Source organism: Pinus tabuliformis, chromosome 8 (assembly GCF_031772625.1).
Source record: "Pinus tabuliformis cultivar Carrire ecotype Pingquan chromosome 8, CPIR1, whole genome shotgun sequence".
Classification (NCBI taxonomy): domain Eukaryota; kingdom Viridiplantae; phylum Streptophyta; class Pinopsida; order Pinales; family Pinaceae; genus Pinus; species Pinus tabuliformis.
In genome coordinates this window covers 573,953,347-574,025,435 of record NC_142294.1, presented here as the reverse complement: position 1 = coordinate 574,025,435, position 72,089 = coordinate 573,953,347, and the positions used below count along the sequence as shown (strand labels likewise).

The window sequence follows — 72,089 nt, the reverse complement described above, 5'->3', positions numbered from 1 at the left end:
ATATTTTACTCAATTATAAAATCTTGTAAGAACTTGGCAAGTCTTTCACTAAATAATAAAACTTTGTAAAGTCCTAGTGAATTTTAGCATTGTGAACTCTTAGAGAATTTTTTGAAGAAGTATAAAACCATATATGATAAGAGCCACATGGTGGCAATATCACTATCTTTTTTCACATTTCCACGACATGGAACTTGTCTATAAAATTATAAAAAAACCAACCAGGAACAGGAACAACTCAAATGCTTTGTGAGAGCTAGTCTAGAAAAAAGCAACAAATAACATGTCGGCAGAATTGTTCATCGGTGAGCCGCTATTTCGTGGGCAATATGTAAAGGAGCAGTTGGATATCATATTTCCAAATCCGGGAAAGCCTTTCCCATCCCTCACAAGATTTGTTAAAAATGTTGGGTGTCTAGAAGGTGTGGATTTGCTGAAACAAATGTTACAAGTGGATGGAAACAAAAGAATAACAGCTAATGAAGCTTTGCAACATCCATACTTTCAGTCCTACAGGACTATAAACAGCTGCCATAAAGATTAAAAATGGAAGTCAGCTACAAATCTCTTGATGACAACACTATCAAGATAGAGGCCGATGCTCTCTTAAAGACAGAGCTGCTGGAAATGGAATCAGGTGCTATGAAGCTGACACTAGTAAAAGATGGGACAGCACAGCTTCCCATAGTGCATCCCACTCTGGGACAATCAGTTTTTTGATGTTTTGCAGATTGGGTTACAGTCTTGCAACTTGTTTTGGATTTGTCACCAACCTGATGTTTTGCTTCTAATTTATTTTCATCTGGTGATAAACAAAGTGTCAATATTTTCTTAGGATAAAATAGTATTCTTTACAGATATATTAACTTGGCTGAAAAGTCCAGGACAATATGAACAAGACAGCTTCCAGGTTTTTTTGAAGATTTCTCATTTCTCCTATCAATTTACTGCCGGAGGGTTTTCTGTGATTTCTTGCACTTCTGAAATTTAATCAAATTTCTACTTGAAATAAAAGTTCAGAAGAGACTATATCACTAATGCTAAACACACATAATTGAGAAGCCGATATGAAGCATTGTTTTTTTGGGTGTGTTACAACTTTGGTGACCATGCAGCTCAGTCATTGCATGTTCAGTTTGTAACTCCACCTTGAAAGAGTGAAATGTGTGGTGTAGGATAAGAAGCTCTCTGTTAAGGCGCAATTGTTTTTCCCCAAAATTCTAATATCTAGATTCTGTCCTGTTCATGTCTGTGTCAGGTGATGTTTCTTTTCATGTGCATGTGTTTAGTCAGATATAAAATACTCAAGTTCTCACCAGCCTGGGCTACAGTGGCCATTCTGATGATCTATTTCATACTCATTGCATTTTTCTAATAAAATGACATTATATTCATTTAAATTATGTGATTGAAATAGGGATACAAGAGCTTATTTGTATTTGAAGGTCTATAAGGCAGAGTATAAGCTCACACCAATCCTTGTTATTCTCTGCAAGAGAAAATCAGTTTCTATTTCACTCCTCAATAACACTGACTAAATCTCAGTTTGAAAATCTGTTAAATTAAGAAGACTAAATCCCAGTTTGAAAATCAGTTAAATTTAGATGAAATTACTCATTCAAAATCATTTGGATGAGGAAATTGTCAAATAATTGTAAGTTGTCGTCTTAGAGAACATGAAGGGAGCACATTCGTCATATTCTACCAACTGCAACATACCTACCTTCAATGCACTCTCTGTAAGGACCATAACGGGAGCAAATGTGGACCCATGTACAAATTTTTAATGCCTCAGGGTTTGTTTCGTCCTGTGACTACTAGGTTCGTTAGTCCTTCACATAACTCTCGAACAAAATGAATCCAAGAGTGGAATATAGACTCTTTACACGCAATTTATTTTCTAGAAAGTCTATACAGAGAAATGAAAGTTGCAAGTATAAGAATTATGCTTCAAATATGAATTTTCTTGTGTAGTGAGCTATACCAAGGGTATGCTTTTGCAAAGTTTTATAACAAGAAAATTTGTCAAGAGGAATTTATTAAGGAAATCTCTTGTTAGAAATGAAATCCAGTTGAGTTGAGATAAAGTCCATAGTTACAAAGAAGTATTGTTGTGGAAAGCAATTCCACTATGACATTCCTGTACATTTTAATACAATATAAAAGGAAATTGATGTGATTTCCAAGCTACTTGAATCCATTGAACACAGAGAGAATCAGTTGAGAACTGATGAATGAACATGGAAATCGATGTAATTCCTAAGCTACTTGAATCCATTTTGAACACAGAGAGAATCAATTGAGAACTGATGAATGAACATGAGCTGAAGCAAAAGGACACTATCATTAAGCTAGTCGACCCTGAAATTGAAGAAAATGATCATGTCAAACAAATCTACTAGCAGTGTACTAATAACGGTAAAATCCACTTGCAAGAAGAAAGTAACTTAAATACCACATTTGTTGGAAAATGAAATCAATCAAAAAATGTTCTAACCAGAGATGAAGTTGATTCAAATGAAAGAAGTTCAAATCAGGGTGAGGTGAACCCAATAAATGAGATGTCGATAATCCCAGGAAAAATCAACTAGCAACAATGAAGGAAATCGATTGAAAATAATTAGTTAATTCCATTGTTAAGATTTCAACTTGGATATCATTTGTTGCCCAGGTACATTCTCTTGGAGAAATCGACCTGCATGTTTTTTTTCTAGTTTAGACTAACCTAAGTACCCACGGCGGATTTGAACCGATGACCTATCGCAAGGAGTGCCTTAACATCGCACCCATTCACCGTCAATCCAAAGCCCCGTGGGCAATCGACCTGCATGTTAGGATGTAAATAAGTTCCAATTAAACATAACTTTTTTATTTGAGGGGAATTGAGGTCCAAAAGAGCAGAGTTCTTGGCAGAGGAACAATATAACTGCAAACACCCATTCAATATCTATGACTGTAGATTGAAGTTCTGCAACCTTGGAAGCACTATTGAGTACTTAACCAGAGCTGTAGAATCATTGGTAATTTATTAGATTTGATATGCAATACAATGCTTGATTCGCCTTGATTCCCATTTATTTTGTTTAATTTCTACATACTGATTCCTACTGATACCGTTCCAACTGCTTGAAACAATAACATTTTCAAAAGGTCTCTTTCACTCCCACTTCAATTAGAACAGTACCCCTTTCTCTACTACATTCATGCACATATGCTTACATTTCCAATTCTGCAGATTGGTTTTCATGAAATTAACCAATACTTGTTTTGCATCTAACGAATTCACATAACTAAACAAAGCACTGAAAATATCACCAAAACTGAGTGGCCTATCTAGTATTACAAGAAGATTTATTCAAAAGAAACAAGAAGTTATTTTAAACTACCCTAGACATCTCATTGTCAGTACAGCATGCAGGACTTTTTCTGCCTGCCAGTTTTTGACTTCCGTGAAGTCTTACATTGAAGATCTAATCAAAAGATCGCTGCAAAACTTTAAAGGGGTGTAAAACCCCCAGCATTCAAATGCTTTGATGGCCAGAGCATGAGCCCAACTCAAAGTTTAATCTGAGATGTAATCTCTACAAATATAGAATGCAAACAAATGCACTAAAAACCAAAGAAACCTAGTTCACTGGCCCTTTCCTTCTCAAATGTCTCAAAGTACTCTCTTTCAATTCCTTAAGTGCATGCATAAATGGTTGGGACATGACAAGACAAATAAATAAAGGGAGAGGAAAATTAGATAAAATGAAACACCCAAACTCAAAAATAAGACCATTACCAAGGCAGGTGGAGGATGATAAACCATTGGGGTCTGCATTTGCTCACAGGGATGGCTGCAAGTAGGGATTTCACCAGCACTAACTTATCCCCCTTGATGATAACCATCTATTACACCATATTGACATCTCCTTTTCAACCTTAGAAACCATCCACACCCATTATATTTTTTTGCAGTCACTGAATTTAAATAAAGACATAGCGCTGCGATTACAATTGAGCTAAGGACAATTCCACTCAAATGTATCTTCTACTCTAGAAACATTAATTATATCTTTTGTTATATTTGAATCAACAATGATTGTCCAACCTGTTCATAGTTTCAGTTCCTCTGTTACACTTCTAGTGAACATCAATTTAACTATTTTAGAAATATTGAAGCGCTGTGTGAACAGTATTTGATTGCATTAATGGCTTCCAATGAGCGTAGAAATTCATTTGGGCTTACATGGGCCTAAGCAGTGGGATTATTCATACAACGACCAGGACACAGCACAGAAAAACAAGTCTGTGGTCTTGACCAGATTAGCAGATTATAACAACTAACAAGAAGATGAAATGTGCGGCGTCTGCTGGGGCCAAAATGGTGAAGGAAGGGACTTCGGCTGGTATCCGTTGGGCCAAACATCAATACCACAAAAATGCCCAGAACTGAAATGGTAGTCAGTGTCCAAAATTAGCAGAAGAAATGAGTGTGGGAAGGGCATATATGTGATCTATTTTGCTTCTGTTGTATTCTAGAGCAGACTTATATTGTATTAATTTTTGGGCTAAAGTTTTGAGTATATTAAATGACTGAACCATGTAGAACCATTGACTTGACTTTACATATATGGTTGTAAGGCCTCCTGGTTTTAGTCATCCATTAAAACAGGGGATATTTGTGCACTAAATGTTCACTCCATGCTTTATTTTTCTGCTGAAAAAATATTTGAATCAACAATAACCTCACAATCATGTTCAAAAGGCCTCTCATTGTCATGCTTATTTGAACTAAGCACTAATCCAGCATTGTAGGCTTCCTATCATTTCCTTGATTTTAGTCTCTACTTCAAAGCAAGATCATTCTAAAGCTACATTTATAAAAAATGATCTATTATTATTTTTTTGAGTAAAGGTTCGCCTTTTGATTATGCCATCAATCATTCACAACTGATTTGACCTTGCATTATTGATTTTCCCGATGGGAAAACAGACCAATAACACAAGTTTATGAAGGCAAAGTAACCCCAAAGCACAGAAGTTGGGATCTTTCTAATCATGGGCATTACTGCAAGGCAGCCAACCGCCATCAGAGATTGCAACAAATTACTCAATTGTTGTTCTTTCACCTCAACAGGAAGCAGGCCATCCACGTCCTTGTCAACATTAAAAATTGATTCATCAACTGGGCATCCATATTCCCAGTACTTGCGGCCAACTGAATTGTGGTCTCTTTCAATTCCTTAAGTGCCTGCATAAATGGTTGGGACATGACAAGACAAATAAATAAAGGGAGAGGAAAATTAGATAAAATGAAACACCCAAACTCAAAAATAAGACCATTACCAAGGCAGGTGGAGGCTGATAAACCATTGGGGTCTGCATTTGCTCATAGGCTTCTTGCATGTTTCTGTATAATTGCCCTAAGGTTGAATTTTTCTGCATACTTTTCCAGATTGTTGTCACTAACTTGCTAAGCACCAACTGTAACAAAAGTACTTGTAAGTTACTCGTCTATAAAATGTCTGAATTGTGTCTTTTCCCTGAGAAGCTGCAATTGATAATTCCAATATATTAGTACCTGATGTTTGAGGGTATCTAAGCCTTTCATGTGCATTGGAGATTCAGGAATAACACCATTTGAAGGAGGTATGCCAACAATACCACATAAAATAGTCTGTCACAATAAAAGGAAAATTTATGAATCCACTAGAGATTTTTTATGGAGGTGAAAACAAAGAATGAAGAGTTAGATCAAGATGTCTTCAGGAGAGCAAAAGCTCTTCCAGAATAGGGTAGCCAGTGATAGTTGAACCTAAACATGAACCCTGACAAAAATTACAACATAGTTCTAAATAATATATATTTACTGTGGTAATGGGCCTTGACACAATCTCTGCAATAATGGCCCTGCTTGATACAACATCATTTTTCAAGGGTTTTTTGTGAAGTTTCCTTTAAACTTTTCTATGCAGACTTCTTCCCTTTCTTCTTAGTGATTTCAGTGTAAGTGCTCGGTATACACTCTTTTAAGTGAATCTGTTCCAGTAATGTTCTTTCTGCAGTAACATTCCACCAAGAAAGTTAGCCAATTTATCAGTGGCATTCACACTGGTCACAAATGGCTGAAACATTTTTTTCAACCATTGGAACAGTGGCACTATGAACTTTAGGATCAATTCTATCATCAACTGCTCCAAATTGATCTTGCACATCCTGAATACGTATCGTATAAACAGTGATATACACAACCAATCATTTAAAATGCATACAGTCATTTCCTAGAATAGAGAATCCTTGTTCTGTTAGAGAATCCTAGTCCAAATCTTACAAGAACTAATCAAACTTCTAATTTGAGGACCAATATGATCTGCAATAGTAAAACTTATAATGTACTGCACATCTTCATTGTGCGCCAAAAGCTTTACTAATTCTTTAGCAACAGTGCAATTTGTCTTCTTACCCTCCACAAGTCTTTGACTTTTCACAACATTGTGTCTAGTTGAAGCCATGATTTCTTAACCGCCTCTCCTTGTGGATCTTCTCTTTGATTATGGCGTATTATCTCATTGAAACACTGGAATGCTGGATTGATACGGGCCTCAAGACTCACTTTCAGTCTTGCTCCTGCCAGCATGCGACGAGGGATTAGAACCAAGTTGCAGATTGTCTATCAAAAAACAGGTGTGATGGGCCAGGGAGCTCATTGTATCAACTTTTTGATGGAAGGTGCTACCTTGGAGACATATCTTTTACTAGTTTTATTCAGACCAATGGACAGCTTATATGATGTTGTTTTTTTATAAACTTCAGGTGAAATATATGTAATGTATATTTTTTTATTTTCAATATGAAAAAGTAGATGATTTTCTTCTAAGGCAAAAAAATATCAGTTTTCTTAGAAGAAAAATGAAAAAACAAAACACACGTTATTCACAGGGACACCTAGCATTCACTGAAGGCAAACCATCAATGAATTGACAGAAAATTCTCAAGCCTCTTCTACAGGAAGTTGGTAGAATATGGAGAAATCTCCAATGGGAATTCGATCAGCAATTTCAAACCTAAAACTGCTTCTCAAAACATAAGAAATTATTTCACAAATTTGAAACTTACCGACTCATCACTTGCATAAAGCGCATAACATTACTGCTCTACCTCTCATCCAGCGGCTGTGTACACAACCATCGGAATTTAGAGAGTATTCCACAACAAAGGGTAAATAAGATGAAATCCACACAGTCAGATACCTTGAACCCCAATTCCATAAAGTACATATTTCAGTGCAAAGGATGCTTACCCTTCTGCAAGCCTGCACAATATCAGACTCCAAGCCTTGTATATTGCAGCGCACTTCCTGCCATACCCACAATGGTTCCAACAGTGTAAACAGAATAATCAGAATGAAAAGAGGGTTGGAAACCCCATGAAAAAAGAAACGAAAGCAGTGGATTATTTAAATTACCTGGCTAAAATACCGTTGAAGTAAACTTTCTTTGACAATTCCACACATGCCATAAAAGTAAAGCAAATTCATCATCACCTGCAAAAACACGATCAGCATGAGGCTAATATCTATCATGAGGCTAATGTCCAGGTGCATCAATATGATAGATACAGAAATTGTGAAAGAATAACGAAGCAGCCTCAGGGAAGAAGAACAACCCTTGAAAGCATGACATGTCTGTTCAAGAAACAAATAGATGCCGGACCAGTTAGTAACGACAAATAATTTAGTATACAAATTACACGGTTAATCACAAGGTTCTGTCAATCAATTGATTTTATTAATTTACAAAACTTCAAAATTCTTATTCCATCAATGTAATGTATTGCTGTGGAAGAAAAAGAAGATGTTACAATAACCACAGAAATGGCATCAGCCCATCAACATATTTCCACTCATTGCTTGCCAGATTAGCAAAAACTTGTTGGTGTGAAATACTGCTTTAAAGAAGTAAGTTCAATAATTTCACTCATTAGCCCAGAATGCACATTGCATGTCTGAATGCATTAACAGTATCGTTGAAGAGAAAAGGAAACACCAAGAGGGCGGCAATCAATAAAAGCAAATGATTTCATAAATGGAAAAAAATGCAAGAGACACTTGCGAAAATGAGGTGTCATCAAGAGTTTGCTACACCAGGATGCTATCAGGGCAAACTACAAAGTGATTTTGAGCATGCTGATTGAACAAATACAATATAGTCTAAGATTCACTCCATGTCCACCATGATAGGAAATTTGAGGAATTAATCAAACCTGAAATCGGCATAGAGATGGTGGGCATGGAAATGTATCGAGATCGTAAGTTGATCACCAATATACAAATGATGATCCCTGTTTACAGAGTCATTTTTTCGAATGCAACAGAACATATGGAAATTTCATCATTGCTTCAGATTATCTCAAATAATAGAATAGAAGCTACCATGACAAATGCCCACAGTGGGCTCAATAACTTATACAGGGCTACCAGCAAAGCACAACCATCATGCAAATTGCGCAAACATTGCCTTTGCGTGAAATGACTGACGTAATCAATCTGCAAGACGCTAAGAATCATGTCAATAAGATACAGAGATGAAACTCACAGTTCAAGGCAACATCCGAATAAGTAACAAGGGCAGGCTTCTCCTGGTCTCCGCATACAAAAACAGAGATTGGCCCATGGCTAGTCTGCACAACATGCTCCTGCATTCAAAGTCACACCATTACAATAATGTAAGCCAAGACACATTTGCAGGCAAAACGGTTCAAAAGTTAAAAGAAACCCCCAAGTGGCAATGCTGGTCTGACACACAACAAAGCCAAACCCATAAAAGGCATTCACAGACAAAATTTAGGACACCCAGCACAATGTCTCGCAATTTTCCTCAATGCCTGTACATAATCTCTACAGAACCGAATATGAAGGTGAATGCAAACTGAGATCCAATTAGCAGGGCATTTTTATCTCAATGAAAAACCTGCACAGTGCATTTACCTGCCCACCCCAAGGAATCATTTCGACATCCACAGAAACAGAGCCGCTGGAGCCATATACACCAAAACAGCGGGCTGAATCCGTTACACCAAAACAGCGGGCTGAATCCGTCAAAACAGGGAGCCGCCCTCCATTTGAAAACAAATTAAGCTCCGCCCTCCATTTCAAAACAAATCTAACATCCCAGGACCAAATCGACCCTCACAAACCACTCCCGGGACCAAATCGACCCTCACAAACCACTCCCAAACCAGAAAACCCAAACTGTAAATCAAAAATGGCGATTTTGCTCTCCCAAACCAGGAGCAAATATCAAAATGGGGGCGATTTTGATCAAATACGATTCCGCAAATATCAAAATGGGGCGATTTTGATCAAATTCGATTCGGTTAGTTTATCCGCCCTGGGCTAAAATAAAAAAATAAATTAATTTTTAAATAAAATATGGGCTAATTATATAAAAAAAAAATTATTATTTTATTTAAAAATTCGCCCCATTAAAATATAAAAAGCCTTAAATTTCGCCTTTGGGCTATTATTCGCCCCTAAAATTAACCTTGCGGAATACATGCATAATACATAACCTCCTCTACATTGATCATCAATTTAGCAGCATTAAAATCAATGAAACATCAATCGCATGCACACATTAACACAATATGTAACCTGGGGAAAGCTTACAGCTGAAAACCCCACACTATCTGTATATTAATGATTGAGAACATGTAACAATACATAGTAAAATACTCCTCACAAGTACTCAATACTATCTCCACCTATTACACACAAAACTAGCTCAGATCCGAACAAGTCACAGGTTCAAATCTCCTCCGCTGCTTTGCCTGCCTCCACTGCACAATCCTGCAAGAGAATGAATGAATCCAAACTCGTTCCAAGTTCTATTTACCTTGGAAAATCACTCACACTAGAAATCATGTGAGCACAGGCTATAATACTGGTCATTACTGGGCAATTCTCATTGGCATACTCAATCCATTGCTTGTGCAAGATCTCATGCACAACTATAGTCACAACTGACAACATTCTCAACCTCTAACACCTGTCTCCACTGAACTGTACATGCACTGAGTTAATTGATGTATTCGTCAGTTGATTTATGAGTTAATAATTAGTGAATTAATTTAATCTATTAATTCACATCACTCATCACTAGTCTTTTTGCAGTTAGACTAATTACAACTAGTTTAACAAAGTCAAACTGAACACAACTCCATCAACTCTACATCCAACTCCACCAAACTCAACCACATGAGTTCTAACTGATGTCCTACATGCAATAGTTCAACTAACACATAAGACAAGCGTATTTCCTTCTATCAATTGCATGTGCCACATCCGTAGCTCAAACTGAATTGCTCCAGGAGGATAAGATAAAGTTTATAGTCTAAATATTATTATGAGACAATAATATTTGACTTTTCTATTTTTGACTAGCAGTCTAAAAATAGACTCTGATCACTCCTTCTGTGATCCAAAAATAGAAGTCCATCTATTTTTCCCAACATGACCATTCATCCATAAACAGCATCCTGCAACTCATATACATGATCCATATGTCTAAAAATTGACTTTGCGACAAAAATAGCCTGCGGGCCTACTTAGTGAAGGCGACTCCTTTCCATTAAGTTCCATCATCTTGTTGCATTTTCAACACTCCCTCTCAACAAGATATGGATTATCTACAACCCGATCCTATAACTCTGGAATGTTCTGCATGCAACACATTTGCCCGGTCCACTTGCTCCAACAACACTTGGAACAAAAACACTCCCAACTGACCACTCTGTTGGGCTGGAACATACTCTGATGTTGAAGCTCTACCTGCTGCTGAAAAGTGCTCCCTCTCTGACATCTACGCTACTGCAACATCTCCATGCATCTCGCACCATTGCACACCTCTCTGTGCCACCTAGCACTGTACAAAACACTTGCGCCTCTCGCATTGCTGCAGCCTGCTAGCTATGCGTTGTCCTGGGATTCCTTGCACTGTCGCTCTCTCCGCATCTGTCTCTACCCAATCAATCAGTTCCTGCTACTCCACATCGGGGCTCCCGTAGCAAGGTCTCATCCAAGAGGTTGGGTACCTCAAGGATCCTGCCCCTCCTCATTGGGACGATCAATACACATCACCCCACCTCCTACCTGGAGGTATGGCTGCATGCGATCCCTCAGCCCACCTGGCTCGAAGTTTCCCCTACTAGAGGTCTCTGCATGAGTAGATGTCTCTACTCGATCTCCTCACAACTTCCCTTGTTGTGGCTGCTCCATAACCTCCTGAAGCCGCTGCACCAATCGTGGCTCCTCCACAATTGTTTGAGACTTCTTCTGGCTCTGCATGTTGAGAGGTAATATACCCTCCCTCTCAACCACCAAGTCTCCATCAGTTTCCTTGTTGCTCAAGGCTTTTCATGCATCTACATGCAACTGATAAAGGTTCTTGACTCGAACCCCTATCTTCCGGGTTTCTCTAGTTGTCTTGCTGCGCAGGAAAGCCTTTCCCTCGCTAAAGACAACATCATATCCCTTGTCTTCTAACATCACCACGGTGATAAGATTCTTCTTCAATCTTGGAACATGCATCACTTCCTTCAATCTGAAGGGTTTACCAGACTCCCTCTCAAAGGAAATGGTACCGACACCGGTCACACTATATCTACCATCATCGCTCATCTCGATGTGCACTCCAAGATCTTTCTCATCCAGATCAGAAAACAAATCTCAATCTCCTGTCATGTGAGAAGACGCACCACTGTCCAAGAACCATACCGATCCCATCACACTTGATACCAAGCATGCGATTAGTGAAAAATCCAGCTCAAACTGCGAGGCTAAGGCCTCTCCCACTGCAGATCCAACAACTTGCTTATTTTTATTCTTCTGTGGACAATCTGTGGCATCTCCATTCTCAGCTTTGATGTTTTTGAGTTTATCCTTGAGCGCCATTCCACCAGCTCAAAACTCAACCGCTTCTGATCTAAAATTCGTGAGAACAAAGTATTTCTCGTACAGAGATTGCCTGTATGGGCATTCACCGGATATCTCACCTTCCAAAAGAAGGACGAATCTAAAGGCTACTTGGCCTGATTACAGACTCTGTCTGAAGAAATAAAATGTAATCACTTTCTGAATAATAGATCTGATGATCAATCCTCACTTTGATATCCTGTAGAACTTTTTCTACAAATCAACCAGCTCTGATACCATGTAGAAATTTTGAATAATAAACACTTATTCAACAGAGATTATCCTGATTATACACTATTGCGGAATACATGCATAATACATAACCTCCTCTACATTGATCATCAATTTAGCAGCAAAATCAATGAAACATCAATCGCATGCACACATTAACACAGTATGTAACCTGGGGAAAGCTTACAGCTGAAAACCCCACACTATCTGTATATTAATGATTGAGAACATGTAACAATACATAGTAAAATACTCCTCACAAGTACTTAGTACTATATCCACCTATTACACACAAAACTAGCTCAGATCCGAACAAGTCACAGGTTCAAATCTCCTCCGCTGCTTTGCCTACCTCCACTGCACAATCCTGCAAGAGAATGAATGAATCCAAACTCGTTCCAAGTTCTATTTACCTTGGAAAATCACTCACACTAGAAATCACGTGAGCACAGGCTATAATACTAGGCATTACTGGGCAATACTCATTGGCATACTCAATCCATTGCTTGTGCAAGATCTCATGCACAACTATAGTCACAACTGATAGCAATCTCAACCTCTAACACCTGTCTCCACTGAACTGTACATGCATTGAGTTAACTGATGTATTTTTCAGTTGCTTTATGAGTTAATAATTAGTGAATTAATTTAATCAATTAATTCACATCACTCATCACTAGTCTATTTGCAGTTAGACTAATTACAACTAGTTTAACAAAGTCAAACTGAACACAACTCCATCAACTCTACATCCAAATCCACCAAACTCAACCACATGAGTTCTAACTGATGTCCTGCATGCAATAGTTCAACTAACACATAAGAAAAGCGTATTTCCTTCTGTCAGTTGCATGTGCCACATTCGTAGCTCAAACTGAAGTGCTCCAAGAGGATAAGATAAAGTTTATAGTCTAAATATTATTATGAGACAATAATATTTGACTTTTCTATTTTTGACTAGCAATCTAAAAATAGACTCTGATCGCTCCTGCTGTGATCCAAAAATAGAAGTCCATCTATTTTTCCCAACATGACCATTCATCCATAAACAGCATCCTGCAACTCATAGACATGATCCATATGTCTAAAAATAGACATGGTATAAAAATAGACTTTGCGCCAAAAATAGCCTGCGGGCCCACTTAGTGAAGGTGACTCATTTCCACTAAGCTTCATCATCTTGTTGCATTTTCAACATCCCTATCTATGAGGCCTCCTTCCTCCTAACACCGAAGACAATCACTGATTAGATATCACAACTGCTCAGAAACTTCCTATGGTAGGGAGGCAAAGGAAATGAAAAAAAAATTCACTTAGTAAGTTGGGACAAAGTGAAAAGGTCAAAGCTGGAAGGAGGTCTCCAGATTAGAGACCCTGGACTAGCAAGCATTACTTTAGGTGGAAAAATCCTTTGGCAGCTCTACTCCAATAAACACCTTCCTGTCAATCGTCTACTCTGGAATAAATATCTCAAAGGAGTCTCATTGAGAAATCTTCAAGCAGATAGAGTTCCCAAAGGCACGCCGCTCTGGAATCTCTGCAGAAAAGGGCTTTCCACCTTCCAAAATCAGCTCTACAGGGTGCCTGGAAACGGAGCTAACATCATGATATGACAAGATAAAATCATGGGCAATCCCCCCCTTGAACACACAGTGGAGTTAGTGGAACTCCGTGACTGGCTTTCCCAACACGGTTTACACAGTCTAGCTGACATTTCTGTCTGGGACAGACAAGGGAACTGGGAAGATTGGGTCTTCCACAATCTGCCAGCACATTTAATACAACAAAAGAACCTTCTCCTGGATAAGCTGAAGGGCTCGGCTCCAATTAACCTACACACACCGGATCTCTAGAGATGGGGGAAGACAGGGGTCTATACCCCTGCACTTGGCTTTGCAGCCTTGCAACCCATGCAAAATCAAGTTCTCAACCCCTCCATCTAGCAACGCACATGGGATACTTATGGTATACCCAAGGTGAATTTCTTCACTTGGTTAATCATCCACAGGAAAGTGCTGACAGGTGAAAATCTTTCCCACAGAGGCATTATAGGACCGCATTGGTGCATTCTGTGCAAATCGACATCTAAAAGCATTGATCACCTCTTTGTAAGTTGCACCTTTGCACAATCGGTATGGGCCCTCGTCCTTCAAGGTCTAAATGCACCTGCCCCTACTCAGTGCACAGTAGTGGAACTCTTCTCCACTTGGAATGAAAGGTACCCTAGGACCCTCAGAACAAACTCTCTGTGGAATCGGATCTAGCACTCCATTCCCAAGTTCATTTTTTAGAATTTCTGGCTAGCCCAAAACAACTGGATATTCAATAATGCATCGTCCTCTCCCTTGTTTGTGGTAGCCAAAGCTAAGGCAGCCCTGATGGAGGCTTCAGGGAACTACCCCAGTAATTTAGATAACACTCTCATAACTGAAGAAAAAAGCTAGTTGGGAACCCTTCTCGTCTGGGCTAGCAAAGAAATACCTGTTCGACCCACATTCAACCCTACTTGGTGCATTAGAACTCCAGATGCAGAGTTCTAATCCTGGTGGAGGAAGCAGGGAAAGGTAACCGTTTTCTTCGATGGTGCCACCAAAGCAACCCAGGGACCTTTAGTGCTGGTGGTGTGGTCTACTCTCAAGATGGCTCCCATACAGATAGCTACAACTGGGGATTAGGTAAGAGCACCAACAACCAGGCCAAAATCCTAGGACTTCTTAAAGGCTGCCATATTTCCTAGGAACATGGTCGCACAACTATCCAGGTCTTTGGAGATTCAGAACTCTTGATAAAGACAATAAACTCAGACGAACATCTCTAAACAATCTGACTCTCAACAACACTCTCCAGAGGCTGCAGGGCTTGTTGAGTTTCTTCACCGCCTCCTCTTTCATCCACATTCTCCACACCTTAAACAAAGAGGCAGACATTAAAGAAAATGAGGGATGATATTTGACTCAGGGGTTCCTCAAAAGGAATTCGGATGAACCAGGATGGACCGCCATTCCTTAGCTAAACAACGATGCAACAAGCAAAACATGTCTCGAGCAACCATTGGATCTCAACATTCAACGGTTCAAATCCAGCTTCAACTGAACTAATTAGAACTACTGGAACCGTTCACTAGAACAGAATAAGGGTCTTCGCCCAGGAAAGAGTGAAGAAGTCAAAGAAGCGGAAAGGTGGCTTTCTAACCAAGAGTGGGTTTTCGGGCGGCACTAACAGTGGTAAGTGGTATCGTGAGCCTGGCTTCGACTCCACTAAGAGGAGGACACATAGCAGCAGTGGAGGGTGGGGAAATCGCTTTATATGGCGGTTAACCCACGGGTGTGTCACTAACCAGGGAAACATGGAAACCACCAGATCCCATCAAAAAAGATCAATGGAGGAGCTTCAATATACAATTCAGCAAATCAAGGTTCGAAGTTTAGCAGAGAAAAGTTTTTCTGCGATGGGTCGTTGCGCATGGACGCGAAGTGGTATTGTGGCCGAGCCTAGAATGTTTGAAATCTGTAAAGGGAGAGATCTGTCAAATCCATCCAAATCAGATCAACGGCGGAAGATCACCATACAAGTCGACCGATCGGGATCACCATACAATTCGACCGATCGGGATCGGGATCGGGGTCTGGCAGAGCCGAGCGCATTACGAAGGGCCGATGGGCACAGACCCGAAATGGTTATGCGCAGGAACATAAAAATTTTGATGTCCGATTAGTCGTAAATCGGTCACAGAAACAGAGTGTTGCATTGAGGGCCGAGGATGTGCCGATCCTCGACACCGATAAAGGTGGAACCTCATACAATGAGCCTCGACCGTACGACGACATAATGGTGTGTTTTGTGGAATTCCCCAACATAATGGCTTAAAACACTTCAACACTTTCAGATCCAAGGGTTTATGCAGGGCCGTTGGGCGTGGACCCTAAACGGTTTTTGCTCAGGGACATAAAAATTTGAAGTCCGCCAAAGTAAATCACATATCAGCCACGGTGGTGGTGTGTAGCAAAGTCGAGGTTGTGCCGTTCCCTGATGCCGATAAAGGTGAATCCTCGATCATCGAGCCAAGACTGTACTTAGGAAGAAAGGACTACTTTGCGGAAATCCACATTATATCAGTTTATAAGGCTTTTGGGTGATTTACATACAAACTCAAAAGGCCCGACAAGTTTCAAAGGAACTCATCCATTGGGAGCCTTCCTCTGATGCCACTACATGGGCCTCGCTAGTCGCTCATGTTCGTGTCTTAAGGCATCACTTTGTATCCTTGAAATGTTGATGCGATACACCTTTAAAGCTCCAATTCCTTAAAGGATTTGTAAGAAGTAGAAAGCCACATTGACATTAAAAAACTCCTTGTAATGTCTATTGAAAAGGCCATGACCCAAACGTTAATTTTTAAGATATTAACCGTTTAAGTTAAAAAATAATAATAATAATAAATAAATAAATAGAAAAAAAAAAACAAAATAAATAAATAAATAGAAAAAATTAAAAAATTAAAATTAAAATTAAAATAAAAATTAAAAATTATGGACCATTGTTTTCCTCGTGGAAGTAACTAAAAAACAGAGAATATGATTTCTTTTGAAATGGCAGTCTAACTTGATTGAATTATGTACATTCCTCATGTTGTACTAGTTGGCCCTTCTGCACTTATACGCTGCTTCTGTGAAATGAAATGTTTATCCATAATAAGTGACTATCATTTAAGTACCTTTGATATCAAGGTTTAATTCTATCTCAAGTTTCTTACAGTTCTGAAGGTAAAAATCAGAGGTTCTGTAGCAAAGATATCATTACTCGAGTCAAAAGCCGGTTTCTTATTATATCATTACTCAAGAGTCAAAACAAAAAGCGATTTCTTTTAATCCATGACAGTAATGGCATCATACCAGACATGATTTTAGGTGCAAGGAAACAAGGAAATTACCAACATGCACGAGAATATGCTGGGGGTAAGTGTTTTAATATGCCACTTTATTGGTTGAAAACAACCAAACTAAATAGCTTATCTCAACAGACATTATAGTTGAAGTTTAGCTTTAAGGAGACCAGAATAATTTTGTGATCAGATAATACCTCAACCCAAGACTTATGTAAAATTCTAATTATGAATAATTTGTCATGCATTAACACAATCAACATAAGTAACTACTCCCCTGGTTCAAATTCAAATAGTAAAACTAGGAAGAGTTGGAACAAACTTGTTAATGCTGTGGGTTGAAATATGTTTATTTTTTTTTATAAGCAAAGCAAGTACTCCCCTTGTTCAAATTAAAATAGTACAGCTGGAAAGAGTTGGAACAAACTTGTCAATGCTATGGTTTGAAAAATGTTTTTTTTGGTCATACTGTTGTAAACAATTAAAATTTTGAATTATTATCCAAATAAACAGGGAATGGAAAGAGATAAGAAAATTATTGACTTCAGGGATAGTAATATGGAACAAGCAACTTTTGATCTTGGGGAGAAAACCCTAGTGAAGCAATGGCGGAAAGAGGAGAAGGATTCAGGCGCGGGTTTGGTTGAGGCCGAGGCGACAGAGGCCGCGGGGATCGTCACGGTGGACGCCAAGGACCTCGAAGAGAAGAAGAAGAAAAGTGGGTACCCGTGACAACGCTCAACCGCCTGGTAAAAGAAGGAAAAATCCGTTCCCTCGAGCAAATCTATCTCTTCTCTTTGGCTATTGAGGAGCACCAGATCGTGGAGGCCATGTTGGGTCCCCTGTTGAAGGATGAGGTCATGAAGATCATACCTGGGCAAAAGCAAACAAGGTCCGGGCAGAGGACTCGATTCAAGACCTCAGTTGTCGTGGGTGACAGCAATGGCCATGTCGGGCTCGGCGTTAAGTGCGGAAAGGAGGTGGCCACGACCATCCGCAGAGCCATTATTTTGGCCAAGCTTTCGGTTATTTCAGTGAGGAGGGTTTATTGGGGTAATAAGATTGGGAAACCCCATACCGTACTGTCAAGGTCATTGGTAAACATGGCTCCGTAACAGTCTGAATGGTTCCCGCCCCCAGAGGTACCGGGATCGTGGCTACTTGCGTGCCTAAGAAGTTTCTACAGTTTGCTGGAATCGAAGATGTGTTCACCTCCTCGCGAGGGTCGACCAAAACTCTCAGAAATTTTGTCAAGGCCATCAAGACGCTGGAGGAGTACCCACAAACTATAGTGCTTTATGGAGACATTGAAGCTGCACGGTCCTGCATGACCCAAAGGACCACAAAACCCCCTTCCTTGGTAACTTCTAATCGCTTTCAAATTTTTATTAAAACCCCTTCGGGGAAGTCTTCCTTGATTTGGGTTCTTGCAACAGACTGTGTTTTGAACCTGAAGAATATCATCGCCCAACAAATTGGCTACCCGGTTGGACTACAACATCTGTTATATGGGGGCAGAACCCTACAGGATCTTAGATCCATTTTGGACTACAACATTATGTCAGAATCTACTATAACACTCAACTTGAGGCTGCGAGGTGGTGCAACAACCTTTAGTTCAACAAAACAAACAGAAGGAGGCAGTGGGACAAGCACAAAAAAAGAAGAAGCAACAACAACAACAACAGCAACACAGATCTACAACATAAGCACAAAAATGGAGGAATATCCTTCAAGAACATCTTACAAGGGGGAAAAACTCCTACAATGGTCCCAAAGCAAGCTGGAACAGAACCCAGTCCATACATTGTGGAGCAGTTGAATTATATACCAGAACTAAATATAGATATACCAGAAACCGATGAGGCATGTAATAATTTTGAATCACAAGCCATCATTTGTCGATTCAATTGTTTCTGGCCAAAACCATTTGAACTTTTCCATTGGATATTCACAAACTGGACTCTACACTGTGAGATACACCTCTGTTCCAAGGGGTTTTTCATTGTCAAATTCCATTCAACAGAGACAAGAGACATTGTGCTACAGGAGGGACCATGGTTTTGGGGATCTACGGGCCTTTTCATCACACCATGGTTTCCGGAATTCGATGCCAATACTATGGTTGTTTCCAGGATGCCAGTTTGGGTCCGTCTGCACAACCTCCCATTACACTTCTGGGACCATTAGGTCCTTGCAGGTATAGGCAACACCTCATATATATTAAAATTGACACACAAAGAGTGGAGGAAAGATTTTTTACATTCACACGCATCTGTGTGGAAGTAGATCTCAGTGAAGGCTTACCGGACCACATAGAGCTAAAGCATAAACAACGAAGCTGGACACAGACACTAGACTATGAAAACACAACATTTAGGTGTAGAATATGCCGACAAATAGGACATCTACAAAATACATGTCCTGAAGAAAAAAAAGACATCCGAAGAAAGAAGAAAACAGGGAAACAACACAAGGGTTGGCAATTTCCCCCACCAGATCTTGAAGAGGAGGAGGAGTTTGATGTGGAAGAGCCCATACCAAATGAGAACAATCAAACAAACAAAGAAGCAGAAATCCAGGAGACATCTCCACAAGGACCTATGGAACCACAACCGGAAAAGATGCCAGATACAATGGAAAACAGTGGAACCAAAAGACTACACACATCAAACACCTCCGATTGGACAAGGAAAATCCCCGACCAGGCGCTGAAAATCCACTTCCACTTGTATCCATAATGTCGTCTCAAGGGGAGTGGCGCAAGGTCGAGAAGAAAAAGGGGAGGAAAACATGATTTCCCCCCCATATGTACATTAAATTCTTTTTATCGAACCTCTGATCTAAGGTCATTTGACTTGTAGATGAAATGCGACTTAGCATATACAACATGTAATTTTGTTTTCATTAATAAAATTACGACTTTTCTTACGGGAAAAAAAATACAGAACAAAACTCAAGGATATCACTTGGAAGCAAATTAGGAGGATTCGTTTATAAAACATTTAGAGGATTATAGTTGGCATTAAAATCTAAGCTTGTATTCTTGTTGTATGCTTTTATGTAATGTACTAATCTACATGACACAACAAATCTCTAATGCCAAGCTATTTGCCATGCACATTCCGTGAACCATCTGACACAAACAGGAAGTAATTTATTTTTCGTTGGTATTTATTAAAAATGGACTGATATCAACATCACGCATTGGACTAAAATTACGCTTTTATTTCTCCTTAAGCTGTTTCATATGGCATTAATTTTTGCATAAGAATCATCAAGGAATTGGCCATTTCCTTCTGAACATACTTATGTTCTTTATGCCAAGGTTTTTTTTTTTTGCATATTTCAGATGATCAACTGATCATTAAGGAAACTGATTGTGTGCACAATTGGTCTTCAAAACACTAATTTCATGTGAAATTCTAAAGAACAAGTCCATGGACATAAACAGAATTTCTAGAAAATTACAAGTTCTTACAACTTCCTGTAATAGCTTAATGGTTTGACATGGTGCATGACAGATTAGCAAATTCGAAGAGTTGGGATTTGTTCCTAAATGTACAAGGATGGTGAAATACCTATTCGCACTTGAATTCAATGTCTACAGGTGGCTAGTCAACGCTGGTCAAACTCAACTATTTTAGCAAAAAGTCCAAAATTAAGGAGCAGATTTGCTATTTTTGAGATTTTGCATGCCATAATTCACTTTTTCCTAGCAAGAGTCATTATCCATTCCTCATAATCCACATACACTTCATTACATTTTCATCAATGTTAACCCACCAATAAAAGCAACAAAGCTCATTTACAATCTTTTTGTTCCACTTTACATATTCATTGTCAGTTTCCTTTTTCCTACCCTTGCAAATAACACCTTGCTCCCATACACCATTGAGTCCATAGTCCTTGAGTCTAAATATTTTTCTAAAAACACCTTGAAGCTTGCATGACTTAAGGGCAAGTTATCATGCCGATAAACAAAGGGAATACACCAATGTCCCTTGTTCATCAAATCTTTTAAGTATTCGACAACAACAAATTCATTCATAATTAGAAAGATGTGTTAGGGGCATCTTGGCTCTCATCCACATCAAAGATGGGAGCTCTCGTGTTGACTAGCGGCATACATTAATGGCCACTAAGTTAACAATTTCTTGTTATGTTCGACACCAACACATTTATTCACATGACAAGAACTGTGCCAACAAGTGTAGAAGACTTGAAGACCCATCAGTTTGTAGCAGAAGAAGCAGATTTACTTTCATTACTTTTCAGTTTTTGATGTAAATGACTTGAGGACAAGTCAATAAATAAGGTTGGGGGGGAAGTGTAAATTCTGAATTTTGTATACCTTCCAAGCCTTATACATTTTCAGGTGCATTCAGCAGCAGATTCCGAACATTCAGCAAAAGATCCAGCAGCAGATGTAGCAACAATAAAAGATTCACTTTTTCGACTTCATCCACCATTTCACAGCCAAGTGAAGAATATTATGATCAGAATTTTGTAGCCACACATGCACAACTCTCATTCCTTTTTGAAAGGGTAAGTTGAGGTATGATATTTTCTAACTTTTAACCATTTAATTCCTTGAAAGCTAGAATGATAATTTTTGGAAAAACTTTCTTTCTTCATTTCATAAAATTGCCAAAACCATCAGTTTGGGGGGGGGGATACATTTACATTCATACTTTGTCACTTTCATATTTTTTCCATATTCATATATCACATTCTAAAACCCACATACCTTCAAAATATATTCACTATTACATGAGCATGTAAATGGCTTTGTAAAAAGTACTTAAAAGCTAATTGGATGCAACACAATCATGGTTGTTACACAAAAACCAACCATGATGCATTCCAACAAAAATACTTTGCAATAAAAATCACATTATCAATATGCAAAGATCATACATTAAAATTGAATGCAACAAACAAAATATGGTTGAAACACAAGAACCAACCAAGTTGCAATTCATCAAAAACACTTTGCAAAAGTTAAGTAAATGATATCATGCAGAGTTTAAGTCAAAGCTCAAGTATCAAAAGTAATGTAAAAGATTGCATGAGGACATGCAATACCTTCAGTTTGGGGGAATGTTGGGCCTAAGAATTATCCTTAAAATACATCCACTTTCACTCCATTCAACATCCACTTTCTCTCCATTCACACATTTTCTCACCTCTATTCCACCACTATGTCATCACATTAGCTTCACTTTCATCATTAAATGGGTTACCATTGTGTTTTCCAAAATATTATTAATTCTTAGTAATTTTAAACAAAAAATTGTGGTTAAACTTTAGAAAATAATATCCATATAATTATACCTTACAATTAGAATGAGTTTGTTGACATGTGTAGGTACAAAGGAAGCTTCTAAGGCACCCTTATGTGGCACTCTATGTTCAAATTCGAAATTGAGGAGATCATGGACCTCATGGATAAGATCATGGACCTCATGGAGAAGATCATGGAGGATAGGGTTATGTGTCACCATTTGATTGAGAGATATGTGAATTTGAAGAGGGAATAGTGGATCCACATTTATGAGTTTGTTATCATAACTTTTGTATAAATAGGAGTGTTATCTCCTTCATTTGTAATCTTAATTTTCCTTAGAACTTAGAAATTTAGTCCTTCATTTGTAATTTTAGATTTTAGGATCATTGTAATGGAGATTTAGGACCTCTTGGAATGTAGAACTCGGAGCTTGTAATTGCAATTTTCAATTGATGATAAATAAAGTGAATTGGATTTTCTTATACATTTGACTTCTTTCTAGGCGTGCTTGTGGAGCTATGGAGGACCCCCATTGCCTCACTTACATGCCCGTTTTGTTTTGGTATGGTAAGCTTTCATTTATGTTTTTAATTTCATTAGTTTAAAGATCTTGATGTTGGAAATATAAATGAATAGTCTCTTGGAAGAGAGCTTTAATATTTCCTGTAATCAATTTGAATTAAGTTTAAATGCCTTCATTTCTTAGTTTATTGATTAAGATGGTTAGAAATATTAATGAATAGACCTCTTGTAAGGGAGCTTTGGTATTTCTTCACCTAGCTTAATTTAGTTTGTCTCTAAGTCCATATATATTGGATGATCCTCGAAGTTTACTTACCCGAATTGATAGTAAATGAAACTCTAATTTGCATCTGGATTTTAGTCCCAACATTAACTTTATTACATGAGCTTTTAACCCAGGGTTGTTACAAAATGTCTTTGATAATTTTACTTTATGTAATATAAAACCCAAAGATTCAATTGCCGTAATGTGTAAGGTAAGAGCTAAAGGAAATCCTTGGCATATGGATACAAATAAGCAATCCCTTTTTATTTTCAAATGTTAAAGAGATGAAAAAATACTTCAAGAAGCAAAATTTCAACAATGTGAACAAAAGGGAAGCTAAAACCCAAAGCTTTCAACATGGCTAGAATGAAAGGCCACTCCACATGAAAATTTGTTTTTTCAAAGTCTATTTTGTTGAATAGAGCACCATGCCTCCCACATTGTAATAAAATCATCCATAATGAATGACATTAAATATTTATGTTTTCTTAGGTCACACTATTTTGGGTAACACGTGTTAAATGCAAAGTGTCAATGCCTTAACTAACAATTCTAAGAAACATTCAACAAGGTATTCAACCTCTAATTCATTATGATTTCATGATCTCCCAACTTGGGAATAAAATGAATGAGACCTTGATTAATACCATGTCCCAAATATTGCTTCCTCATGGGTTCCTTCTATAGTTGTTAAAGATTTAGCATGACAAAGCAAGGAATTCCAACATTTCTTAGAGAAGGGGCAAGAAATAAACAAAAGTTGGATTGTCTCTTATGAGTTCATGAAGAGGGGACATCTAAATGGGCCCTGTATATTGTGTTTCTTTATATTTTCTACTATTAGGATCTTTCCCCTGAGAAGATTCTAGGTAAATAGTTTGATCTTTAGCAAAATTTTACCTTTCCATGCAATTTTCTTATATGGCCAGATGAAAAGTTAGGTTTACTCTTCTTGGAGTGCGTTGTAGCCACTTTTGATTTTATAATCTTTCCTTGTTAAATTCCATTTGAATCCATTTTGCTGAGATATTTGGATTGGGGCAACACCTTTTAAATGTTTAGTAAGTTCCATTTATGGGACATTCCAGCTAGAAGAGGTGGAGGTTTCCAGGCCCTCCAAGCTGATCAATTTTTCTCCCAGGATGAAATTTGTGCCAACTCTGTTATACCTCTTTTTGCACACCAATTCCTTAGTTGTTGAAGGTCAAGGATGGAGGACAAAATTGGTAGAATTTTGTCATCCTAAAAATCAATCTCATTTCCATTACCTAGTATTATGGAAGTGTGAGATTTGATAAGAGGGAGGTCCTTTTTGTACAGTTTGCAAATTGAAGAGAAAATTCTTAGAGGTATCTGAGACTTCAGAAGAAGATGTTAGGAGGTGTTCAAACATTTTCCTTCTATGAAAATTTTCCACCATGTTTATCCCTTAGTAATCAATCTCTATAGGATTTTTGATCTTAGGGCTATATTCATATGTTTAGGTTGCCTGATGCCAATCCCCCCTCTTTCGTAGGGGGCTATGAACTTCTTCCAGCTGAGGAGGTGAAATTTATTTGTGTCTGTCTTACCTTCCTACCACATAAATTTTCTCAATAGAAGTTCAATATGCTTTTGGATGTTGATCAAGGCTTGAAGGATTGTGTTTTGATAAATGGGAAGAGAAGGTAATATGGATTTTATTAGGATGATGCAACTTGCCAAATTTAACCACTGCATCCCCCAATATTGAAGTTTTTTCTTCATATTATCTATTGTCTTTTCCCATACCTTAGCCTTTGTACTTTGCTTAAATATTAACATTCCTAGATATTTAAAGCGAGTTCAATCATATTTGCAACGAATTTCAAAGATTTCAGAAATTCGCCTGAGAGTTCTCAGGGGGGTGTTCCATCCATATATATTACTCTTGAGTTTGTTAAGTAATCCTCCCAATGCTTCAAGAAAGAGGTCCAGGTTGGTCTTGATTCTTTTAGCCATTGTTGGTGAAGCTCCTCTAATTAATAATGTGTCATCAATGAATTAAGAGTGGTTTAAATTTTTTACTCCTATGTTGTAGTGGATCCTGATGATCAACCTTCTTTATGTATCTTACTCAAGCTTTTTACTAATGGATTTTGCCACAAGGATATATAAGAAGGGTGAAAGGGGGCACCCTTTCCTTATCACCCTCATGTTTTATAATAAGTAGTTTAGTCTTCAATTTAGTAAGGATGCCATCCATGGCTTTCTAATATAAGCATTAATCAGACCAACTAATTTATTAGCACAGCTAAACCTTTTTTAAAACAACAAAGAGGAAGGAGAGCCTTATCCTGTCAAAGGTGTTGGCCATGTTGAGATTAACGATGAAGTCTTTCTTTCCTCTAGAAAGACTTGAGTGAATTACTTCATGGACTAAGAGGATATCGTCCATTATATGTCTTTTCTAAATGAAACCACCCTGGTTTTCAAAGATCAGACGGGGGAAGAGGATATTGAGTCGGTTTGCGAGGATTTTGTAAGAAAAATTACATAATGAAATAGGTTGAAATAAGTTGAACGAGGAGGGTATGGTTTCTTTGGGAATTAATGCAAGAAAAGTTGACTTGGTTTTATCTGCAACTTTGAATTTATGTTGTGCCCGATGGATCATTTTAAGGAGATATTTTTTTATGAGCTCCCAATAAAATGGGTAGAAGGAGATGGTGAATCCATCTGGACCTAGCGCTTTGTCAGGGTGCAGACTCCATATTTATCATTACCTTTCTTCTTTGTCCACTGGCTTGGTTGGATAAACATTAGATTCGCCTGTTACTTCTTTTGGGATCGTTCTCAGAAGTTTCTCCATATTCGCCAGTTTAGGATATGTTGTCATAAGTATGTTGAAGTGCATATATGCTTCATGTTTGATAACTTTTGGCCCTTCGATGAGCACATTCCCATCGCCATAGATTGAATTAACACTATTTTTATTTCTTCTACCCTTTGTTTGATTTTGAAAGAAGGCAGTGTTCTTATCACCTGCTTGGATCTTGTTGTCGCTGCTACAACACCCTCCAAAATTTTGCTATATTCAAATTTTGGAGCCTACCTTTTATCATGTGAAGTGTTGCTTTTGGTCGTCAAATTCGTTTCATGTTTCTACACATGTCACAAGTGTCCATGATCCTTCTTAAGTGTCGTCAGATCATCAAGAATAATTACAACGTACTTTGGAGTCACAATACACTTTCTAGCCACAAAACGACATTTATGTGTCGCAATCGCACATACTTGGGTTGTTTCACTTGAATAATGTTTGTGAATTGGCATTTTTATGTATATTTCTTAGTCTTGGATCCTTTCTAAGTTTTATTGGTGAGTTGATATGTGTTATGCATGATCTTGGTCCTAACTCAATGTGTTTTTCCATGTTTCACCCTTCCAAATTTAGACTTTTTCTGACTTTGCAAGCTTGCCCTCTAGGTTAGGAAGAGTGTACAACACACTTATAGGGCCTAGTGGAGACCATCCTTGTCATTTATAATTGTTCCCTATGCCCAAATGAGTCCTTTCGCTCCCTCCCAACGCACAACTCATTTCTCGTCAGTAGACCCTCCTTCCTCATGCTTATCTCTACGCCCTGTGCCAGTCAGGCTTATGTCTCATAGTTGAGTGAACTGCACACTTTTAGTGGGCATTTATGCCTTCCCTTGTGCCTTGTAAGTGTGCCCTACACCCTCTTTGTGGCCCTAACCTTCCTCCCAAGTGCATGGCACATTTCTGGTGAACAGTCATGTTGTCTTACCCCTTGCAACTGTGCCCTGCGCCCACCAAGCCTCCTCCTTCTCCAGAATAATGCATGATGCAACCTTAGTGAATAGTAAAATCCTCCTCTGTCTCTTGCAAGTGCGCCCTGCACTCAAAAAATCTCTCTCTCTCTTCCCTTGCACACTGTTGAGCCACAATAAATAAAAAATAATTGCATGAAACATAATAGAGTAGGGAGATTTTTGAGCTAATGTTTGCTTTTCATGAGTGATATTCATTTGCAGGTGTCAAATAAAGCATGGCAAAGATGTGTGAGGAGATATGTTAAGAAAGGTTGCCCAAGGAATCATATTGAAGACAAAAGGCACAAAGGTACCATGTTGCGACAGTTGGAAGAATAATTGATTTTGATGATCAAAGTGACTCATGAAGACCCCATAATCTCAAGAAACCCTTTGGAGGGTAGATGGAAATCACAATGCAAATTTTGTTACAAGTATCGAAGATATAGTGGCAATGTCATCACTTCTCAAATAACTCCATGTTACAAGTCACTATTGGTCCAAGCCATCATTGCCTATGACTTGTGATGTTGTCGTCACATGATGATGTAATTTTGTAAAATATTCTAAATGTAAATATGTGGAAGTCCAAGAGTTATATATGGGAAAAGGAGTCATTAGGAAATGTCCAAAAGTCTCATGGAAGTCAAAAGGTCACATTAGAAGTCCAAGAGTCATGAGGAATATGAAAGGTCATTCCTCTTGTTATAAAAGAAGCCTCATTACTCAAGCAAGGAACTTTTCACATTGGCTTCTCCACCTAGGAATTATAGCGAAATATTGTTCTTTCGGAGAGAAAGTAGTGGCTAAAGGATCCACTATTAGGGCTAGTGGTGTCTCGTTGTATCAATGTATCTTGGAACTTTCACTTAATATTCGATGCTCATTGAGCCAACACACTTTCATGCATATATCGTGAATGTAATAAGACTATTTTCTATATGTTTGTGGTATGTGTGTTGTTCATATGTCCTAGGGAACCAAACTATTTCATTGGATTTGGAGCTCATCTTGTTGAATGTCTGTTGTAATTGTTTTACTAACCGTTATGTCCATGTGAACTACTTCATTAGACAGTTAATGATTCTTTCATATGTATGCACGTGCATCTTTATTGGAATAGTACTAAAACTTTTCTTCTAAAGGCTCATTTTCTCTTCCCTTCTAGTCAGAGAACCTGGATACATTTTATAATTGAATGTTCACAAGGCATACTTACTTGCTCATTCAAAAGTACATGTGTATTGTGTGAGGCCTCCATTTTGTCATATTTAGTACATCTTTTTCCCTCATATTTTTACTTAGTTCTCATAGTTATTGCCATCATTTTGCACATTCTTAGGCTAATTCTCTTTAACATAAGCATGAAGAGGTAGATTAATAAATTTCCTTTGTGTTCAATGATTTAAGAGTATTTATATAATATCATCACTAGTTATGGATGTTTTCTTCTTCTTTATGCAACATTATCCTTCAACCTTAATTTTGTACCATGATCTTGCACGCTTGAGGATTCCCGCACTAAGAAAAGAATGTTCATGTTGTCTTCAACACTTTGCACATCTTTGGCATGTCATATGGAGTTACGAACAAACAATTGGTCAACCAACTTCCATGTGCAACAAATTTTCTGCACTAATTTGCGACTTGACCTATTAACGCACTTCTAGGAGAAAACCAAGACATGGTTTATGTTCGTAATGATGTTTTAATGCTTCCACATGAGTTAAAATGCACCCAGGTTGTATCGATTGATTTTTAGAGAATAATTAATGCTTCAGCCCCAAATTCGCACAAGTTTGCGAACTGCCAACTTCCTCCTTGATTTGCATGCATATGAGGGTGAATATCAAAATTCTAGAACATGGGTTTTTCTCCCAATATAGGAAATTGAGTAAAACTCAGATCGTTGTCCAAATTTTGTTATGGTATAGGAGATACAAAGGGTTATTTGGAGAAGATTTTAACACAAATTTCCATATTTTTTAATCATGCACAGATTTGAAAAAATGGACTATTACAGCCTAAATTCGTAATGTAACTTGTATAAAAAGACCATCCATGGTCTATGCTAAAAGAGGAGGATGTCATTATAGCCTTGTTTTGTTGGTTTGGATCTTGAGTATATGGTTGTTGATGTAAAAGACTAACATAATTTTAATGAAAGGCTTCTAATGACAGGTTCCTCTCTTTAACTCTTGTGTGTTCTATAATCATTGTAGTTCTGTAACTTTAATTTTTATGCAAGGGTGCGAGATGGATTGGTGGGGCCCACCAGATCATCTCAACACCCCCTTGTTTGTATATTGCTTATGTGGTTCGTAGATCTAGGATTGGTGTGCATCTTATTTACAATCTTGGCATATCAACTACGTGGGTTATTTAACTTATCAAAATTGTGTTTGTCATTTCCTTAAACTCTATTTTCTCCATATTCACTCAACACTTTGATTTTGATCGCTTGGTATTTGGATCCAGAAACTTGGTATTATAAGTGTGAGTTTCTTTTTAATCACTTTATTTATTTGACTATGTGAATCACTGAACTATTACATATATTGGATCATGGAGATAAAATAATTGTAAACTCGAAATTACTATGTTCTAAGCTTGAGAGATGATCGATCTAGTATTGCTTTGATGATAAAGTTATAGTTTGATTATAGATCTGATGTCTTACGAGGCGTGGCTACAAAAATATCTTAAAGTGTGAATTGGATCCATAATTTTTGAAGTATTGTTGATATAAGAGTGGAGTTCCTTCAAACTTCTAAAATCTCTTGCCACCACACAAAGTGTGTCTAACTTATGAACCATGCAAACTTTGTTGCTTGTATTATAACCCGGGATTATAAGAAATATAAAAAGACTTTCAGTTATTCCCGAATGAATTAATAGCTTTGTTGAATCTGACTTGTGTCGGGATTTGATTTGTAAGTATTTGATCTGAATATTGTTATATTAATAACCCTAGTTACCTAAAAACTGGAAGGTGATTTGGAATTTTTGCTTAAGATAGTTGTAGGCCAAAATTATCATTTGGTTCATGATTGGCTGATATATAACAAAGTATGCTCCTTTGGTTTTATATGGTTATTTGATCAATATAGTCGATTCAATTTATGAAATATGTGTATTTAGTAATTTGAACAACAACTTATATCTATGAGAACATGCACTTGTAATGTTGATATACGTTAAGTGCAAGAATAGTTGCTGATAGAGAAATAATTTAATATTTTTAAGTCATAAATTTATAGCCCTGACTCGATAAATACTTGTTGGATTTTCTTCTTTACAGCCATTAAATACTTTGTCTTCAAAATCTCATTTTTGCATGAGTGTCGTTATCATAGTTTCCTATCTGCAAGTTTGATTAAGGTAGATCCTTGGTTGAATGTGTTTTGAGGTGTGAGGAAACATTAAATTAGAGTGAGTATTTTCTTTCTTTATGCACACAATGATTACTTATTTAGCCAATATATTTGGATTTCCTTGATAAACACTAGGAATAGATTCAAACCATGCTTTTAGTTTCTTGTTTATACATAAAGTGGTGTGATTTCGATTCTCTTGCTTGCACACATAATTGATAGGAAAAAGGATTTAGTACAGGAACTTGAATAAAGGTTTTATTTTGAGTTGAGAAACCTGTTTGGTATTAGTAGAGCTTGGATTGTCTGGAATTTACATGTTTTTGTTTTGTAGTTGAAAAGGAAGTCTTTTCATTTGCTTGACCAATTCTCATGTTTTCCAGATTGATTAATAGTTAGGGCTTACTTCTCTTTCAATTACAATTAACGAGGGTTTGATTACAATTTTTGGTAGATTACATGATGAGTGTTTATGGATTCATTTCTAAAGATTCCTTTTGAGTGTAGGACTAAAACAGGTGCATGAACTCAAGGTGTGATCAGGTAGTCTAAGGTTTTGATTTGCGGGTTCCTAAAGTCCTTCTCTAGCATTTCTAGTGTTGCACCTCGAAGTCCACAGACCCCTGGATCGAAAATTAATTGTTGGCCCATTAATCCACCATATACTGCACCCAACATTTTGGCGTCATTGCGGGGGATGTGCTTAGGGGATTGACCTTGGTAACCTGTTGCAGTTTGGTTTGCTCTTTACCTAGTTTTTCTTGCAAGTTTTTTCCCTTAGAGTTAATTCTTTGGACTTATTTCTTTCTTGCACATTTTTAAGGTTTCCATCTCTAGGGTGTTGTAAGAACGCCCCACCCTCCCTATATATACTCATCCATGTGATGACTAAACATAGTAAAAGCTTGTTGAGAAAAGAAAGATGCATATGGAGAGAACTTTTAATGAGGAGTTCAAGGATAATGTTTGAAGCTACCACTAAGATACGAAAATCATCCAGTGGTGAAATTACAAGTGCATAAATCAATATTTCGCTTCAAAATTTTAAAAATGATGTTTGTTCTCTTAGTTCACAATTTGATGATTTGCAACAAGAACAAATGTAGGTTAAAATCAAAGAACCAATACTGATTTTATGCCCCAAATGTAGGAAGAAACTCTTCCTCAGAGAGTGTCCACTTAGCAGCCTAAAACTTTGCAAAATTTTTGAGGAGAATCATTCAACATAATGTTGTTGATCACTGCAAGGATTATTATAAGTATTGAAGGAAAAAAGTAAGGAATTGAATCAATCGCCATGCATAACTCAAAACCCGCCATCATTTGATATTTGGACTAATGTTTATTTTCCTCAACATGTTTACGATCCTACAGCTTCAGGGAAAATTTTTAGTCCTCCTCCAAGCGAATATCATACCTTTTGGCCACAATGACCCTCTCCTCGGCCCTCTTCCTCAATTCAAATATCCCCATGGCCTCAGGAATGGTTTGGAGACTATTCTCTAGGAAGTCTCCCATGCAAAATCAATTATTTGAATAACAACAACAACTGCAATTTCAATCTAATGTACCACCTATTAGGGTCCTATAATAATAGGATTCATAATTTTGAATTGGCTATTCTTGTAATATTGTACATACTTTTTCTTTCTGCAAAATGTTTTCCATATTAAAAATTAAAAAATGTAAAGAGAGTATGTCCTAAAAGAATAATCAAAGGACAAAAAGAAAGAGAAAAAGTGAAAAATATGAACCCCAAAAAGAAATAAAACAGATCAGGAAAGTGTGCAAATTCAAATGCCACTACTTTTTACTTTATTATGCAAAATAAGGTTGTGTGCAGCTTGTTAGAAATGCCACAATCCATGATGGTCAAACAGCTTAATCTTGACCCATTTAAATTTTATGTTGATAGATAGAGAATAAATATCTAGCCAAATTGTTTAACCTTGGCAGATCAGTAGTTAGGTAGAGAATAAAAATGAGCTCATCAGTTTAATCTGATCCATTGGAATTTATAAGGTTATAATTAGATAGTTTGCTTGTAAAAAGAAAAGGAAATAAATGGTCAGCAAGCTCAAATGCACCCAATAAAGTGAAGAAAAAATGTTAGGATAAATACAGAGCAGGTAGAAGAAAGGTTGCAGATGCACAAAGTTGTTGAGTCAAAAGCACATTTATCATGCTTAATGCTATGTTTCATGTGCAAGAGCATTTATGAGAGTGAAAAGATATTCACAAGCTTGTTTGATTAATTTCCCCTCATTTCATTTCACCCCCACATACTTACTTACTAATTTCTCCATTCCCCCATTATTTCTTATAAAATACTCTTTTACCTCTCATTCTGACCTTTACCCCTTGGTTTCACACATTTCCCTAGTAAATACCCTTCAAAAATCATTTCCCCATCCACAACCCCCTTTCCCTATTGTAAAAACCATTTCCTATTGCAAATATTACCTTCCCCCCTTATTAATTTCCCTATTTCCCTTCAAAACCCATAAAAACCCCCTTATCCTAAGTTTTTATCCCCCCACATTATTTAATTAACTCCCTACTTCATATTTCCCTGACAAACCCTTTTAACCCACCAACCCTTGGTGCAATTAAAAAACCCCGCCACAATAACCCTTGGTCCCACTCCATTAAACCCGATGCTTATATTTTAATCTCCCTACCTTATTTATTACTTAATTACAATTATTTGTAATTAAATCCCGGTCCCCGCAAATCCTGGCCCCTATTCCCTGTGTGCATCTTGACCACGCGACAGTCGTCTGATCTCCTACCCCCAGATCCGACGATGCGCATCCATATCGCGCACGTTCACCGTCCGACCGATAGCAGCCCGAGAACACGCGAGATTCATAGTTTTGCCTGGGTGCTTTTCTGCTACGTGGCGGCCCCAGGGTAGATTGCGTGCTCGCGAAAAAATACGCTTGCACTCCAAAAGCGGTGCGATGGCCCAAAAAACCACCTCCCTACCTAGACCAAAAACCGCCCACTATTCATTTGTATTTTCCACACCAAAATCTAACTGTTACCCGTTAAAAGGCCGAAAAAACCCCAATTCACTCTTTTTGCTTGTTTTCACAGTAACTACTGCTCGAGCCATTCTACGACACCCTGAACCTTTGTGACCAAAATTGACCATCGTCTATCGCCTGAAAAAGTTCTGGACACCCAATTTGAGTAGCCAGTTCACAGCTGAAGCCATTGTACCCTCTGCATTCACCATTGAACTCAGTTTGCAAGCCATACCACCAAATTCTAGGTATTCTTGGGAAAACCAGAACGACCCTTTAGATTGAAAGCGTACAGTCAAATTGAAAGATTAATTAATTCAAAATATATTTGCCTAAATTGAAGAGTAATTTACTTGTATACCCCAAATCCTTTGTTTACAGATTGTAAATACCAACCCACTATTCCAGGGCTTCCAAACCTTACTTCTACAGCCACTACAAGCCTAATTCATACCCCTACTACTAAATATGGCTTCCCAGACCTCTCTGGACGTGAGACCTTTGTCAACCCCTCACCTGGATATTGACCACCTACCATTAGCAGACAAGGATTTTCAAATAAAAGGTATTGCTTCACCAGCTTACCTTCTAAAGCTCCACTGTTGGAGTAAGGACAAATTCCTAAACTAGAATGATGAAATCCACCTTTGGGAATCTAATTTACCCAAATATTTGTTTCCAGAAGTGCACCCTTTCCCAGATATCATCCATTTCTATCACGCTTGCTATATTCCTAGCCAAAGAGCTATTGTTGCCCCTAACCAGTAGCTGATATTTACCATCACTACAAATTTTCTTAACCAAACGTTGCAGGTCCAACCAAGCCCTAGTGAGACCCCATTGTTTATTAGTGATTTTCTAGACTTGTATGTCAAACAGACCTGGCTAAACTAGCACAAATTTTCCAGACTTTCATCATAGAAGACCGCCATACTCCCATAGATAGTCCACCTTATGCTGCCACTATTTTTTCAGAGAGAGGCAGATAGATTATTACCATGCTCTCTTGTATCTTAGGATATACCTCAGATGAGCATGTGGATGAGGTTATCCTGGCCTTTCTGTCCATCTTTACCCCAGGCAAGCCTCTTGCTGTCATGTACAACTATGCTCAATTCATTGCAGACAGGATGCATGAACAGTTCACAAGACTCCCAACTGAGAGAGTTTGTAAGTACTCTTCAGTATTATTTCATATGTTTTTATATTATAAATCAGATAAATTCCCTGTCAGCATCCAGAAGTTGGATACTAAGGGAAACCAGAGATTAGTTGTTTATTGGACACCCTTGATCCAAAAATACTCCATTGCATTCACCTATAAGGACTTCATCGATTCATTTGTCCATCCAGTCATGAACATGCTGACCAGTAGCCCTCAGCCCAGAATCAGCCAAGAAATCAAAAGGGTGTTACAGTTGGCCAAGAACAACAAGGTGGGAGACTGGTATTTGGACCATAACCACACAGAGCTTAGAATTTATGGATGCCAAGTTGCCCCTTACAAACTGCCCAAATACCTCCCTCTGAGGATATTTACATTGGAATATTTTAGGCAGATCATCAATTCTGATGAAGTCAACTTCCTAGCAGCTAGGAAGAAAACCTAGTTTAAAATGAAAAATCAATTGGGCCCATTCATTTGCAATAATAGAGAGGCTGGACCAGAGGCTGATAAGATATTGCAGGAAATGAAATTTAGGAACAACTTCATGTGGTAGTATGACCCTCATGGGGTCATAAATAAGTTGAGAATCAAGGTCAAATTGGGACCTTTCATCCACCATCCCACCCCTGATATTGAGAGGTTTACCAACCAATCAGAATGGTTGGAAAATACATTAATTGACATGGATAACACCGTAGTGGATGTAGAAAATACATTGATTGACGTTGAGAAACAAATTGATCAAAGTTCTTTCCTGCAGGTTCCAGAACTAAGGGAACCCATTAATAATCCTCTTGTTTTATAGACCCCAGCAAATGAGGAGAGAAATCCAAAGAGAAACGGGGAGGAGGGTTCAAGTTCTGATATGGAGACCATAGATGAGAATTTTGAGCTCAGAAAAAGGCCCAAGCTGAATCCTATGACGAAACAGGAGGAAACCATTGAATAAGTGGAAATCACTGACACTGAAACAATGGCGGAAAGAAGCAAAGGCATAGTTGCTTCAGGAGAAACACGACATCCATCAACCTCTAACACTCAACTGATTGAGAGACAACTCAATGTTGAGGTTTCTTCTTTCACTAGGCCAGTAGATAAGGAAAAAGATATTAAGGACAGGTACAAGGCGATCAAGATGAGAAATGAGAAGTTGAAGGCTGAAACATATGCCCACTACTTCAAGCACACACTAGCCAATTAGAGCAGATTGATGTCATCTTTTGACATCAAGGCAGACAAAATTCAGGTGTCTTTTATGCAACCTACTGTTCAGTAGCCAAAAACATCTGTTGACTACAGAAAAATTGATTTCGAAGTGTTGGCTAGGGATGTTCATCCCATTGACCAGATAGAATTTCATAAACAGGTTGGAGAGACGATCTACTCCACCTTGACAGGAAAGGCCATGGGTACACACAAGCTGCAGAATTCATTAGACAATGTTACAACCCAGTATAAATTGGAAAAGGCCTCCTCACAGGCCAAGGACAACAGGATCAAGTCATTGGAGGACTTGGTAATTGAGCTGGGGCATGATCCCAATGACATCAAAGCTGCTGAGAAATTGATCAAGAAGAAGAATGAGGACATTGCAGCTCTTAAAAGACAATTAAAGCTTCCTCATTTAGAGCACCCACAGACAAAAGAGGTCCTAGAGAGCCAAACACATCAGGAGGAGATGATGGACCTGGTGCTACAATTGAATGATCAACTAAAGGAAATTGAAAAAGAGTTAGATAGCTTGATACAGGTAAAACAAGCTAGTATGGAGACTGCCTTGCCACTGTTATCCCAACAGTTACTACTACAGTACCTTCCACTTTGGTCGCATCATTAGCTCCTACAACGCAAATGGCTACAACACTGCCAGCTTCTACAACATCAACAGGGTCAACAGGTGATGAGGCAAGCAGATTGGTCAAGGCAATGGAAGACATGTCCATTCAGACCACTGAAATGAACAAGCTCAAGGAAAAGGTGACCAATCTAGAGACTGACTACAAGCTTGCCCAGATTATGCACAAGGAAGAAGTGCAGAAAGCCACCAGGATGAATGAAAGAATAAAAAACTTGGAGAAGGAATTAACTTTGAAGGAACCCCTTGGACAGGCTAAGGAACAATTGTGGGCCAATATCATTGACTCTGTCAATGATATTTGGCCATCCATCCAAGTAATTTTTGAGTAGATTGACTTAATAAAACAGGCTACAGAAGCCATACAGAGAGTAAAAGAAGAACTGGGAGACATGCCAGAGGAAGCTGCAAGGATCATTCACTTCCTCAACTCCAAAAACAAGTATTAATTGCAAGAATTAGAGATACCTGATAGGACATGTACAATATTAGAAGTGAAAAGGGTCCTCACCAAGAGGAATTTAATGTTAAACCTTGAAGATAAGTGCCAAACCATGCAACTGGCTATAGACAGATTCATGGTTAAGTTTGAAGTTTTGAGGCAAAAGGGTCTGCCCAATCCCTTGGTAATAAACGAAAAGTTAATGACACAGGAGGACTACAACAGAAAAATCAGAGAAGTGGCCAGAGATCAAGTGAACACTTCATCTATGAAAGGAATGCCAACTGGCAAGGTCCTATACCAAACTTTTGAGAACTTGTTTTACCTCCAGCATGAGGTAAAACACCTTTTTGTGAATAAGCCTACTTTTACCAAGTACACGGAGGCAGATGAGATTTACAGGAAGATGATAAATATCCAATTACCAAATGTTGAAACATGGGAGAAATTAAATGATTTACTATAGAAATACATAGTCAAAATGTAAAAGTCTACAGTAAGATTGAAAAGCACGGCAAAAGGATAAAGGACAGACCACCCAAATGAAAGTGTATTAGTTGAAAGGTCAAAGTGAATAGAACATCCAACGTGAAGATCAAATAGCAAAGCATAGATTAAAAGGAAAAATATCAAAAACTAAAGACAACACATCCTAATAAACAGGGACAGCAAACAACGGTTCAATAGATGTCTTTATCTTCTTGCATGAAGATATTTCTTTCTCCTAGATTAGTTCCCAAGACAGTTTGGGATATTTTGTAAATTATTTTTATATAAATACTTCATAATTCGAAGTATTGAGGGTGGATTGCTATACATTTGTAGAGTTATTTTGATCATAAACCTAAGGGTTATTGTATCAATTTTTCAAATCAGTAGACTGGACCAAGTAATAAAGAGATTGCATTACAAGATTCATGTGTTGAGCTATTACAGTGAAGTATTTTCTTTGTCAAATTTGTTATTTTCTTATGTTTTTTCACAAACTTAAATGTTATATGAAGTTGAATGAATAAACTGGAAGTTATCTCAGAATTTGTTTAAGTACACTCTGTTTTGAATAGTTGATTATTTACATGTTTTCTTCTGATATCTGGATCTGAGAATCCTTAATTTCTCTCCCATCCTGGTTGACCTCTTTCACTGTCTTCATAATCCGGCCTAAGGAACCCTTAATTGCTCTTTGGATCCGATTAAAAACCACTTCACCATCCAGCCTTGAGATCTGAAGTAACTCTGCTATCTTGCCCTGTAGACATTGTTTTTAGAACTTGATCCAGTCTTGTTTACTTGGCATTTGACCCCATAGCCCAATGGTAAAAGACAACCCTCTTTTCATCTAAGTAAGTGATCCCACCACCAAACCCAAATCAAAAACCAAGTACAATCATAACTAGCCTAAAATCAAATAACTAAACAAAGTTAAATAAAAAAAGAGAAAGCCCTCTCTGAGAGTTAGGAAGGCTAGATCCTAATCTCCAAAGTTGGTTTGTGGTTACCTCTAATCATTTCTTCCTCAAACACTCTAGAGAAATATTGGAGTGATAACACCACCAATTTATCATCCTTCATGGTCTCAGCCACCTATGCAACCTTACCCCAATTCATATCCTAATCCAAACCCTAATCCATAACCCAATTCAAATCTTAATCCATACTCAGATCCTTACCCCAATCCTTACTTTAATCCATACCCTAATCCAAACCTTAGCCCTAGCCTTAGCCCAAACCCAAATCTAAAACATAGACCAAACCCTAGCCCAAACATTGACTTAGTCCAAACAAGGAGGTAACACAACAAGCACCTTTTGACTCCCCTACTAAATGTAATGTTATATATTCCATATTGGGTAGAGGAGTAGATCTGAGAACTTCCCATATCACCACAAAACATTTACATCGATAAGATCTAATTCAAAGACCATTAGAGGAGCAACCTATGGTTGGAATTTGTTTCGAAGTTGTTGTTGAAACTCAAAACCCTAGAATTTCCCTTAGTCATCCCTGCCAATCTGAAGAGAAGATATTTGAGCCTGAAATTGAGGGGTTTCTCTTTTTTCTCTCACCAGAACCCTTGTACCTCCAAGGGAGTGATCATCAAGTTGTGGAAGACTTGTATGAGTTGGAGAATGATGAACTTGTGGATCCCATTGAAGCTTGATTTCAAACAATTACCAACACACCTCGTTCCCTCATTAGTCATAAATTCTTGGTACCATATCAATTAAAGCAATCAGTTTCTCATACTCCAATATGCGTTGAAGTTTATTTTTAAAACTGAGTGTGAGTATATTTAGCATTCTATTACACACTTGGTTACTTTGGAAGCACTCCTACACTTGAAGGAAATCTTCCTCTCTTTAACTTAGGGTAGGGTAGTATATAAGCAATTAATGAAATGCCATCTAAAATAAAATTGCTACAACAACACTCTTGAAACCACAACTCCCGAAGACACAACTATTGAAATTTCTATCAATATGCACTCCAGTGGTAAGTCATCAGAAGAAATTCACTCTTAATGCCTCATATTTTGTAAAGTAACTTTGATTGTTGATTGTTTGATTTTTCTCCATGTCACATGACCGAGTTCATCCATTTCATCAGTCAGGGGATTTGAAATTACACTTCCCATTCATAAGCCCAAAACCTTAATCCTGCGCTAGTTACTTTAATAATATGCTATCCAATAAATCTTTCTAAGTTTCTCTTAGGATGTATTAATGAAAAGCCTCATATGGCAGACCACTCCTACAATACCCTAATGGACTTTCATAAAAACCCTAGCACGATTAGCTCAAGTAATCTTTCAGTCATTATCTGAGATGTTTATTATGCATTGAATAACTGATATTTAAGATTATTGTTCATGATGTTGCCCATGGATTAAATAAATAAATAATTATGTTCTTGGAAAATTTAACATACTCTCGTACCACTCGCCTTCTTTGCACTCCAAAAGTTGTCAATAAATAGTGTACATTATTTTAAATCTTTCGAGTGACAGAGGAAGCTTGGGGAAGTACAATCAAACCTGCTGGGGTGTTGAATAGGCTCGCTGGCAGTGGGGCTATGCTTGTATGGTACCAAGGAAAACCTGTCGGGGTACTAAACAGGCCTGTTGGCAGCAGGGCTATGCTTGTATGGTACCAAGGTAAACCTGTCGGGGTACTAAACATGCCTATTGGAAGCGAGGCTATGCTAGGTAAGAGACATAGAGAACACACACGCATACTTAAAAAAAAACCCAGGGTCACATTCTAAAGCAATCGTCATTAAAATTGACGCTAGGAAATGAACTTTCTATCTCTCAAATAATGACCCTAAAATACTTAAGGTATTTTGCTTTGGAGTTCTATCTTTTGGAATAATTTGGTTTTTCATGGATGTGGGACCCTTAGTGTAGGTGATACACTTTAATTGAATAAGAGGAGCTTCGACTATATTCTTGGATAACAATAAGATGATCACCATGGGAAGGTATCATTTTGTCATATTTCCTTTTCCCTATTTCCATCCATATTTAACGCCATGACTTTCAACTTATGTCACTTTTATTTACAATGAGGATATTCAGGTTAAGAGTTATTGATTAGGGTTGCTCCTAAGATGCTTATGGAAATTTTGATGGTTGGTTATTTCATGATGACACTATCCCTGTAGTAACAACATTGTTAGCATTCCTTTGATAGCCTTGACATCAATTACTCTTTTGGAAATAATAAAGGTCAGTCTTGACATCATTGAACCTCTGGTCACAAGTCTTTCTTATCTTATTGATGCAAAGGAAGTTGACATCACATGACAGTTACCCACATGCTCTCATTCAATTAGCCCTAAAGTTTAAGAATGTTTTGGTTTATGCAACATGGCTCTAATAGAGAAACCATATCCCTTTAGTTTTGATTAACTTTGGTCATTGTCAAAGGTTTTTCTTACATGAGGAAATTCATTATGATTGGCATGGGGGAATGCCAGGCCTCCATTTTGTCATATTTAATACATCTTTTTCCCTCATGATTTTACTTAGTTCTCATAGTTATTGCCATCATTTTGCACATTCTTGGACTAATTCTCTTAAACATAATCATGAAGAGATAAATTAATAATTTTCCTTTGTTTTCGATGATTTAAGAGTATTTATATAATGTCATCACTAATTATGGATGTTCTGTATGCAGCATGATCTTTCAACCCTAATTTTGCATAATGAACTTGCACTATAGAGGGTTCCCCCACTAAGAAGAGATTGTGCATGTTGCCTTCAACACTTTACACATCTTTGCCATGTCAAGGTTATTAGGAAAACATATGGAGTTAGGAAAAATAATTGGTCAACCAACTTCTATGTGCAACAAAATTCAGGGATGTTCCTGCACTAATTTGGGGCTCAACCTATTAACGTAGTTATGGGAGAAACCGAGACATGGTTTATGTTCATAATGATGTTTTCATGATTCCACATGAATTAGAATGCACCCATGTTGTACATATTGATTTTTAGATAATAATTAATGCTTCGACCCCAAATTCGCACTAATTTTCAAACTGCCAACTTCCTCCTCGATTTGCATGCATATGAGGGTGAATCTCAAAATTTCGAAACACGAGTTTTTCTCCTAGTATAGGGAATTGAGCACATTTCAGGTAATTTTCCAAAAATCGTCATGGTATAGGAGATTTGAAGGGCTCTTTGGAGCAGATTTGTTGAAAATGCACAAATTTCCATATTTCTGATTCATGCACAGATTTGAAAACATGGGTTGTTACAACCTAAATTCGTAATGTAACTTGTATAAAAAGACCATCCATGGCTTGTGCTAAAAGAGGAGGATGTTATTATAACCTTATTTTATTGGTTTGGATCTTGAGTATATGGTTGTTGATGTAAAAGACTAACATAATTTTAATGAAAGGCTTCTAATGCCAGGTGCCTCTCTTTAGCTCTTGTGTATTTTATAATCATTTTAGTTTTGTAACTTTATTTTTTTAACAAGGATGCAAGTTGGACTCGTAGGGCCCACTAGACCAACTCAACACCCCTTTGTTTGTATATTTCTCGCGTGGTTTGTAGATCTAGGATTGATGTGTATCTTATTTACAATCTTGGCATATCAACTATGTGGGTTACATAACTTAACAAACCTATGTTTGTCATTTCCTTAAACTATGTTTTCTTCACTCAACAATTTAATTCTGATCGCTTCGTATTTGGATCTGGAAACTTGGGATTATAAGTGTGAGATTCTTCTTAATCACTTTGTTTATTGACTGTGTGAATCAATGAACCATTACATATATTGGATTATGGAGATAAAATAATTCTAAACTCTAGATTACTTTGTTATAAGCTCGAGAGATGATTGTTCTAGTATCAATTTGATGATAAATTTATATTTTGATTATAGATTTGATGTCTTATGAGGTGTGGCTACAGAAATATATTAAAGTGTGAATTGGATCCATAATTTTTAAGTATTGTTGATATAAGAGTGGAGATACTTCAAACTTCTAAAATCTCCTACCACCACATGAAGCACATCCAACCTATGAACCTTGGAAATTTTATAGCTTGTATTGACTTTGTTGAATTTGACTTGTGTCGAGATTTGATTTGTAAGTATTTGATTTGAATCTTGCTATATTAATAATCCTAGTTACCTAAAAACTGGAAAGGATTTTAAATTTTTTCTTAAGATAGTTGCAGGCCAAAATTATCATTTAGTTCGTGATTGACTAATATAGAATAGAGTATGCTCCTTTGGATTTATATGGTTATTTGATCACTAAAATCAATTCAATTTACGAAACCTGTGTATTTGGTAATTTGAACAAAAACCTATATCTGTGAGAACATGCACTTGTAATGATAATATACATTGAGTCCAGACTAGTTGCTAATAGAGAAAGACTTTAATATTTTTAAGTCATAAATTTGTGGCCTTATCTCGATAAATACTTGTTGGATTTGCATCTTTAGAGCCACAAAATACTTTGCCTTCAACATTTTTTTTTCATGAGTGTCGTTATCATAGTTTCCAGTCCTTAAGTTTGATTAAGGTAGATCCTTGGTTGAAGTGTGTTTTGAGGTGTGAGGAAATATTAAATTAGAGTGAGTATTGTCTTTGTTTATGCACACAATGATTGCTTATTTATTCGATACATTTGGATTGCCTTGATAAACACTAGGAATAAATTCAAACCATGCTTTTAGTTTCTTGTTTATATATAAAGTTGAGTGATTTTGATTATCTTGATTGCACATGGAATTGAGAGGAAAAATGATTTAGTACAGGAACTTGAATAGAGGTTTTATTTTGAGTTGAGAATCTTGTTTGGTATTAACAAAGCTTGGATTGTCTGTGATTTACATGTTTGTGTTATGTAATTGAAAAAACAGTCTTTACATTCGCTTGGCCAATGCTCATGTTTTATAGATTGATTAATGGTTAGGGTTTGTTCTTTGATTGTTTCTAGTTAGGGTTTACTTCTATTTCAATTACCAATAACCAGGGTTTGGTTACAATTTTTGGTAGATTACATTATGAGTATTTATGGTTTCATTTCTAAAGATTGCTTTTGAGTGCATGATTAAAACAGGTGTAGGAACTCAAGGTGTAGCAAGTAGTCTACAGTTTTGTTTTGCAGGTTCCCAAAGTCCTTTTCTGGGATTTCTAATGTTGGGCCTTGAAGTCCATGGACCCTCGGATCGACAATTAAATGTTGGTCCATTTATCCACCATATATTGCAACCAAAATATTTCTCTCTCATGCTAATGACTACAACCAAGGCAAATATTTAAGTATATGGTAGTCATGCCACATTTACAGATGGGGCTCCTACACCAAACTGTGTGAGGTCTAACGGGGACTTCATATCAGGGAGACCCCCTTGTATGTTGGCAGGATCTAGCACCATCAACAGATCCATAAACTTTTCGATTTGATTCTCCAATTCTCTTCTTCTTTTCTGTTAATTTGATATGTCTTCCAATATAACTCCTTCTCTTTTGATTAGAGCTCTATTGTCTCCTCCTCATTTTCCAACCTTTTTTGAACTTCTATCAACTCCATTTGGATGCCATTATTTTCTTGTGATGGTTCTCTATATCTCCTTTTTGCCCAACTCTTGTGAGTGGATTTAAGAATCTTTAATTTTGTCTCCTAGATAAAGCTCGGTGAACCATCTATTCTTGTGTGCCAAGCCTATTCAATCAATTTCTTTGCTTCTTTGTGTGTGAACCATGGGAGGTTGTAACGTAAGGGAAGAGGGCCAAGATTTGTTCTCTCATCCGAATTTAAATTGATGGCCTTTTGATCATATACTAGTATAGAGAGTATCTAAGAAGATGCAATGCCAGTTCCTGCAATAAGGTCCATATGGATAATGTGCAAAATGCAACAAGAAAATCCTAATTTAATCTTATCCTTGAATTAAATTAGGAATAAAATTGTATTCCAAATCACAAGACAGCTTGTATGAGTTAACTAAGTTAAATTGACTTAGTTGGCTAAGTTAATTTGAGTTGAGGGTCTAACTTGAGTCATGTAAAGTGTCTCCTACTTTATGGGAGCCCTCGTTGAGTTTATTTTGAGTTGTAATTAATTAATTTAATTTATCTGAGTTAAAGTCAGTTAAACTCGTTCCAACTGATGGAGGAACTAGTAGGAGGTCTGACAGTGGGGTGTTGCTTCATGTGGTCAACCAATTAACTAATGATTCACTCATAAATAACTCATGCATGTTAGATATGAGAGTTATCCAGTTGAGATTGGAGTTAAAGGACAATGTATTATGAGTTGTATAATCATCTGAACTGTACAGGTGGTGCATGCAGTCAAAGGAAGGCCTATAGGGATTACACAATTTAGGATGGGGATTTTCCTAATTAATAGGGGGCTAATTCCCAAGGAAACAATGGAAGCAGTGGGTCAAATAGAGATAGTGCAGAGGTTGCTCGGGCTTGAGAAAAGCATTGTAATCTTCTCATATTTTTTTACTAATGTAATACACAGATTGCATGGGTTTTTAGTTGTGGCTTCGCCTAGGAAATCATTGTGTAATGTGTTGATTGAATTAATTATCTTGTATGCTTCATGATTTCACGATCGTTTAATTATTTCTGCTAATGAGTATAGTAGATTCAAGTCTATTGTTTTAGTAAATTACAATTAGAAGTTTGAATCTAAAAGGAATTTCTACATGGTATCAAAACATAAATCACTCTAGAAGAGGAGAATACGAGTTTTTCTTTTGCAAGTAAAGTCAAATTTGTAGTATTATTCTTAAGAGCCAGCAAAATGTCATTCTACGGATCGAGACTCGAATATTCCCTTTAGGGTAGTTCGAACTATATCCCTTGGAAGGACAAGATGGAGGCAGTGTTGGAAGACAATGGGCTGAAGGAATACATTGATAGCAATGTTCCAAAACCAGCAACTACAGATGCACAAAACTTGGTAGGGTGGAATGTAGCAAAGGTGAGAAGGTGTAACACCCTCCTCCCACATCTACCCAAGTAACCGAACCACTGGGGTAAACATATGATGAGAACTTACTATGATATGATTCGACTCCCTATGTGTCAGTTAAGGAAGTGAAATCGGGAATCAACATAAACACAGCACACATACCTTCCACATCAGTAATAAAACTCCCAGGAGCCATCTCAACCACTCAAGTAACCAACCCCTGAGACCAAATGAAGTTTTAGTGCATCAAACCCCTCGACACTCCCTTGATATGGACCAAGGTGCGTCTGGGAGGCTCCAAAAGCTCCCAGAACAAGGGAAAGGGAGCTTCTGGGAACTTTTTCCCTAATGTTGTGCCTACAACTCTAGGATTTGTGCCACTTTTTCAAGCCCAGATACCAGGTCACTGGCCATAACTCAATGACACCTTCTGAAATTAAATTTAACATCGGAACAAAGTTATATTTGCAAAACATCAACAAGGACTATACTGGACCCCTACTAGCCATGACAGGGATTTCGTCAAACATGTCGCAAACATGAAAATTACAGGTCTTAACAACAAAACTAAGCATATGGGTCTTGTTAGCGCTCGAATTTGCCTCAGGCTGAGGAAGGAAAAAACTCAAGGCAACATCAAACCAAGCACAGCCTCGTAGCTAGCCCTACGAGGACAGGAGAGGGCTCTCTCCGGGTCTATCTCGGCAAAAGGTCTTCAAAGGGGCTGAGATGACCAATAAAGAATACTGATTTTAGGCTAGTAAATTGATAGGGAAAGTTTGATTTCAAATTTTTAGGGTTTTGTTGGACAACAGGGCAAGGCAATTTTGGGTGCAGGGATGAGACACAGTTTTTGCAGAGGTCTTTTTGGGGCAAGGTAGGTGATTGTTTTGATGCCTTTAAAGGAATTGAATGGAAAGGTATGACTGGTGAGGAGCTAAGGAGAGCGAGAAACTTTCAGGAGTTCTCCTTAAACAGATGAAAACATAGATATTAAGCAAACTTAAAGGCAGAGCATAGAAAACCATGAATTCTACCTTAACACTTCATTTGCTTAATTTGCAAAAGAGAATAGTAGGAAAATGATACACATAAAAAACTTACAAGTACATGAGAGTAACACACCATCAACACAAATAACCACAGGAATCCCAAATAGTGCTGCAAAACCCTGGTCTTTCCTTTGCCAAAATTGCAAAGATACAAAGTGTAATACAGTCTAAGCTTATCCCTCCAGAGTCCAACCCTGAAAATGACCAAGAAGATACATAATATAGGCAAGCTAACACATTTCCTTGCCTCTAGGGGTCGAGCTCATCATCCTAGGAGCTGTTTCAACCAATTCTAAACTGAGCACTACAATCTAGGCAATCAAAACAACTTGCCTCTATAAGCTAGGAAACCAATTCATTCATTAATTTTTTGCCATTTTATGAATGAATCTTCTAGAATAGGTAAAAAAGTGTCATGTCAACATGAAAATACATTAATTACATCAAAGAGGGTGAAAAATCCCATCAAAATTCAAAACTGGTCAAATAGCTGCGTTTTCCTGTGCTGAAGATGAAAAACTTAGAAAATACCCTGATGCGTAGCGCGCTAAAACCCTACGCGTAGCACACCTTTCAGCTAACTTTTGGGGCACTTCCCGGCATCCAAATTGATCTCAGGAGGGCTTTTTGGAAAGGTCTGGATGTCTACTTTCCAACCCAAGTGGAATTTTTCAATTTGGTGCCCATTTGCCCCTCCAAAAGTGCATTCTCCCAATACTGCTTCCTGTGTGTCCAAAAAGGGGCAGTAAGGTCATTTTTTGCATATTTTTTGACCTTTTGGGGGCCCAAAACTTGATGAAATGTCTTGGCAGTGGTTGAGAAGGTGTATTTCATCATGAAAAATCCAAAAATTCAGACCTTTTGTGAATTAGACCTCCCCATCTTCAGGGTAGCGCGCGGTGCGCTACGCGTTGAGGGCAAAAACCTGTTTTTAATACAAAAATTTCAAAATTGACAAAAACTTCTCCAAATTTTTTGAGCTGGGGGTGTTTCATCAAGTACCATGCTCCTTCAAAGAGGCTTTGGCCAAAATTTGGAGTGGATCGGCCCTTTTTCTCCGTTTTAGTGCCTTGCTCAATCGCCCTTTAAGGATCTTCAGTTTCGCTTTGCAAACATGCATGCGAGCCCAGTAATGATTCTTCATATGGCGAAGCATAACTTTGTCTCTGTTTGCCTTGGCTAACAATTTCTCTAAATGAGTGTTCACCCGGATGAGCATAGACTCTCGCTCAGTAGGTGTCAAATCACCGGGTCTCTTGCGGGCCAAGTTTCGGTCCTCTCGGATTCGCCACAACTCATAAAGAGTGTGTTCATCTTCTAGTTGTTTGTTGCGCTGCTCCAAGTAGTTGATTGTCCAATTGGCCATTTCCAATTTCTGTTGCAACAAGTGATTCTCAGCCTTTTGTTGTTGAATGACCTCCTTTAGCTCTAAGCTAGGAGAGCTGATATCAAGGTCAATAATATCCGTGTCCGGATCTCCTGAAGGTCCCTCATCAAACATGGATTGCTTGCCTCTGTCCTGTACCTGTGCCTGTACCTGTACTGCAGAAGGCGAGACCCTTTCCACCTGATGTGGAGATAATACTCGCTGTGCCGATGAAGAAGGCGAGACCCCTTCCACCCTAGGTGGAGATAATACTCGTCGTGCAGATGCAAATAAGGCCCTGTGGCCTCTCTGATATGTAACATATGAAGGAGCGCTGACATACTCGGGCTCAGTAATGTCAAACTGATGTGAAGGCCCTCCCTCATCATGGACAATCTCGGGAGGTGGCTGTGGCACCGTGAAAAAGTCGCGAGAAATGAAATCCTCCCAAGCAATACCCTGCTGTGCCAATTGATGCATCACTACGATCTTAATTAGTGCATAATGATAAATGCTCTTATGCTGCTGTGCTGGGCTCTTCCTTTGTACCAAGGGCACCATCCTTTCTATATTGCGACACATGAAAAAAGGAATGTTCATCATTCGTACCCTTGTGAAATGCATCAACAAACGAATATGGTACGAATAGAGACGTGAAAATCTGCCTTCACAAGTGAAATAGTGAATAATGAGTCTCATCAACGGTGCATACTCATCCCTTAGGAATTTGAAAGGAAAAACAACAGTTAAGTGTCTCATACACCCGGGTTTGATATATGGCTAATAGTGAAATCTGTCTAACTGCTGGTGCTTATTCCATTCCTCCCCTACATTTGGTATCCCGGTGGCTTGAGCAACAATCTCGGGTGATAGGGTGAAGTCCACTCCTGCAAGGTTCACATGACCATTCTGCAAATGTAGGACAAACAAGCGAGCTAGTTCTCTGTGATGTTGAATTTGTGAGATCCGCTCACAATATCCAAAACATGATTGGTACTGAAAACAGTTCATTGCAAGTGGACAAGCTTGCAAATGAGCCAAAGAAGTGGGCTCCTCCCTGACATGCCGACCACCTTTACCACCATTGTGATGCCTCCTTGGCACTTCTATCTCTGGTGTTGAATCACTGTCATAACTCTGCTCATAATCTGATTCGGTTTCTGACATAGTTTTGAAGACAGGATGGCTGAAATGTATATGCTGACTGTGCACACAATTGATTGTTGTTTGACTTTTTCAAATGTTGTTACCAAGGGGACATAAATACAAGGGAATTGTTAGGGAAAGGGAAACATGAGGGAATTAGGGGCAATGAAAATAAACAAGGAATTTATGGAAGGGAAAGGGCATAGGAAATTATGATATTGTAGGGTTTTGGGGTGAAGTAGGTTTTGGGATTAAGTAGGGTTTGGGATTTTGTGGAGGGATATTATAGAATTTTATGGGAAATTTGAAGGGAAATGCTGGTGAATATGGGGGGAAAAAAGAAGGATCAAAATGGGAAAACCTTGGGCAGAATATCACTTTGAAACCCTAGCAAACTTGGCCTTTAAATTCACACAGCAACTTAGGGTTTTTTGCTTTTAATTTTCATGGCATATTTATCATATTTCTTTCACATTCATCTTGCAAAAACAAAACCAGCCATGGAAAAGGAGCTTACTTGTATTTTGCTTGAGTTAAGAGAGGATTTGTGTGCTTGCTGGCAAGTTACAGGGCAAAAAACCCAACGTGTAGCGCACCTTGCCCAATGCGTAGCGCCCCTCTGGTGCGTAGCGTTTGAGCAAAATTACACTGAGAAAATCGCGCTGATGCGTAGCGCGCCCACCCTGATGCGTAGCGCGCACCCAACTACATAGTTCATTTTGCAGGAGGCTTTTGGAGGCCTTCCCGGTGTCGAAATTGGGCGTAGGATAGCTTGTTGGAAAGGTCTTTGAGTCTACTTTCCAAAACAGCTGGAATTTTTCAAATTGGAGTTAATTTTCCTTGTCAAAAATCAAATCACCCAAGACTGGTCAAAATGTGCCAAATGAGGCTGCCTCAAGGCAGAGTGCTGTTGCAGTCAACTTTTGAATGCCTTACTCAACTCCAAATTGAGCTCATGATAGCTCATTGGAAAGATATTTGTGTCTAGTTATCATTTGACCCATCAAGAAAGTCATTTGGCCAACCAAGCTAGGAGAAAACTTGATTTTCCCAAGGTCAGTTCAGAGGTGCATTCGATTCTCCTGAGGCAACGATATTTTTGACATTTCTATAAATCCATGACACCTGTGTAAAAAGTGAAGGAGGTTTATCTTCTTTGGCAATTTTTGGACAAAAAACTCTCTCAGTTTTCCAAAATGCATCTTTTATTGCTCTGAAACATCTTTTGAGTGAAACTTATCCCGATGTGTGAAACAAGGAATTTTGTGGAAATGAAGCGAAATGAAGGGGATGAGGGGCTTCTAAATTCTTGGGGAAATTTTTGGAAGTATGGAGGGATGTTAGGAAGCAGGGGAAAGTGGAATCGCGGAGATCGAGTGAGGGGAAGGGGTCCAAAAGGGCAAAACACAGGCCCAACCTAGAAAATTGTCAGGTTGTAGCAAGAAACTAGGGTTTGTGGAAAAATGAGGAATTTGGGGAATCTCAGAGATGGGAAGTGTTTAAGAAGGTAAATTAATGATAGGGGAAGGTGTATGAACATGAGGATACAAGTTTTGCTAATGATTTGACCGTCCAAGAGAAATTGCCTTCAAAACCCTAGGAGAGGGAAATGACCTTACCTAGGCTCAACTGAAGCATGAACAAGGTGTAAAATGACCCAATGGAACATGACATGATGATGACAACCCTATGAATGATGATAGGCTCAGCTGAATGATGACATGGACCAACATTTGGACAACTTTAGAAGGAGTGAGAACAAACCCTAGACCTAATGCCTAGTGACCAAATTTTGCTTGAAGACTCTTTGAAATGACAAAATTTGACCTTGACACTCTGAGACCACTTTGTAAGAGCATATTTGATCACTGGAGGAAGGCTGGAAAGACTGACACTAACAGGTCTCATACTTATCTGAGAACGGTTAAGAAGCATTGATGCCTCAACACATTAACTTCAATTTCATCTATTAGGCTATAGATACATTATTCATTCATTTACAAGTAAAAACATGATACGATCCAAACATCATGATAGTCATAAAACTCATTCATAACCAACATATAAACATTAGAGATGCTAACAACCATATAAGCCACATAAAAATAAGTATATTTACCCATCAATACCATAGGAAAGAGCTTGTATTGCCACAAGCAAAATGCAACCAAGTCAGGGACTTCCACGTACCACCAGACCATAGACATGGCTGAGCTAAATCTCTCTTCAGCCAGTCACCCCTGTGCCATATTCCAATCATGAATGTGGGATCTCATGGAAAAATCCATCAAAATTGAACCAAGGATTCCAAAGGTCAAACAACCTCAACCCATCAAACAGTAATTCCACCTCACAATTGCACATCACAAACCATCACTAGATTGGTCTCTACCCTAGCCTTCTAGGGCTCTAGAGCGTTTGCTCCAACCAAGGCTTCCAGGACTAGTAACTCAACCGACAACTGTCGATGGGCTTCTAGAGCGTTTGTCCAACTAGGGCTTCTAGGACTAGTAACTCAACCCACCAAGGGCTTCAAGAGCATTTGTCCAACCAAGGCTTCAACCCAAGCTGTTACAGGGCTTCCAAAGTGTTTGTCCAACCAAGGCTTCCAGGAACTAGTAACTCAACCCAAGCTAAAGGAAACATGAGAACTAACTAGAAAAACAAAGAAATGAACCCACAACACCATGGCTATCTCGGAAATGGAAAGGCTAGGAAAATCCATTGTCAATATAGGAAATCCTCCATGCTAATGACAAATCATGACCAATAAACCACATGCATATGCCATGCATGCCAAAACTAGTGAGGAAAACATACATGCAATGTGGTACCTGCAAGAAAAATCCATTGTAGCTATTAATCCTGATGTCCTCTTGTGATTTCCTACTCTTCCTTTGCCTTCTTGGTCCAAGAATCCAAGTATACCACACTCTCTAAGAGTGATCCAAGAAAACTCTAAGTGTCCAAGAATATGAGAGAGAGAATAGAATGAGAGCTCCAAAACTAAACTAACAAAAAGCTACTAACCAAGCCTGCCCACTGATCCTTAGAAGCCTTTGTATCAATGAGGCCTCTATTTTCTTCCATTTCCATTATTTTCCTTCATTTTCCTCCTCACATGCAACCTGTGACATTTCACCTTCCTTTTCTCCTAATTTCCATTATTTTTATAAATAAATGTGCCAAAAATTTAATTTGCCTTTCCAAAGCCTTTGCCAATTTCCTTAGCCATAATATCTAAAATGAACACCCAATAGGATGTTTTTCCCACCATTCATCTTGGAATACATTTCCCATGACCTTGGTCTAATATTTTTTTACATGGATTTTTAACCAAGGTTGTTACAAAAGGATCATACTAGAAGGAGTTTGAGATCATATTATCTCGAACCTCCATGGGAAGGAGACTCCATATGCAATTTGAAAGGCCTTGACAGACCTGTTTCAGAATAGCAGTGACCATAGGAAGTTGGCACTGAAGGACAAGCTCAGAAAAATCAAGATGAAGAAGGGCAACACAATACCAAAATAGTTGATCAAGTTGACCCAATGTTTGGATGAGCTTGGAAGTGTTTGTGTTACAGTTGTTGAAGATGATTTGGTCAACCTAACACTTCTAGGCCTTCCAAAGAGTTGGCACAGCAACCAAGATTCAGTGAATGGGAGGGAGAAGCTACTAGAGTGGGAGCGGTTGTGGTCCGACTTGGTGTAAGAAGAGATTCAACGAAACACCAAAGATGCATCCTCATCCAATCATGAGGATGCGGAGAAATGTTCCCTAGTTGGAAAGGTGAAGAAAGGGAAAGGGATGTCATCCCATTCCAAATCATATTCTAATTAGGGTGGTAAGAATAAGGACTTGTCAAAGATTAAATGTTTTCACAGTCATGAGCTGGAACACTATGCCACAAAGTGTCCGCACAAGAATCCTGACAAGAAGCCCTCAGATGGAGCGGCAGGTGAAGCTCTTGCTTCACAATTCAAGTTGGATTTCACCCTCATCGCTTGCATGATGACATAAGTGATGGGTAGTGTGCGATATCTAGACAGTGGAGCCTCATTCCATATGACCGACAATAAAGAAATCTTCAGTGACTTGGAGGAGAAGGACCTGCATATGCACATCAAAATGGGAGATGATGGAAGGCATAGTGCGACCAACATCGATACTCTTACTTTTTAGAGGGATTTTGGATCTCCTTTCACATTAAAAGATGTCATGTATGTTTTGGGTCTAAAGAAGAATTTGGTTTCAGTTGCTATGTTGGAGGACCGTGGCTACTATGTGATATTTAACAAATGAAAGGCTTTTCTTCGTCACATAGCCTCAAGGCAAGTGAAGCGGATCGGGGTTCGAGTGAAGAACCTCTGCAAATTGGATGTAGAATACTATGCTGCTTTGAGAAAAAAAGAAGAGAAGGTGCATAGAGCCGAGACATTGGTGAGTTGTGGCATAGATGATTGGGTCACTTGCACCACAGAGCTTTGAAGATCATGCAACAGATTTCTACAAGACTTCCCAAGGGTGTAGTAGAGTAAAGAGATACATGCAAAGGGTGTACACTGGGAAGTACACCAAAGCCACCTTTCATGAGAAGGACAGTCGAGCGCAAGCAATCCTTGAAATATTTCACTCATATGTGTGTGGACCACTCTCGACAACATCCATGACCAAACATAGGTATTATTTAATGTTTATAGATGATTTCTCTCGTAAGTGCTGGATTTTCTTCATGTCGAAGAAAGATCAGACGTTCGCTAAATTTTGTGAATTTAAAGCACTTTTTGAGAAAAAAACTGGCAGGAAAGTGAAGTCTCTCAAGAGAAATAACGGTGGAGAATACATGTCGAATAAATTCAAGCACTTCTGTGCATCAGAAGGCATTCGATGGGAGTTAATAGCACCCCATAACCCACAACGAAATGGGATGGATGAAAGGAAGAACATAAGTATTGTGGGAGTTGCATGGGCGATGTTACATGATCAGGACCTACCGTTGCACTTGTGGGATGAAGCATGCAACACAACTGTATATGTACAAAACAAGATTCCTCGTCAAATTCTCGGGATGAGTACACCAAAAGAAGTTTTTTCAAGTAAGAAACCAAATTTGGCACACTCCAAAATAATTTCTATTGGAACACCAAAGTGAGTAAAAATATCCTCAAAAAGAAAACTAACTACAGATTTATTGTTAGAAAAAAGTAATGCTTTGGCTTCTAGCCATTTGGTGACATAATCAGTGCATACCAATATATACTTTCTCTACTTGGATGGAGGATTAATAGGTATAATAAAGTCTAAAGCCCATTTTTAAAAGGGTTCGATAAGTACCTGAGGTTGTAATGGCATTTCATTTGAGGGAGCAGGTTTCCCTACCCTTTGGCAGCTGTCACACCTTCTAACATATTCTTTAGCATCTTAAAAGATGGATGGCCAAAAATATCCTAAGGAAAGGATTTTATAGGTTGTCCTCTTGTCAGCAAAGTGTCCACCACACCGCTGACAAGAGGACAACCTATAAAATTCTTCAGAGCAGTCATCTCATTTCTAAAGGAAGTCAGAGCACATGGTTGTGAATTCTGAGTAATAGCAATGAGATATACTGCATAAACACAACAATTCCATTACTAAAGGAAGTCAGAGAATAGGGTTATGAAATCTGAGTAATGGTAATGAAACTTGTTGCTAGTAGTTCAAAGATTGTTTACTCACAAACTGCAAAAAGACACAGCCATCTCATTTCTAAAAGAAGTCAGAGCACATAGTTGTGAATTCTAAGTAATAGCAATGAGATCTACTGCAAATGATTCAAAGTAACATATAAATCAAGACAACATTAACTCCATGAGAACTCAGATCTGTTCAGAAAAACCTCTCTGCATTACCGATTATAGTTCATAGCATAAAGCAGCAACTAGGCCAAAAAGTCTTCAACCCTTTTCTAATTCGACCTCTTGCTCTATATAAAGCATTTACAATTAGGATTCCATCATCCCTCATCAAGAGAATTCGAATTTGCCATCAGTGACACCTATTCTAACCATAAAACAAACCATTAATTAGAACTAGTTGTTAACTAGGAGTGCTAGTGACCTAATACAACTAGGAGTGTAACTCCTTATTATGATTACAACAACCTTATCTAAGAATTTAAAGCATTCTTTGACAGCTGCAACCTCATGAAGTCAAATTTGATGAAGCCTCCCACGTGGTCACCCAACTGCTGATGACAAACCCTAGAAATTAGGGAACATGGTTCTCGGTTTTTAGGTTTAGATCCTTGAAAATTGGCACATTGTACAGAGCCTTTATCTCCTCATCCATGACACATTTTATGAAACTGAAGGAGGTTTTTGTATCCCATGTTTTCCAAAACAAAAACCTCTCCTGGTTTTTTAAAACATTCCTCCGGCTGTCCAGAAATTGTCCTTGAAAAACACGTGTCAAACAAGAAAAATCCATTTTCTGAAATTAGGGTCTCAATGAAAGCTTAGTATCTCCCAACTGAAAACACTTATGAATAAAGTGAGATAGTTTATTGTATCTAGAGATTTTATGAAGAGAAACCTCCCTCAGAATTCCAAAATGCATCTTCCTGTAACCAAAAACTGATCTTGAAAAAGACTGCTAAAACCAGAAGACAAAGCTTGACTTCAGCAGTTTATTTCAAAGTTTTGGAGAGGCTCTTCTTGGGCTGATTTCAAAGTTTTGTTGAGGATAGTTCCGTGGGCTTTGCTCATATGGAATATTTTCATGGGACTGAGTTGGAGTTTCTTCCCCCAAATCTATGAACTGGGTCTATTCTGATTTTGATTTCTTCACTTTGCCCCTGAGTCTAGAACTTCTCCCCAAACTTTGGGAGCCTATGATTTTTTCCTCTATAACCTGTTTCCTTTTCCCCTCTCCTTCTCTTTCTTGAGCTGATATCTGATTTTGATTAGTCTCTTTGAAAGCAGTTGTTCATCCTCCTTAGATGATGAAGGTTCAGGAATATTCTTGTGGATTTCCTCAACCTTTTCTTTTATTTTTCTTCTCTGCTTTATCTGCTTTCTCATCTATGTTAATGTTTCAGAGATGGGCTCTTCTTCATTGTTTTTTTTGTGCTGAAGTTTCAGGAGTGTTTTGAATGGTGAGACTGGTCTTCCTTCTCCTACTTCTTTTTACAGGACTTCTCTCAGGCAATTCTGGAGCATCTTGGAAGAAGTTTTTGACCAAAAAGTCCTCCCATGTGTCTCCTACACTCTTTAAGTGATGTTCAACTAAAATTTTTACGAGTCCATGATGATAAAGAGTGGTTTCTATTGCTTCAATTTTCTTCTAAACATTAGTGGCCATTATTCTTAAACTATGCAACAGGAAAAATGGGAGACTGAGGGTTCCATCTTCAAGAAAATTCATTAACAGTCTTATGAGATATACATACATGGAACCAAATCTTCCCTCGCATGTAATAAACTTTTGCAAAATTAATAACATGCTATTCCATTTGCCCTTAAGTGCAGAGATTGGAATCCCTTTCCTAAAAACTGAAGTGTCCATACCTGGATTTTTGAGAATGACCTTCCAGGTTTCATCATGAAATTCATTGTTCTTAAACCACCTCTCTCCTAGCCTTGGTAGGTTGGTTGCTTCAGTAATAAAAGACTCAATCACTGCAAATTTTATGTCACCTATTTCCACATCCATTCCATCAAACGATCTGGCAAAAGATTTGGTGATTTCTTTATGGTAACCATTGAATTTTTTAATGAAACTCAACCAACCAGCCTTCTGCAACATTCCTTTCAGCTGAGGATAACCTTCCATGTACTTCACCCCTATGGGTTCAGTTTTGACGATGAGCCCCATCACCTCTGTTCTCTGCTATTCTTCAAAATTCCCTTCACTATTTGAGAAATGGAGTGACTGTGTAAAGAGGACTGTGTATACGGCAGTGGAACAACTGGTATATAGAAACAAAAATAACTATGGATATGGGGATGGAATGACAGAATATATGGAAGTAAAATGACTATGAGTATGGGATAAAATGACTGTACATACAGGGTATATGAAAACAGAGTAGCTGTATGCATAAAATGTGTGGAAACAGAGTGTGCTCAAGGTATATGAAACAGAGTGGCTGTACACGTAAACTGTGTGAAAAACAGAGTGACTGTTATACACAGAGAATACGAAAACAACGTGACTGTGTGTACAAGGTAACAGAATGTTTATATGCATGAAAAGGCTATGGAAGTATAAGAGAAAAACTTGGTGTAATAAATGAACAATTAGAGTTTTGAGGAGTCGTATTCAAATATGTTATGTCATGAATCTAACTGTTTAACAGGTGTGCTGGAGAAGTCCAATTAAGTACGAGTCATTGAGTTTAAAACGGAGATTGCATCATAAGACCGTTTGGCATTAAAGACGGAAGGTGTGGCAAAATCATCATGGTAGTCAAATCTCATAATGATAAATCAAGGAGTCATGTGACTATACGAGTTATACAAACTTATGCTTGTATTGCTTTTTGAAATAAGTTTTTGTTTTTACCTTTTAGAACCATACCTTTCGCTTGCTAATCTCTTGTTGTTTGCTTCCACAGGTGCTTAGATGTGATTGGTCTTCAAAAAGTTGTTGTCTCCTCAATTACCTGCATATGAAATTTTATTATGAACTGGACTCTTTATGCTTGGACTAATGATCAAACTGTTGCTGCGAAATCAGATTGGCTGCAGAACAGGATTAGCTATGGAACGGGAACAACTGCAGACTATGGAAACAACTACAGAATGTAAAACAGAGAATAAAATATGACTTTATGAATGAATGAAATGGAGATGGCTGTGTGAGTGAAAATATGACAAGATGATAAATGAAAAATGGAGATGGAAGAAATGCTGGAGAGGAAAAATTTATTGGTGGAATATGGTAGTGGAGTGAAGTGAAACTTTGCAAAAGTAAAACAGAGTGAAATTGAGATAAAACAATGAATTTTGCAGAATTGCAGAATGCAAAGTGAGTCACCATTTTTTTTTTAGAAAAGGAAATGGAAAATATAGGGTGTCAGAAGCTTCTGATTTTCACCCTGTATTTTCTGTATAAGCATGCCAATCAGTGATTTTTGTACAACCTTATACAATTTATTTATTTTTTTATGATAGGAAAAACAAAGACTAAGTTGGTGGAGAAGAAGGATTCTTCTTCACCAACTTCATTTTAGAATTGTTCTGAAAGATCTTGATGAACTCCTCCTTTGAGATTGGTTTTTGATAAATTTTCAATCTATGACCATTCACAAGGAGAGGAGTTTGACTTTCATCTATTGTTCTAATTCTTACCGCTCCATTACTTAAAACTTTTTCGATCTCATATGGCCCAAGCCAATGAGTTTGAAACTTCCCTTGAAAATCTTTAAACTTTGAATCAAATAACAATGCCCAATCTCCTTCTTGAAACTTTTTGTCCTTGATGTACTTGTCATGCCACTTACCCCTCTATTGTTGAACTAGACCAGTCCTTTGAACAACTTCTTGTCTGATTTCATCAAGTTCATTCAATTGCTCTAGTGTATGTTTTTGAGCTTCTGATAAATCCATCTCCAACTGGACTGCCATCTTGAAAGTTTTGACTTGGAACTCTATAAGGAACAGGACTTGCTTCCCATAAACAAGTTCATAGGGTGTATGTCCCGTTGTATTCCCCCATGTAGTTCTATATGCCCATAAGGCTTCTGCAAGCCTTTCTGCCCAATCTCTTCTATGTAGATGCATAGTCTTGGTGAGGATTCTTTCAATCACTTTATTTGTAGACTCCACTTGACCATTTGCTTGTGGATGATAGGGAGTGGATTTCCTATACTTGGTTTTGTACTCCTCCTGAAGCTTCTCCATCATGTTGGATGTGAATTGAGGTCCTTGATCTATCACAATTTCTCTTGGAACACCAAAGTGAGTAAAAATATCCTCAAAAAGAAAACTAACTACAGATTTATTATTAGAAAAAAGTAATGCTTTGGCTTCTACCCATTTGGTGACATAATCAGTGCATACCAATATATACTTTCTCTACTTGGATGGAGGATTAATAGGTACAATAAAGTCTAAAGCCCATTTTTAAAAAGGTTCGATAAGTACCTGAGGTTGTAATGGCATTTCATTTGAGGGAGCAGGTTTCCCTACCCTCTGGCAGTTGTCGCACCTTCTAACATATTCTTTAGCATCTTTGAAGATGGATGGCCAAAAATATCCTAAGGAAAGGATTTTATAGGTTGTCCTCTTATCAGCAAAGTGTCCACCACACAACTCATCATGACATGCTTTGAGAATATCAGGCATCTCTTCTTCCCTGACACACCTTCTGATCATAAGATTTGGCCCTGTTTTATACAATTTGTTAGTGATCCATGAATATCTTGCATTATCTTGAATAATATTTCTTTTCTCTCTAGGAAATAAATGTGAAGGTAACTTCCCTGTAACCAAGCAATTAGCAACATCTGCAAACCAAGGAGTTTGAGTAGTTACTGCAAAGAGATATTCATCAGGAAACTTATCTTTAACTGGAGAGTCTTCTTTGATATTTTGAATCCTGGACAAGAAATCAACAACTGTGTTTTGTTTTCCAGGTCTATCTAGCACAGTAATGTTGAATTCTTGCAAAAGTAAAATCCATCTTGTAACTCTGCCATTAGTAATAGGTTTATTCATCAAATATCTAATTTCAAAGTGATCTATATGAACAAAGGTTTCATAGCCTATTATATAGTGTCTGAACTTGTTAATTGCATGAACAACATCTAAGAATTCTTTTTCAGTTACAGTATAATTCAACTCAGTGAGAGTCAAATTTTTACTTGTATAGTAAATGGCATAAGGAATCAAATCTTTTTGTCCCAATACAACTCCCAGAGTTGTATCTGAAGCATCTATAGAAATATGGAAAGGAAATTTCCAATTTGGTCCTCTTAAGATAGGTGCTTCAGATATTTTTGCTTTCAAGGTTTCAAATGCAAGTTGGCAATCAGGATTCCACTTGAATTCACAATCTTTTGTAAGCAATTTGAAGAGTGGAGATGTTATTTTAGTGAAGTTTTCTATAAATCTTCTATAGTATCCTGTAACTCCTAGAAAAAGTCTAACATCCTTTTGGCAATTTGGAATTGACAACTTAGAGATAACTTCAACTTTAGACTTGTCAACTTTAATCCCTTCTCCCGAAATGTGATGTCCTATACCTTCTGTAAACATCATAAAGCATTTTTCATGGCTTAGTGAAAGGTTTGTTTCTTTACATCTTTTAAGGACTTTTTCCAAATTCTTCAAAGCTTCTTCAAATGTGTTACCATAAACTGTAAAATCATCCATATATACCTCTACACAATCATGTATTAGATCAGAAAAGATTCCTAGTACTGATCTTTGGAATGTTGCAGGTGCATCACATAACCCAAAAGAAAGCACTCGATAGGAAAAAGTTCCCCATGGACAAGTAAATGTGGTTTTATCCTGATCCTCAGGTGCTACCTGAATTTGATTATAACCACTAAAACCATCCAAGAATGAGAAATACTTTTTACCTGCTAATGTATCTAACACTTGATCTATAAAGGGCAAAGGAAAGTGATCTTTCAAGGTTGCTTTATTCAATTCTCGGTAATCAATGCACACCCTCCATTTACCATTCTTTTTAGGCACAATTACCAAAGGAGAAACCCATTGGCTATCTGAAATTGGGTAAATGAAGTTTACATTGAGTAATTTTTGGAGCTCTTCTTTCACAATTTCCCTAAGATTTGGATTCATTCTTCTTTGAGGTTGTCTGATTGGTCTACTATTTTCCTCAATATAGATATGATGGATACAAGTCTTAGGATCAATACCTTTCATGTCGGTATACTCCCATGCAAATGCAGCATAATGTTTTTGTAATATTTTGGTTAGCTCTTCTTGTTGTAGTTTCTTCAAGTTTTTGTTTATGTTCAATGTCCTACCCGGAAAAATTTCAATTGTAGAGCTACCAAACTCTTCCATAGAATAGAGAGACATCTGCCTAGATGACAAGTATTGAATATTAGATATTTTTGGAAATTGTGCATGATCGTATTCTGAAGATGTTTCAAAATTTTCCAGTGTGTTCAAAATTTAATTGTCTTCACTAATTTCAGATATAGTAAAGAGAGGCTGAATATCATCTTCATCATTAATCCATTACTTGTCATCTATTTATGTTATTGCTTTTGCTGGAGGATACAAAGTAAATTTCTTTGTTGAATTACCATCAGAAATATACATGTCACCGGTCTACAACTAATAAAAGCATCAGTTGTGGCCAGCCAAGGTCTTCCTAATATGAGTGGGTGTCCTCCTAAATTATTCTTGGGAGTTAAAATCATGAAATCAATAGGATATTCCCAAGAATCTAAGGAGACTGAAATATCCTCTAGCACACCATCTGGTTTAATTACTAATCTATCTGCAAGTTGCAGTAAGGTAGGTGTGTAAAGAAGGTTAGGAAGTTTAAGCTGCTCCATAGTTTGTCTATTCATAACGTTTATTGCTGCCCCTAAGTCAATCAATGTGTTTGGAATTTCAATCCCATTTATATGTCTCTTTACAATTGGACTTCCCGGATCCACATATTTCTGCATGGCAATCTTTCCCATCATGATGTCTGCTATCTTTCCTACCAGGTGAATTCTTTTTGTTTCTCTCGGTTTTCTTCCTGGTCTTTTGATGCTCAACTCCTTTATTGTCTTGGATAGAATAGGAATTTCTCTAATGGCTTGCAGCAAAGGAATTTTGATGCAAACATTCTTCAATTCATCTAGAAAATCATAATTGGGCAACAAGATCTGTTTTTCTACCCCTCTATCAATTTGTAATCTCTCAGGAAAAGGAGGTGTAGAAGTAGATGCTGGTTTTTCAATTATAGGAGTTGTGTTTATTGATTCTTTTTGTTTTTCTTTTTCAATGTTTTGGTTTTGGAGGGATGTTTCCTCAAAACTTTTATTGACTTTCAGAGAATCCTCCTCAGAAGTGTCTTGCTCTTGAATAACTGTATAAGGTTTTTCCTTTTCTAATATCCTACCAGATCTAAGTTGAACATCATTAAGATCTAGAGGAGTAATCATGTAAGTTGGAAATTGTTGTCCTTCTACCATGTAAGCATTCTGATGGTTTTTATTATTGGGATTTGGTAATGGTTGGGCAGGTAGTTGATATGGTTTTTGTTGAAATGGAAGTAAGAGTTGAGGATTTTGACCTTGTTGTGGAGGTTGTTGTGGAAATGGCAATGAAAGTTGAGGGTTTTGATTTGGAAGTTGTGGCTGATTTTGTGGTTGATTTTGTGAGGGAGGATAATTCTAATAAGATGGAGGATATTGGTAATATTGGGAAAATCTCCCATAAGGATTTTATACCCCTTGTGCCCACGGTTGAGATTGATACTGAGATTGAGTTTGAGGCCAAGGTTGCTGCCAAGAATTCCAGTTTGGTGGGGGTTGAAGATACATTGGATTGTTGAATCCTTGATTTTGTGGCCCCTGCCAAGGTCTTATTGCAACAAAACAAAGAGATTCTACAAGATTTGGAACTATTTCTTCTCTAAAGACAGTCTTAAGACCTAGGATTGAAGGACAATCCTTGGTCTCATGACTTTCAGAACAAATCATACAAGTTTCTACAATTTTTACATCTAAAGGGCATTCCCTTAGAGCATGTTTCTTTCCGCATTTTGGACAAAAAATGGCTAAAGCATCAGCCTCTATTTTCTACTTGTTTTGAATTTTAAGGGTGTTTAACTGCTCACTAAGGCTCCCTAAAATGTCAGTTTTGAACTAATCAAGCATATTGTCAATTTCTGCCCTACTTACAGATCCGGTTGCAGATTTGTTTGCTCTAACAAGAGAAGGATCTCTTGGCCCTTTCCCGGTTTTAGATTTCCCTCTTGAGATATGAACACATAGTTCTGCTATGTCACTCAATGGAAGTTGAGAGATATCTCCCTTCCCCATCATGGTAAGGATATCTATCCATTCATCTATAATGGCGTTTAACAAAAGAGCTTTCAAAGTTTTTTCATCTAAATTGTTCATCTTTGCTCTTTTCAAATTATAGTTGAATCTCTCAAGCAAATCATATAAGTTTTCATCTTATTTTTGCATCATTTTGAACACCTCATCTTTATGATTGGTAGGCATACAATAATCCAAATATCTATCCAAAAATGCATGTTTCATGTCATTCCAAGTTCTAATGAATTGAGTGACTAACCCCATAAACCATTTCAAAGCAGCCCCTTTTAGTGCTGAAGGGAACAATTTGAGTTTTTGATAGTCTTCTAGATAGTCATAGGTTCTGCACAAGACTTCAAACTGAAATAAAAATGTTTCAGGATCCTCACATCTCAACCCATAAAAGTTTGGGAGGACAGATGGTGAAATGTTTTTCATTGTGGTATGTGTTTCCTCATCTACTATAGGGAATCCAAATGAGTTATTTACTTCCCTATTTCATCTACCTCCTCCATTATTACCTCTACCTCCTCCATTGTTTCCTCTACCTCTCCCTTTACCCCCTCCTCCAAACGGTGTGAATTCTCCATCTTGTTCTTCTTCTGCCATTATAGTTTCTTCAGAGTCAGTATAGGGCTTAACCTGCAAGGTTATTCCCTCCTCCTCTGGTTCTTCTATTAATGGACTATGAGAGAGAGTTTCTACTTTTTCTTCCTCACCAGGTATTCCTAATTCTTCAAATACATTAGGCTCCCCTGTGGAGGTGAAAAAAGTCTTCTCTCCTAGGACTGTTTTGGTGGATGATGTAGGAGATTTTTCTGATTGAATTTCTGCCCCTTGAATTCCATGAATCCTATGGCTTGGAGTATGAGTATGGGATGGATGTGTGTCTTTTCTAACTTTTGGTGGATTAGGTGGAGTTGTAGGAATCGAACTTCTGCCCCTAGCTATAAATCTACCCCTAGAGTCTCATTCTCTATGCATGTCATTGTTTTGTTTAGTTGTTTTTGTTTTTTTTTATGAATATAAGAGATAAGGCTACCTAGTTACACTTCCCCGGCAACAGCACTAAAATGTTTGGTCAATTTAGTGTCCTAAATTGCTCTCACAAATTATCAATCCGGGTATCGTAAACTGATAAAGTGTAGTGCACTATATGTGCTAGATGACCCTTCCTACTTCAGTGTTTTTGAGTTTTAAGTTGTTTTGGGGTTTTGATCTTTTAATTCCTAACAAAATCTTAAATCTACTGCTACTAAGAATCTAGAGAAAATGAAATGAGAGCTAAAATTGCTTTATATGTGCTAGATGGCCCTTCCTACTTCAGTGTTTTTGAGTGTTAAGTTGTTTTGGGGTTTTGATCTTTTAATTCCTAACAAAATCTTAAATCTACCGCTACTAAGAATCTAGAGAAAATGAAATGAGAGCTAAAAGTGTTTTAAGCTAGATTTGGAAGTAAAGTTTAAACCAAGAAAATGAAAACAGAGTTTCTCTTCTTGCTATTATGATTGTTTCCAAAACATTAACTAAAAGGACTTAAGAGTGAAATTGCAACTACTATCTAATCAATTATAAAACCTATCTATGATGAACCAAAAATGAAAGATTGAAAATAAGATTACAACTATTGTCTAATTGTCGAACCAAAAATTAATGAACAACTGAAAATGGAATTGCAACTAAATGAAAAACTATGATTGAAAATGAAATTGCAACTAATCTATCATAAAAACTAAATGAAGTATTTTGTCACTCTGCTACACAATTTTGGGAGAACAAACTCCTTGTGATAGCATTTTGAGGGATTCAATACGTCATTGTTCTAAAACTGAAAATGAAATTGCAACAAAATTAAATGAAAGACTAAAACTGAAAGTGAAATTGCCACTAATCTACTATAACGGCTAAATGAAGTGCTTTATCACTCTGCTACAGAATTTTCAAAGAACAACTTCCTTGCGATAGCATTTTGAGGGACTCCATACTTCATTGTTCTAAGAAAAAGTAAACAAAAAAATGCAGAGGAAGACTCATTCATAAATGAAATATTTCACCACTTAGTTTTAAGATGAACCATCAACTGAAAGGGCTTTCGGAAACATCCACTTACAACATGAGTTATTAAATTCAAAATTTGAAGACAAATGAACAAAAAATGAAAGAAACTAGACTAATGATCAGCAAATCTAAATTACTCTATGCTACTAACATCAACTTCAAGCTACTGATAAGAAACTAGAAAGTAATGAAACAAAAGAGCTATTATGTGCTAATAAGAAGATGACACAAGTTGCATTATGAACAGAGTTAGAAAATGGTTATAAATTTTATCTCAAAATCAAGCCCTGGAAGGCTGCAGACCAGGAAGACTTCAAGTAACTGTTTCAAACCTACTTTAGGCTGAGGTTTAGCCTCCCCAACCTGAGAGGGCTCTCTCAAAGGATTAATGATATTGATTGATGATAATATAGATGGCTAACTCTATCTTGGTTTTGTGTGTTTGTAGGTTGAAAAGATGAAGGCTTGCTACCATTGGGCTATGGAGTCAACAAGTCAATAAATTCAGTGGCAAGGTTTCTTGACATGAAAGCCGAGGCAAATGGGGTTTTCAAACAAAGATAATTCACTCAAGAAAATAGGTCATCACAATAATTCCATTACTAAAGGAAGTCAGAGCATAGGGTTATGAATTATGAGTAATAGTAACGAAACTTACTGCTAGTAGTTCAAAGATAGTTTACTAAAAAAATGTAGAAGATACAATCATCTCATTTCTAAAGGAAGTCAGAGCACATGGTTGTGAATTCTGAGTAATAGCAATGAGATATACTACATAAACACAACAATTCCATTACTAAAGGAAGTCAGAGAATAGGGTTATGAAATCTGAGTAATGGTAATGAAACTTGTTGCTAGTAGTTCAAAGATTGTTTACTCACAAACTGCAAAAAGACACAGCCATCTCATTTCTAAAAGAAGTCAGAGCACATAGTTGTGAATTCTAAGTAATAGCAATGAGATCTACTGCAAATGATTCAAAGTAACATATAAATCAAGACAACATTAACTCCGTGAGAACTCAGATCTCTTCAGAAAAACCTCTCTGCATTACCGATTATAGTTCATAGCATAAAGCAGCAGCTAGGCCAAAAAGTCTTCAACCCTTTGCTAATTCGACCTCTTGCTCTATATAAAGCATTTACAATTAGGATTCCATCATCCCTCATCAAGAGAATTCGAATTTGCAATCAGTGACACCTATTCTAACCATAAAACAAACCATTAATTAGAACTAGCTGTTAACTAGGAGTGCTAGTGACCTAATACAACTAGGAGTGTAACTCCTTATTATGATTAGAATTTAAAGCATTCTTTGACAGCTGCAACCTCATGAAGTCAAATTTGATGAAGCCTCCCACGTGGTCACCCAACTGTTGATGACAAACCCTAGAAATTAGGGAACATGTTTCTCTATTTTTAGGTTTAGATCCTTGAAAATTGGCACATTGTACATAGCCTTTATCTCCTCATCCATGACACGTTTTATGAAACTGAAGGAGGTTTTTGTTTCCCGTGTTGTCCAGAACAAAAACCTCTCCTGGTTTTTTAAAACATTCCTCCAGCTGTCCAGAAATTGTCCTTGAAAAACACGTGTCAAACAGGAAAAATCTGTTTTCTGAAATTAGGGTCTCAATGAAAGCTTAATATCTCCCAACTGAAAACACTTATGAATAAAGTGAGATAGTTTATTGTAGCTGGAGAGTTTATGAAGAGAAACCTCACTCAGAATTCCAAAATACATCTTCCTGTAACCAAAAACTGATCTTGAAAAAGACTGCTAAAACCAGAAGACAAAGCTTGACTTTCAGCAGTTTCGTAGCGCAAGTTTAACCATAAATTCCTCCCACCTCAGAATGAATTTGAAGAAACTGAAAGAGGTTTTTGTATTTCAGTATGTTAGGAAGAAAATCCTCTTTCAGTTTGCAAAATTGATTTCTCATATGCTCAGGAAAGCTTCAAAAAGTTAACTAGTAAAAACAGTTTTTCTGCTGAAACAGGCTGCTTCAGGGGTTTCGTAGCGCACTACGAAAACACTGATTTCGTAACGTAAAATAGGATTTTTACACTATCTGTGCTACAAAAACGTGGATTCGTAGCTAGTTTCAAAATTTCTCCAAAATGAAGTGAGATATGACTTCTAAACACATGGTGAGGCTTTTAGGACATGGAATGAGGTTGTCAAACTTTATTTGAAGATGGACATGAGACTCTAACCCTATGACTTAGACTCTAAAACATAAAAATGACTTGACCATGACTGATACAAGAATTGAGAAACCATGTAAGTTGTCCAAATTTTTTAAGGAATTTTTACAGTGATAACAATAAACATCATGGAAAAAACACAGTGAATTTACAGTTAACTATGAAAGACAAAACATAAATAAAATGTAACCTTGACCAACGTAGGGGCCCTCTGCAAAGGTCTCGGATTATAAGCACTTAATCAACACTCCAACAATGCTTCATGTATCCATGAAACACAATCTTTATATTAAAAACAGAGAATGAGTTCTTCAAACTACAAAGCGGAAATCTGAACTTAACACATAAGCAACAAAACTGAACTTGTTCTGCGTTCTTCACGCAAGTATTTATAGAGAAATTATACAGTTGTTTTAAAGAGAGAAATAAGCTACAACAAAATACGTAAGCAGGAAAGTATGTGGAATTCTTGTCCTTGGTTGCTTGGAAACATAAATCTTATGGTAATGGTTGTTGGATTCCGTTTGCGCAGGTGACAAATGAATTTTGTGGCCTCAGGAAACTGCTTTGGATCCCATCACTAAGAAACGTGTGCAAAACAAAGTCCTGTTTGCCATAGGTTTCTATGTTTGACTTCCCTTTGACCGAAGTCTCCCTCATTGATCTAGGCCAGATGAGTAGGATACGATCCATGCCCTGATGTTTTCCAAGCTACCCATGTAGTCCTTTTCCCCTCTTGACACCTGAAACCTGCAAAAGCGTGGAAGTAGCTGCGGAACAGTGGATTAGCTGGATAATGTGGCTGCGTTCTGTAGCTAAAAGACAAAAACTTATTCAAATAGCAAACATAACAATATAACATGTAAATCATTGAAATATACTCCTTGAGGCAATGTATAATGGTTTTTAATGACAAGGATGCATTTTTCATGGAAAAACAGAGAAGGAAGTATGAGAAAAGTAGCTAAGGGAAAGGCAGTTTTGGAACTCAACAGCTTGCATCTTTTGAGGGAGATATAATTATGGCCTCGTCAGAATTCTCAAGAGATTGGGTTGCTCCCAAATTAAGATTGAGTGGGCTTTCAGGCTGCATGTAATCATTCATGTTGGCCAGGACCTGGGCCAATTCAAAATTGTGCAACAAATCACCTTAGGGACTCGTGCTTGGTGTTGAGGGAAGTCCTAATTCATTTCTTTGTTCATCTCCAGAATGCCATGTTTCTTCCTCATGGTCTGATTCAGGGTTATCCTATCCTTCTAGCTACAAGTATTGTTCACTTCCTGGGTTGGATGGTTCTATGGGTTGATTGATACTGCCTTGAGGATTTTTGGTTGCTCCTAATTTTGACCTCAGCCTTGTGGATCTTCTGCGCTTTGAAGGTATGTTCCTTGCAATGGTAGTCCTCTTCCTTTTCAGAACAGGGTTAGGTGCAGGCCGGGCTAAACCTCCTTCGAGAGCTAATATTAGTTCATCCCAGCTTGATTGTTGTTTGGCAAGGTTATAGATAACTATTAGCCTGATCAAACAGTGGTGGCTTACTACGGTTTTCTATGTGTTGGGATTGTCTTAACCTCTCTGGCGGTGTCATGCAGTAAAGAATTCAACAATGCAAGTAAATTTACAAAGCACTTTTGTTTCAGAATTGCTAAGAATTTGAGTTGACACTTAGAAAGCTTTGGTTCTCCAAGCGAAGATGGTCGAACGCCTTTGCCCTTTTTGATCAGCTCCTATCCTTCATCCCTGAAATCTTTGATAGTGTCCCGCAGCTTCAATCGCCTACCAACCCACACTGGTCCTTCTGTCAGTAATCCGGATACTTTTGCTATCACAGTGTCTAATACTATGATTTGCCTGCCCCTTACCATGGATTGTCCATTCTAAATATTTTGTAAGAATTCGATGGAAATTTCCTCGTTGGGTAGTTGAAATCTCGTAAAGTATGCTATCCACCCAGCTCGAGCTAAAATTTCCTTGGCTGCATCAGAAATAACCAGTATTAGCGGCTCTTTGCACACTATTCTTCCTCCCATACTGCTTGAATTCTGCAAACGATAAGTGTAACAGAGATAGCACAACAATTAACAGAGTCGAGTGATGGAACAGCAAATGGTCGTAATGGTTTTATCAGGTGATATTTTATAACTATAAATAACGTTATTGAGGGTTGTTATCATACCACATGCTCTGTGATCATGGAATTTCGTATCATTTTGCAAAATCCAATGGAAAAATGACAACGCATTCATACGTAGACTGGAGGTCCCCGCCCCCTTCAAAATAATAGGTCACCTACGATCGAATGATTGAAAGGGTACAGTGATGGTGGCGAAGTACAGGGGTGATGAATTGGCAAGGTATGCTTATTCATGAAAGGATCATAAAGGATATTGGAGTGGTGAAATCAAGGCTTGTACCGAGAATTATCAATAAGTGATAGGCTTCCGTGATGTGATATGATAAAGAAAAAGGGACAGCTTGCGTAAGAAATAGCATTTTACTGCCATTATTCCACTTAAAACTGTTGTGATTGATTTAAAAATTACTCATGCATAAATAGTCAAGGTATGTTAGGGACATAATCTCTCCGTAAAAACATAAGAAGAGGGTATTATAATAGTTATTGATGTAAAATAAAGCTTCAATACCATCAACAAAGCTTTTGTTTCCTGCAGGTGTCCATAGCCTCGATAGAGTTGCTTTCTAACCCTTGGAAACCATGGTCCTTTATGTATAATTTGGGAAGTGTCTTATGATGTCCATAGTAGAGACCAATGTGTTGGCTTGGTAACCAGGGGAACACATTTCCATTCACTAGGAAGTAGCGAAAGTGGTTAGTTCGGCTCGCGATGAGACCTCCTGTTTCCAAGGACTTTGTTTATCTATGCATCCATTGAATCATATCCCTGGTGTGGTGGCCATAGTGGGAATGCCATTTCGCTCCTTCCTTATGATCATGGTAGGTTGGCTCGTGCTGAGACCCCCTATCCTCCATCTATGGAAAAAAATCATAAAACTGTTAATGAATATATATATATATAATTTGTTTATTATTTATTTATTTATTTTTAGTCCCCATTTTATACATATAGGGTGGCTCATCACTCCTTAAGAGTAGGGATGGTGGAAGAAGTTTGACATATCAATATAAAAAAATATACCCATAATTTTATTGATAATACACCAAGAGAGTTATACAGGAAAGGGGGAACCGCCATGGTACAGATAATCAATTAGTTTGGTTTATAGTGGAAATGAGGACAGTGAAGTGATATAGATAATTGTGTCCTTTCCTTTTTTAATCATCATAAAGTAATCTTGTTAAAGATGATAGTATTTAAGGTATTTGCCTGCTCCACTAGACTCCATATTTGTTGTCCTTAAATATGTATTGTACCTTTCATGCCATTAAGAGGATCATAAAGAGTGAAATTGGGATGGTCTAGGGATGATTATGCAGGGAAGAGAAAGAGGATGTTCTCAAAAATATTCACAAAGTGTTGTTCCTTGAAGGGAATGGCGAAAGAAGAACCCACAAAAAAAGTGTTGTTCCTTATAGGGAACAACAGTTGTTCCCTGTAAGGAACAACAAAGAAAAAAACGCAAAAAAATGTGTTGTTCCTTATATGGAACAACAGTTGTTCCCTGTAGGGAACAGCAAAGAAAAAAGTCACAAAACGGTGTTGTTCCCTGTAGGGAACAACAAAGGGAATACATATGAAAATTGTTGTTCCCTATAGGGAACAATAATTGTTCCTTGTAGGGAACAGCAAGGGAAGTGCATATTGAAGAGCTCATAGCCGGATTTCATCCAATTCATTGATTTGATGTAGCTTGTTAATCTGTGCTTCATTCAGGTTCAAGCCTACTTTTTGAGCTATCCTCAATGTCTGAATTTCAAATTCTATTGGGAAGATAGGTTCTTTGCCAAACACTAGCTGATATGGGGAATATCCTGTGGTATTTTTCCATGTTGTGCGATATGCCCACAGGGCTTCTGGCAATCGTATAGCCCAGTCACGTTTATGTGATGCGACTGTCTTTGTTAGTATAGCCTTGATTACTTTATTGGTACTTTCTACCTGGCTGTTTGCCTGCGGGTGGTATGGAGATGTGATTCTATGCATGATATGATGATTTTTTAATGTAGCAGCAATCTTATGGCCTACAAATTATGGCCATCCATCCGTGATTATTTCTCTAGGCAAGCCATACAACACGAAAACTTGGAAAAGAAAGTGGATTAATTAATCCTCCGTTGCCCTGGGTAATGCTTCTGCCTCCACCCATTTAGTCACATATTCTGTTGCAACTAGTATATATGTATTTTGATTAGATGATGGGTTTATTGGGCCAATAAAATCTAACGCCCAACGTTCAAAAGGTTCAATGACTAACTATGGATGTAGGGGCATCTCGTCAGACTGTCTAGGGCGACCCATTATTTGGCAGCTATCGCATGCTTGGACAAAATTCTTGGCGTCCTTAAAAATGGTGGGCCAATAATAGCCCATCTGTAAGACTTTGTGACCAGTCCTGCAGTATGCAAAAATTCCACCGCAAGGTCCATCGTGGCAAGCTTTTAAGATGTCGAAGATTTCGTCTTCCCTAACACACCTTCGGATATGCATATCGACTCTTGTGTGAAAGAGGTATCCTCCGATCCAGGAGAACCGAGTGTTGCATTGTACTATTAGTTTTCTTTCACTGGGCGTCAGGTGCTTGGGTAATTTTCCCACTGCTAGGTAGTTCGCAACATCTGCGTACCATGGTGTTTTCACGGTTACAGCAATAAGTGCTCATCATGGAACTGGTCTTCTACTGCTGCCGAGTCGTTTGTCTTTGGCACACATGAGAGGAAGTCTGCCACCAGATTTTCCTTTCCTGGTCGATCCTTGATTGTTATGTCGAATTCCTGCAAAAGGATCAACCATCGTGTCACTATTCCATTTGTAACAGGTTTATTAGCTAAATA

The 72,089-nt window shown here is 37.8% G+C and overlaps 1 protein-coding gene and 1 pseudogene across 2 annotated transcripts; one reads left to right on the top strand and one right to left on the bottom strand.

Moving 5' to 3' along the window:
* Nucleotides 1–6,172: 6,172 nt before the first annotated feature.
* LOC149236783 (protein NDL3-like) lies at nucleotides 6,173–9,354 on the bottom strand. 2 transcript variants are annotated; one of them, XM_089461623.1, is made up of 6 exons: nucleotides 8,972–9,354; nucleotides 8,580–8,679; nucleotides 7,451–7,528; nucleotides 7,286–7,342; nucleotides 7,102–7,157; nucleotides 6,173–6,612 (listed from the first exon to the last, which is right to left on the bottom strand). In XM_089461623.1, the coding sequence occupies exons 1-3, from the start codon at nucleotides 8,990–8,992 to the stop codon at nucleotides 7,455–7,457; spliced, it is 195 nt and encodes a 64-aa protein (XP_089317749.1). In that variant the 5' UTR covers nucleotides 8,993–9,354; the 3' UTR covers nucleotides 6,173–6,612; nucleotides 7,102–7,157; nucleotides 7,286–7,342; nucleotides 7,451–7,454. The 2 variants fall into 2 exon arrangements, with proteins under 2 accessions (XP_089317749.1, XP_089317748.1); XM_089461622.1 differs by lacking the exons at nucleotides 6,173–6,612; nucleotides 7,102–7,157; nucleotides 7,286–7,342; nucleotides 7,451–7,528 and adding an exon at nucleotides 7,535–7,669 and having other exon boundaries at nucleotides 8,972–9,339.
* Nucleotides 9,355–17,674: 8,320 nt separating this feature from the next.
* Nucleotides 17,675–35,460, top strand: LOC149236782 (uncharacterized; annotated as a pseudogene).
* The last annotated feature ends 36,629 nt before the right edge of the window (nucleotides 35,461–72,089 follow it).

What these genes read in the sequence shown, in the direction of transcription:
- LOC149236783 (XM_089461622.1), bottom strand. Translation starts at nt 8,992, where the DNA reads ATGATTCCTTGGGGTGGGCAG. An exon ending in TGATTCCTTGGGGTGGGCAG is followed by an intron (nt 8,680 to 8,971) that starts GTAAATGCACTG and finishes CTTTGAATGCAG; the next exon opens with GAGCATGTTGTGCAGACTAG. An exon ending in TTCGGATGTTGCCTTGAACT is followed by an intron (nt 7,670 to 8,579) that starts GTGAGTTTCATC and finishes TTTCTTGAACAG; the next exon opens with ACATGTCATGCTTTCAAGGG.